The sequence below is a fragment of the Ciconia boyciana genome, chromosome 7, assembly GCF_034638445.1.
Source record: "Ciconia boyciana chromosome 7, ASM3463844v1, whole genome shotgun sequence".
NCBI lineage: Eukaryota > Metazoa > Chordata > Aves > Ciconiiformes > Ciconiidae > Ciconia > Ciconia boyciana.
Genome location: NC_132940.1, coordinates 38,318,918 through 38,388,520, shown reverse-complemented (window position 1 = coordinate 38,388,520; position 69,603 = coordinate 38,318,918). Strand labels below are relative to the sequence as shown.

General features: G+C 50.3%; 1 protein-coding gene across 3 annotated transcripts; it reads left to right on the top strand.

Moving 5' to 3' along the window:
- Positions 1 to 25,597: 25,597 nt before the first annotated feature.
- SLCO2A1 (solute carrier organic anion transporter family member 2A1) lies at positions 25,598 to 68,028 on the top strand. 3 transcript variants are annotated; one of them, XM_072868692.1, is made up of 21 exons: positions 25,598 to 26,042; positions 26,308 to 26,490; positions 27,071 to 27,571; positions 28,489 to 28,649; positions 29,335 to 29,465; positions 30,231 to 32,038; positions 32,342 to 32,415; positions 33,460 to 35,616; positions 49,932 to 50,069; positions 52,132 to 52,294; positions 56,071 to 56,286; positions 58,381 to 58,479; positions 60,092 to 60,225; positions 61,408 to 61,489; positions 62,657 to 62,821; positions 64,245 to 64,434; positions 66,025 to 66,184; positions 66,557 to 66,726; positions 66,894 to 66,958; positions 67,115 to 67,235; positions 67,365 to 68,028. In XM_072868692.1, exons 8-21 carry the CDS (start codon positions 35,542 to 35,544, stop codon positions 67,483 to 67,485), a joined length of 1,899 nt encoding a protein of 632 aa, XP_072724793.1. In that variant the 5' UTR covers positions 25,598 to 26,042; positions 26,308 to 26,490; positions 27,071 to 27,571; positions 28,489 to 28,649; positions 29,335 to 29,465; positions 30,231 to 32,038; positions 32,342 to 32,415; positions 33,460 to 35,541; the 3' UTR covers positions 67,486 to 68,028. The 3 variants fall into 3 exon arrangements, with proteins under 3 accessions (XP_072724793.1, XP_072724792.1, XP_072724794.1); XM_072868691.1 differs by lacking the exons at positions 25,598 to 26,042; positions 26,308 to 26,490; positions 27,071 to 27,571; ... (3 more) ...; positions 32,342 to 32,415; positions 33,460 to 35,616 and adding an exon at positions 36,743 to 38,034; XM_072868693.1 differs by lacking the exons at positions 25,598 to 26,042; positions 26,308 to 26,490; positions 27,071 to 27,571; ... (4 more) ...; positions 33,460 to 35,616; positions 49,932 to 50,069 and adding an exon at positions 36,743 to 38,034.
- Positions 68,029 to 69,603: the final 1,575 nt, after the last annotated feature.

The window sequence follows — 69,603 nt, the reverse complement described above, 5'->3', positions numbered from 1 at the left end:
TGGCTGTCTTGGCCAGCCTTCACATTCAGGTTGTCCTCTGTTTCTCACTGCAACTGTCTCCAGGTTTTCAGTGAAGGGTGAGGTTGGCATGCCAAAAGGAGGTGCACATGAAGATGGTGCCATTTGTTTCTACTAGAGGTGACCTTGCTTTATTGAAGTTTATTGAATTTTTTTTCTTGAGTTTGGCGCTAAGAATTGGCACCCCACCCCAAACTGTTTGGCTAATAGCCTTTGTGCTAGGACTTGTGAGAAGGTTTTCAACTATTTTCTCTGGAAGGACACGTGTGGTGTGCTCAACTATGTGCATGGAAAGGGCTTGAGTCAGCTGGTGCTTTTCAGAAGAGGGTGGAAATATTGCCAAGACTGTGGAACTTGTGTAAGGGTATTGAGTTTTTGTGCTAGCTGATGGATATGAATAATTTTGAAGAAAAGGAGGATTTAAAAAAAAAAAAAAGAAAAGAAAAAAAGTCCTCTTGTGAAAAGAGTGGTATGAGTGCATCAACTTCATATTGAATGAGTATATTCCTCGCAGGTAAATCTGCGTACTTGGGGCCAGGTATAAATTTGGCTGTCTTCTGCAGTTCAGTCCCAAAGTCCCATAGTACCAGCTCTGAAATGCTTACCTTTGAAAGTATTCAAATACACACACCACACACAAATACAAATGCCAGTGTTAAAAAACCTCACTTGACATTAATGAAAGTGAACATGCATGAAGGTTGTTCATGCAAGCCTCGGTATAGTGTTCTGGGAAGCAGCCCTTGGTGTGTTTTCTAGCTAACACATGGTGTATTTTTTCAACATGGCATGTGATTTGTGCAAATGATCTGTGATCCAAGGATTGCGCGTGTTCAAGGCTGTGTTAACTCAGCATAAGAAAACTCTGTCAGGTGAACTCCTCTTGGTGTTGGCAGATTGTTATTGCAGGATGTGATATGAGTCCAGCCATAGCCTTTGATCTCAGCACAGGAATTTTGGTGAGAAGCCATTGGAAGAAATAAAAGAAATCTGATTAAAATAAGAAAAAGGGCAGGCTGCCTCCTGAGGCTAACAGCCTGCTGAGAACTGATGTGAGTGAGGTTTGATCAAAACAGCTTGCGGGAGCCACAGAGTGCCCGATAAGGAGCTGATCTGGCAGCTGAAATCTGCAGTGCTTCTGCTGGGGGAGTGAGGCTTTTACGCCCTTGCACATCCAGGTTCTTACAACCAGATAAAGACATTCCTGCAGCCATTCATGCACTCCATGCGGTGATGCTCTTGGTAATTGCTGCTTCCTCCCTGGTAAGGATGTGGAGAACATATCTTCTCTCTGGAGTGCTGCCTTGCAAATATCAGATTGAAATGGCATTACAGGGAGGGAATATTTTGGGGGTGGAGGGAATGTGCTTTATTTCTGATGGCTCATCTCGTTCCTATAAGGAGTGGACCTTGCCTATCCTGACCTCTAACTGTATCTTGCCTTGGAGCAACATCTCGTGTATAGTGCTGCTAAGCACTTCCTAAGTATTGCCTATTTGATAAAAAGAAGAGGCTTGTATTATCATGCAGTAGCTCTGTAGCAAAAGGCAAGGTTTTATTGTAAGATTCAGTGTTTTGGGGGGTCAGTTACTGGCCTGATTGGGGCTGACCATACTAGGCTTAGGACTCAGGAAAGCTTGGTATGTGTTCCCATGTGCTGACTTATATTGGTGTCCTACAGCCCCACCAGAACTGCACCAGCTGAATGCTCCTTTGATGGAACTGTCTCACGTTTGAGCCATCTGCTGTCATGCTTCCCTTGGCTGGAAAAGGCAATAATGTTAGTTCTGTCTCCTTCCTTTCATGGCACAGAAACTGTTCTCAATTGCATAAACAAGTGTGGCTCACTAACTCAAGGACCAGCTCTCACTCCAAGTCTGATGCTACAGATAGGAGATCCCTTTCCAGGGCTGCAGAGCAGCTGAAGCAGCCAGACATGTCAGCTTTACAAAAGCTTAAAATCAAAGCATTTTTCCACTAAGAAACCCAAGAAATACACAGAGTTAAACAAAATAACTACCCCAAGTGTATTTCTGATTCAGCTGTTGGCCTCTGCATTCCTAGAGTGGGAGAGGCTGGATGCACCAAATAACCCTGTCTCCTCCTCTCCCTCCCTCCTGCCCCCTGGCCTCTTCTTCAGCTCAGTTTCATCTGTAGTCTCAGCTTCCACCTTGTTTTCTTCTGCTCAAGTGAGATGCACTTCATTTTAGTTTATTCTAGCTCTTTTTTGCTTAGTAAGTTTTAGGTCAACCTCTTGTGTTGTCTCCTATTGTGTTACCATCCCCTGAGCTTTTGACCCGAAGAGGTAGGTTATCTCTGGGAGTAACCCTCTTCCCATGGGGAAACTCTTCCTGTGCCTTGCATCGATGTGGAGCCAAAACACTTTGCAAGCAACCAGAAACCCTGGCACTGGCTGCAAGCAATCCCCCAGTCTGAGCACTTGGGCTTGTTAGTGAGACAAAATTAATCTTGCTGAAACTGTAGTTTGTAAGAGAAGGACCTATGTGGTGCAGTTCGTTTCATCCTGTAGACGACATTGAAAATGGCTTGGACCTAGGCACACACATACATCAGGACATAGGTCCAGAGGTATACTGCAACTGTGTGGGGATATATATGGTGGCTCCCTATCACATTCCATTATGGAAGTCACTTGGTCTGCAGCCATGTGCCCCGTATCCCATCCTGTCCTCCAGCGGGAGAGCTTGCTTCTGGTGGAATCCTTCTTGCTTGTGGACACAAGAATGGCTCCACTTCCTCCTCAGATACCCTCTTCAGACTGCAGTGAAAGCCCCTTTGCATTTTTGTGGCCCCTTGGCACACGAGTCAGGGGTTCCCTCTGATCTGGCAGGCTGAGAACTGCAGAAGCATAGTGTCGTGCAGCTTGCATGGGAGAGACCTGCAGCAAGAGTCTGGCTGCTCGGGGATCATCTCCTGGAGCTGTCCAACACCTTCAAAAGAAGCATTTTCAGGTTTTGTTTTTTTTTAAACAGAGTTCTGTGCAAGTCCCAGGCTTGTTTGTCCAACAAAAGCTGATCACTCTCCAAGGGTGAGGGGTAGGGAGGAAGGTTATGGTAGGTGGCTCCAGTATGTTTGTGATGCTTCAGCCTCTGGAATAGACTTGGAGAAGGCCAGAAGCCGAAGCACCAGATGCCAAGTGCATTTCTGCTGCAAAGCTCAGGTGAAAGTGAATAGGAATCTCTTCTGGATACCCTGTGCAGAATGCAAATCAAGTGCTGTAGCTAACATCTAAAAGCTGTCTTCAAGCTTAACCAATCGCAGAGGTCCCACTTAGGGCTTCTCAGCCACCTGCCCAGTCCCTCTGTGTCCCACACCTCTGTCCAGGCACCTCTTGTCTAATGCTGCTGTGAGTACTTGTTGGTTCTTCAAGCCCCTTTGCCTCCAGAGAAGCATGCTGTCCCTCAGCGAAGGCTTTCCCCTCAACTAAAATGGAGCTGAGCTGGTGAGACTTTAAACAAAATTGTCCTCCAAGCTTTGTTTTTGAGCTAAGAGAAACCCACAGATAGGGAAAGCACTGTGCTGGGGATGATTCATGCTCTAGGAGGAAAAATAAACGGATCCTCTGTCTTCAGTGATGCAAATGGGACAGACATTGGTAACACCTCCCTAGGAGATGCTGAAGAACAGACTGAATAATAGTGATTTATTAAAATGGGACTTGAAGGAATAGGGAAGTGGACTGACTAAACTTGTCTTTTCAGAAATGTCAGATGTCTTAGGAGTAAGCCTGGAGGTGGGGAGACAGCAAGCTGGCTTTGAATGAGAATATTGATACGATGAGCATGAGAGAAGAATGGTACAAGATATGAGAAGGATGATACATGAGCAGTGAGATAGTCAAATATCAGCTGAGAACAGGTACGTTGACCTGACAGGAGGCTTCAGTCTTTTGTGTTGGGTAAATGTCATGTTTCGACTTTCTCTTTTTGATGCATAAATGGCTGTTTTAATGGAGTAGCTGGACAGGACACTCTGAAAGAAACCCGTTCAAGCTTGGTCCTGGATGATGCACAGGACCAGACATAAAATTGCTGGAGAGCTGCTCTGTACCAATAACCAAACTGTGTTTAGCTCTGTAGTCCTCTCTGGTACAGTAAACGCAAGAGAGCAAAGGGGGGTGGGGTGTGAACAACACACACAAAAAATCCTACAACCAAAAAACCCAAACGAAACCAGCATTTAATTTTGAAAAGGGGAACTGTATAAAAACAAAAGCAATTTAAGGAAAAAAGAAAAGCCTGTCAGAAGGGTAACATGCTCTGACGTTCTGCTTGCAGGACTTCATTCCTGGTTTGAATGCTAGCTAGAGGGCTAAAATTCAAGCTTTAAATGCCCTCTCTCAGCTAGCAGGGGTTTACCTGTCAACAGATAAAAGCACATAGGTGATATTTTTGAAGTTTAGGGGCAGATCATGCTACTGTATGGATATTGCTGCTGGAGTGCCATGAGAAGTCTTCAGGGGTGTTGTGACATTCAGGCCACAGCAGTGTGGAGGGAGGGAAGAGCACAGGAGGACACCAAGAAGCAGCAGAGCACTTTGCCCTGAACCAGAAGCATCTGCAGCCGGGAAGCACAGGCAGGAGGGGGAGGTAGGACTGCTTCTGCTTGGGAGGAGAGTGCAGCACTGGTGAGCAGCAGCCTCTTTTTCCCCACTCTTCTTGTAAAGCTCATTTTGTTTGTGTGCTTCATCATGCTCAGACTGGTGATGCCAGCTTTCTAAGGCCAAAGGGAGGGTTTCAGGCAGATTAAATAGTGTCAGTTTTACTTTCATTCGCTTTAAAACTCTGCTTTTCTTTGAAGAGGAGGATTTTGAGAAGGAACAAAGTGCCAGCAGCGGATGGACATGCTGTTCCCTGTGTTGCAATATTCAGGCTTCCAAGAAGCAGCGATGACTAAGGACAAGCTTGTGGTGTAAAAATGATGATTTTGATTTTTTATTTTACATAATAAAGAAGAGAAATGTGTGGCTGAGGCTGCCTTGCTGAAGGATTTATAGGAGTGGGGAAGAATGGTGGGGTAGCAAGGCAGCCTGGGACATACGGCCAAAGTCTAAGGGCAGAGCCGACATAGCAAAGTGTATCAGCAATAAAATTGCTAGTCAGGGAGGGGGGACAGTAGAAATCTCCATGTCTGCTATAGGCAAAAGGGCAGAGGGGGAAAAATTAGCTAACCTGTGATTTAGAGACCTAGATTCATTTAGCTGCTCTGCTCCATGCTTCTCCTGCCATGTTAAATAGCTCGCTCAAACTCTTGAGACCTTGGTTTCCCTGCACAGTGCTGGCCTGTGTCACAGGGGTGTCGTGCAAAGGAAAAAAAATAGAAGAAAACTGGTACTTTCTCCCAGCTTCTAATCAGGTGGAGTTGTCAGTTAATTGGTAATATTGCAGGGGAAACAAAACATGTGAAGAGGGAATTGCTGACAGCTTCTTTGGGACTAGTGGGAGGGGGAAAACCTGGACTGCCTCTCCAAGTGGCCCTTTCATAGGGTGCCATCATAAATTAACTACCAAATTTTGCCTCCAAAACAGAGGAGCGGGTTATTAAAGGGACTGAGCAGGCAGAGACCATTGGCCTTGAACTCTTATAACAACACACTGGCATGATGAAAACCCATTGAAAAATTTGCTAGTAAAACTATTTTCATCCAAGTTCATCCTCTCTTCAGGCAGGATGATGCTGGCAGCTGAGATATGGGTCCAGCTGGTCTCAGAAAATGTCATTTGTAGCCTGTATTATGGCAGTAACTTGGGTGTGAAACAAGGCCATCTCCATCAGTAAAGGTGCTTTCAGTGTCAGTGTGTCCAACAGAAATCCCAGCTGCTTGTAGCTGTTTTTCTTGGGGGACAAGTTAAACTTAAGGCTACTTCAGGTCAGTTACCTTTCCTTCTTCGATGTTATTTTAAATGGGGATATCTTGGTCCTATCTGCAGAGACTAGCTTTGTTTTGGCAGTGTTGGGATAAAACAAAGAATGTGGGTTCTGGGAAAAGCTGTGAATTCCAGCTCTGCTCAGCATTTGGGGAAAACAATATTATTGTACGTCAGAGCCAATTTTGGGTTTCTGCAGGGAGTTCTTGTGCCTCGGGGAATCTGTAGTGATGTGTGCTTGACTCCTCTGTACTGATGCAGCTTGGGATTATGTTGGCTGCTACCCAGTCTCACTCTCTCTGTGGTGCCAACTTTGCAGAACATCTCACTGCGCTCGCAACTTGAGCCTTGGCTTTTCGGTTGTGATGTCCAAAGACTCTCAGCCATAAAGGTGTACTTGAGAGCAATGTGAGTACTTCTTCCTAGAAACAGGATGACGCCCCTGGATCAGAACAAATTGCCCTCACGTTAATGTCATAGATCTTAAGCTGTGTGCTCACTTAGGCTAGGACCATCTCTGTAGCTGACTTCTCCATCCAGTTGTGACAGTGGCCCCCAGTGTGATTCATGGGCCTGCAGAAGAGATGCTCAGTGCTGTATCTTCTGCATTAATTTGGATTTTAATTCAGCAATGGTGCTGGCAGGGCTGTGTGTTTTCCACCCTCCCACTGCAGGGAATGCCAGCTCACCTTTTCAAGTGCTTTGATGCTTTCCTGGGAATATCTTCCTTTTATTATTTGGCTTTAGTGAGCAAATTGTATCAACCCTACACAATTCCTGGTGTGGGTAAACTGTGGATTTACCTAGCAGTGTAATGAAATTTGTTGTCTTCCCCCCCGCCCCGATCCTTTCTGCACACCTCACACTCTGTTTCCTGATAAGGAGCAAGCTGACATTTTCATGAAGCAGTGAAAGTACACTAAGTCTTCAGGGATAAATTAAAACGCTGTTTCTAACACCTGGTTGCAGAGCTGCATTAGGATTGCCCTTTTTCCTTGTGTAACACTCATGTAATAAGGAGTGCATCTCATCATGAACAATTATCTATACTAGAAAGCTTAAGTATGACTCCCAAACAAGTTAAGAAAAAAACAACCCACTTTTAACAATAATAATAATAAAAAGCTTAATGACCTTGGTTGTACATGCAGAGCTCTAAGTTTTGCTACAAGAAGGGACTTGCAGATATTGTCCGAGTCTATAGAAACACATAACTCTTTCAAAGCTCCTTTGTTCCTTTGGATAGTGAGAGCCATTCTGGGTGTGTTTCTCTAATCCTGAAATCTGTGAGCTTTAAGGAAAAAAGTTAAGTTAGTTAAAACAATTTTTACATGTATTCTTATGTGGTGCTTCTGAGTGTGGTACCAGACTACATGGCTGGCTACAGAATCCCCAATTTCTGTCCTTATGTAGTGATCATTAAAAAAGCAGAAATCTTTCACCATTATCCTTAAATCTCTGCTTGATTTGGACCAGAGCAGTTTGAAACTCTGGTGTTTATCTTTTAGTGGATTAATAGCCTATTTCTCAGCATGTCTGCTCAATAGATGCTGAATCCCAGCGGGGAAATTTGGAGCCATAGGAAGATGAGTGGGAGAGCACAGTAAGCAATTGTCCCTCATGTGAATATTTTTCCTCTTTGAAAGTTGTTGATGAGATGCCATGTAGTCACAGGAAGCTTGAGTGCTGCCACTTCTTTTTTTATCATGTTCCTGTGTCCTGGCAAAGTTCATCTGACATTAGTTGGCATCAGGCATGCGTCTTCCTCCAGCTGCCTGGAGCAGAAACTGTTCCTCCCCTTGCTCTGCTAGTGTCAGTGAAGAAGTGTCTACAGCTGACCTGCATGCAAGGCGAGCCTTGGTGGTTGGACCCTTATAGCTTAGCAATGGTGTGGAGCAGCTGTACGGCTTGTCCTGTGCCTGGTGCAGACCGCAGGCTCCTCGGTTGTGCCAGCAAAAAGTCCATGGCTGGACCATGCCCAAAGCTGATATTTGGCTGGTACATGCAGACCACCTCCTCCATGTTCACGCTGGCTGTGCTGGCCCAGGCAGAAATCCACTGCTCATTCCTCAGCCAGGAGCAGCATCTCCTTTTACTGCTTTAAAAGTCAATTTGGGCTTCTCTCATCTGACGTTGGTGCCTGGCAGGTCTCTTTGGCTCAGAAACCTGAGGGTTTCCTGGCTCTTCTGTCCCTGTGCGGTCAGGTCGTGCAAGAGACAGAGCCCAGATTTGGTGAACTGGTGTTACTGCCTGTGACGGCCCACCACAGCATTGATGTGAGCTCTGCAAAGAGCAGAAGGGAAGCTACAAAGCATAAAACTGCCAAATGATGCTTTTTTAACATTTCTTCAAATCTGCTTTCTTAAAAAATCCCGAGGTCTGGAGTCCTGCCCTTATGTGGACATCTCAAAGTACTACAGCAAGTTTCTAGCCCTGAAGAACCAAAAACTGGAAAGCAAATGGGCTGTAACTGGGGAGATGTCTTAATTTCATTTTTGCATAAAAAGCCTTTAATTCATTTTTTTCCACGTTAGAAGAAGAGTGTTTTCAGTCACGCGTGGAGTAGATACCGGTAATGCGTAAATCCTTTAGCATCGCCCTGGTTGCTTGGACAGCGCTAGCACAGGAAATCAGGAAATTGTTGCTGCTCAGTGTTCTACTGCAAAAATACTGTAATCTTTTGATACCATTTGGTGGAGGAAGTGGTTTCAAGTGTTGATTAATTGCTCGGACTTTTTTTTAGTCTTGAGCATTTAATTTCCCAATCTCAAGTTTTCATTCTTTCCCCATACAAGAAGTTTGCTCAAGTCACCCACTTTGGTGATGTCACCCACCAAAGTCACCCACCTTGATGATGTGTCCATCTGTTGCTGCAAAACCCCACAGCATTTCCAGGAGCCGTAAGGTGCAACTCAAAAGCTGCAGGATGAGCATCTGTATGTCTCGTTGCCTGCAGCAGATCATGTTTGTCCTGGGAGGGGGTGGCATGTCCTGGGGCTCTCCCCTCAGAGTATTTCTGCTGTCAGGACAGGCTTGGAGCTACTTTTTGAGCTGCTCCTTTGGGAAATCCACCCCTAGGATGCTTCAGGCTTGCTGTGCCACTACCAGCAGCAAGGGCCAAGCTGAGCACATGCCATGGGAAAGGGATGCCCTGCAGCAGCTCACCATCACTGTGCCTTATAGAGCAAAGCTCTTGTTCCCCAGCTGTGCCTGGGGCTGTGGGTGGGTGATGCTCCAAGTGGTCCATAAAGGTAAAGGAGCGGGGGGCAAAGGCTGGACAGGGTGCAGGAGATGCCCAAGTCTTCACGCACCCCTGGGGCCACGCAGGGCACATGTTGTCCTGCTGGGCTGCATCCTGGTCTTGCTGCAGATGGTTTGGTGCCACCAAAGGCACGTGAACTTGTTTGATGTCTTCAAAATTTGCTTCCTCTTTGCAGTTTCTGCCAAACAGCTGTCCCTTTGGGTGCCAGCCCTGCAAAGCCTCACTGCCTCACTTTTTTAAACTAAGGCAGGTGGCTAATGCAGTTGGTGAAGGAAGTGCTAGCAATGCTTGGAGGTCAGCGTAAAGAAAATAAAGGGATGGGAGCTGTAATGTTTATGGTAAGGACCTCCAGAAACAGAACAGTTTGCTCACCAGTCTGGAACTTGGGCAGGTCCTGGAGAGAGGTGGGAGCAGCTGGCACATCTCCAGTGACCACGGGACAGTTCCCCCATGCCCCGAGAATGGTGCCATGTGCCCTGGCCAAACAAAGCACCACCTATGTGGCAGCATCTGAGATAAGAGGCAGCATGAGGGTGATGTGGGGGCAAGAGGGCTTGCAGGCTGAAGGCACCTAATTTCTATGCTCCCAGGACTGTCAAGACCAGGAGCAAAGCTTGTTTTATACTACCCTCTGTTTGCCCCCAGCAGAGGTGTGGGAGCCCCCAGAGATGACACCTGGCTTTGCTTCCTTAGTGTCCCTCAGGCTTCCAGCACAGCATTGGGTAACCTGTCCCTGCTGCTGTGTCCAGGGCTGCTCCAGGAGCATCAGGACCAGAGCAGTAAGAATTCAGCAGCATCTTCTGCATGTCAGGTCATGGACAGTCTCGTACATCTCTTCACAGCAGGCTGAGAGCTAGGTGCAGTCCCCTGTACTGCAAATGCAACTTGAGAAACCTCTGCAAGAAAAGAGGGGATGGTGGGACAGTCTTCAAGGAGACAGCATGGCAGTCCCTGCTCTGCAAGGAGTATGGGAAATGCTGTGCTCTCACAGCATATCTCCAAGCTGTCCCACATCCCCTGCCAAGCAGAGAGAGGTCATCAGCTTTCCCTCTGGCAGAGGTTTGCTCCCACCCAGCAGCATTGAGGACAGTCAGATCTGGGCTAGGAAGACCTGGCAGATGTCAACCGCATCGCTGGTCCGGGCCCAGGGGACCTCCCTGATGCATCATGGCAGTGTGATCCTGTGGAGGTAGGTGGCATGTACTGAGTGCCATGTTCTCCTAGCATCCCTGTGGAAGGGAGATGGGGCTCACATGAGCGGGATGGTTTCACTCTGCGCTCAAGGATGAGGGAGAACTTGCTGACGAAGATAACGCCTAGCGTGAGCTTACTAGCATGGAGACATTGCTGTGCACGTGGGGTTTCTACGACTACGCAGAGGACATCAGTCTGTTGCGCAACACCTGGGTGAATGAAAACAAACTGTATTCCTTCCTCTTTCCTTCATCCCTGTCTACCATTTAGTGGAAATGCTGATTTTTTTTTTTCTTTTTTGACAAAGTCAGTGTTACCACAGACTTTTGACTAAGTTTTTTCCTGGAAAGCTGTGCCCTTGGAAGAGAAGGAGTGCCCAATGAAGGCTTGGGCTCTGCAGAGGTACTTCAGAAGAGGTAGGGGTGGTAGGTACTGACCAGGGCTTAAATAAGTCAATCTCCTGGGGCCAGCAAGAAAACTTCAGCCTAGAAGATGGAGGAAAACTTGGATGAGTACCTAACACTTGTAGATGTATTTTTTTAAAGATAGCAAACCCAGCAGGGAACACACGAGGGAAGCACGGAGTTGGACATGAGAGAAATTCAGATAGTACTGAGGACACGTGGGGAAGGCTGGGGAGCAGCAGATGTCTGACCCGAGTGACACCACCAGAGTTTCAGTGTCTGTCTGCCACCTGTCTGCACCGCACCCTGGGATGGAGCCTGGTGTTTACTGAAGTGCTGTGTCAGGATGGGTCATCTGGTCCCTCCCTGTACCATTTTTATACAGAGAAGGATCTCTATTCAGGGAGCCGTGTGGGCATGAAAAGCCCTCTCGGCTGCAGTGGTGATGGTGAAAGATGGTCTCCTGAGGTGCTGAGGACCTTGTGATGACCCAAAGGCCAGCTAGGAGGGCAGAGCTGGGCTTTGCATGGTGCCTCTGTGGGCACAGTGGGTCTTACTTGCAGCTCTGCCTTGGTGATGGGTTGGCATGTTCACTACATCTTTCTTTGAAAAATCCTGCCCTAGGCTTTTGGTGGTACCTGCTGCTCTTCCCTGCACTAGAGGTGTCATGGTCTGCAGGCTTGGTGGTCGCACATCTTTTTTTGCTGTTACATATCTGTTATTGAGGCTCCTACTTATGGCTCTGAGTTTTCTCACTTGTAGCCAATTTTGGCAGTTGCACACCTTGCCATGCTGCTGGTAGTGATGTCCTTATTGTGCATGTCATTGGTGGGCACCTGCTATTGGTGGACTAGCACACCTGAAGATGCATGGTGGTCCTTGGCACTACTGTGGCTGGGGGAGGAGCTGGCAGCTATAGCTGTGTTAGCAACTCTGCTCCTCTGCTGTTGTCCTCCTCCCCACCCCTGGCTTTGGTGGTGGCCGGCAGCCCTGGTGATGCTCTTGCAGAGAGGAGGACCTGGCTGTTGACTCTTGGCATTGTTCCATTCCCGTTGCCATCCCACCTCCTTGCGGGGAACCTAATGGGACAGATCAGCTCTAACACAGTAATGTTGGTGGGACTGAGGCCCTGGGAGAGGAGCAAGCACAGCACCATGTGGTTAAAGAAGCTAGGGTTGAATATGGACATTTCAAGTTGGTTGTTTCAGCAAAGCCCTCAAGGACATTCCTGGCACAGGTTGGAAACATCTTGACTGAGAAGCACAGGACAAAAAACCGTGGTGTCAAAACTGCCATCTTAATGATCTACAGAACAATCTTGTTGGAGCCCTTTCTGCAGGGAAGGTGGTGACAGCTGCAGTGGGGGACTGGAGCTGGCAGAGGTCTGGCCATCTGCCTGCCTGTGTGTGCCGAGATGCCACAGGCCACTGCATGTGGGGCGTATCAAAGGCAGCCTGACCTATTGGTGCACACCAAGCCTGATGTATCTGAGGCACGGCAGAGCTCCTTGCAAGGCCACCTGTGTGTGAGTCACTCCAGCACCATCTCCACTGAATGCTGACACTTGCAAAGCATGATTCCTGGTGAGAGGTCTGCCAGGATGGGTTGCAGAGGGCGAATGCAGGGTTTGGGGGTTTTTGGTGGTTTTTTTGTTTGTATGTTTGTTTTTTCTTCTTGGTGGGGGTGATGTGAAGCATTTAAGGCGTCTCATCAGCCATGGGCAGATACTCCAGGCAGGTGGGCGAGATGTGGTCATGATTGTCTGGACTTTTGGGTTGCTGGTTCCATCTAAGCCTCTCTGGTCAGACCTTTCTCCTTGAGTAGTTGCCTTCAGCACAGCTCCTCCTAATGTGAGTTGTGCTGAATGCCGTTGCTTGATGAAAATAAAACAATGACCTCAAGGGTTTTCCTTTGAGAGTGTCTTGAGGGAGAACAAATGGGAAGGACTCGAACAGGCCATCTGTTCCCCTCCCATCCGGCTGTGCTGGGCCAGGCCCTGCGATAAGGTTGGGTGAAGGGCAAAGCGTGCCAGGAGGTTTGGCTTGCAGGGTGTGAGAAGGTGCAGCATGCAGGGTAGGGGCCTCTTGAATCCCACCAGACCAGGGACTGGTCTTGGGGAGCAGAAGTCAACGGAGCCTGTAAGAAACTGCTGTCCCTCTCAGTCTGCTGCCCCTGGAGCAGCTCCTGCCCTGGGCACCTCTCCCTTCTGCTCTCAGTGGATCTCCTGAAGCCCACCCTGGCTGGGCTGGGCTGTAGGACAGGGACTCTAGCAAACGTGGCCAGTTTGGATTGGGCCTGACCTCTCCATACTTGTCCTGGTCCCTGGAGCTGGGGAAGGCAAGCCTGGGAGAGGGGTGCATCCCCTGAGACTCACAGATCAGCTGAGCCAATTCGTGGAGAGTAGCAAGCCACTGACTGCTGACTCCTCCAAGCTATGTGCCTCGTCAAACCTTGGGGCATAAGGGCACAGTGGTGTTCAGGGCTGCTTCTTTTGAAGGGCATGTCCTCCTTCCTAAGAGCTTGGGGGTCTCTGGGGAAGGATGCTCTGGGTTTGGTCCAGCTGAGAGCTGCTATGGGCTCTGCCCTGCCTCAGGGAAGTGTGGGCCAGCCTGTGTCATTCTCTGATGTCACCATCATTAGTGGCAGGACCTCATTAAAGGGTGTTCCCGTGGGTAGTGTGAGTTACAGGAGCCCTTCCCAGCACAAGCAAGGAGACATGGCAGCCTGGCTCTCCTGTTGCTGACCCAGGGTCTGGGGGTTCCCAGCCTGGTGCAGAGGGAGGGGGCAGGACCTGGACATGGGCTGTCCATGTCCATGGGCATGCTGTGCTCTTGTCCCCAGGCAGTGATGTCTGTCTTACCTGGGTGAGCCAGCTGCTTTCCTCGTGCATCTGGCAAGATGCAGCTTGTCAGCGGGCTCCTGCTGCTGGAGCAGGAGCAGGCGCACCTCCTATGCTGCAGACATACCAAGCTGGGAGATCTTCCCAGCAAGCAGGGCACGAGCCCAGCAGGATTTGTAGTTCATGCTGGAACTGTCAAATCCTTGTGTTCCTATCTCTGGGCATTGTAGATCGTATTTGTTTAACCTTGGGTGCCCTCCTGGGTTTGCTTGTTTGGTTAGGAGTTAAGGTCGGGAGGAAGGCTGGTTCTCTGCTCTTTGGTTTGGGTTCAGCTTTGGTTACAGGGACACTTCTGCCTGTTCTCTGTCCCAGCCACCGAGGTCTTCCGGCCAGGTCCAGGTCAAGCCTAGCCTGGGAGCTGAGTGGTGAGGAAAGGAGTTGCCATAGCAGCGCTGGGTGACCTCTGTGTTTGTGGTTGTCCTGCTTTTGTTTTGGCAAAAGACAGGTCTCGGCAGCCCTGCTGGCAGCAGGGCTCCTTGTGCCAGCGGTGAGAATGGGAGGGTTAGTGTGCAAAGCAGGACCACGGAATGGTCAAGCATGATGACTAGGAGCAGTTTTCAAGGCTCCAGCTGCTCCCCAAAGCTGGTGCCAGCCCTGCCACATCCCGTGGCTTCCCTGGTGCCCAGGCTCTTGCTGTGGGTTGGGACTGCAGGTCCTGCAGATGTGCCTCTGCCCTGGGAGAAGCCCTGGTCCAGACCCCTGGGGGCTGAACCTCCTGAGGTCTGGCTGTAGCGAGGACTTGGCTTGAGCTGAGCTGCAGCTCTGCAAGAGGCAACATGTCATTGCCTCTGTCCCTGCGCTGGGCAGAACAGGGGAGGGATCGTGCCCCGGGCCTGTTCCCAGCACTGTACATCTCTTGGCATGCAGGCTAACCTTTTACGTGAGCTGGAGCCACGAGCAGCCAGCTCTAGGGCTCTGCCTCTTCCCAGCCCTGCACAGGGCAGGGGTGCCCTTGCCCTAGGGGAGTCCTACTGGGCATGCACAGGGGGACTGCTGAGCCCCATCGGCTGCCTGGGCATGACTTGGCCCCCGCCAGGGATCAGGTTAGGTCTTGTGTCCAGGTGCAGGCAGCCCGGTTGATGCAATGTGCCTGTTCCTGCTCGGCTGGGAATGTTGCTCACCTGCCCGAGGAGGCACACGCGCTCTCATGGCTTGGCACTGCCTGCCAAGCCTTAATCTCCATTGTTTGACAGCTGGCGCTCTGCTGACGTCAATCCCATGGCTCAGGGGGCTTTTTGGGGAGGAATAGGCAAGTCTCCGCATACGCGTGCTTGCAGGCTCAGCAGAAAAACATCACACTGAAACCACAGAGGGAGAGGGGGGAGAAGAAGAAGAAAGGAAGAGGGGGGCACAGCTCTGAGGGATGCTGCTCCTCTGCAGCATGGCCCAGCCCCGGGAGCTGCTGGCTGACTCACACCCAGGTCTACCTGGTCGGGCAGAATCCCTGATGGGGGGGAGAAAATGCCACCTTACACATCCAGCTTGCTGGGAAGCGCTGCTTGGCTCTCCTCCCCTGCCTCTGCTGAGGGTCTGTATGTGCCCTGTAAGCATTTTGCCTGCCTTTCTGATACCTCTTCTGTCTCCTCCAGCCAGCTGATACTGCTGACGTTAGCTGCTGGATGTTGTCTCTACTGCTGGGTGACTGCTGCTCTCCTCTCATTCTCGTCTCAAGGCCCAGGGCAGAGGTGCGGTTTTGTCCCTTCCTTTATTATATATCATTAAATAAGCTGTTTAGCCCTGTCTGGATTGCATCAGCTCTGGGCATTACTGTCCTGCCTCAAGAGACCATTTCAGGATGCTCCCTGGAAGCCATGCCCAGGTCACTTTTGGCATTCGCCAACTTATGCTCAGCTCTGCTGCTTTTCTTCTGGAAAATAAGTTATAAGAGCAGCGCCCTAGGTCTCCTGTGGACTGATCCCTCTTCCGTGCATCAGCAGATGTAAAGGGTGATCCACATTGCACTCACTGCTCTGGGGAAGGCTGAGCAGCCACTGTTGTGCTTGCACGAATGGTCCAGGTGCAGCTCCTATGTGTTGGTCTTGCAAAGCCTCGCTTAGCTTTGGAGCCTGGAAAAGGCTCTCTGGGGACTCTTGGCATGGAGACCACAGCTTCCAGGCTGAGCCACTGGCGCTTCTGCTTCCACTTGTGACCTTAACAACACATCCTGATGGCAATTGTTCTCTGAGCTGGAAATCCTGTCTGCTCTGCTGTGGGACTTGTGCTCCTGAGCAGCTTGAGGTCTTCGGTCAATGCAGTCAACCCTTCCCGCAAGGGAAATGACTCTTGCCCTGCTGCTCAGCGGCAGCCACCTCTCTGGCACAAGCTGCTCCACTCCCTGGGCTTGGCTGCTCGGCAGGACTAGCTTTAATGTCCTTAAATATTTTTCATCAAAAAAAAAAAAAAGGCAAACTGGGGAGTGAGGAAACAAAAGAAGATGAAGCCAGGAGTTAACATAAGTAGCTTTGAAGGGATTTTTTTTCTTTCCTGGCTTAGAAAGCAACTTGGTGGAAACTGTTCTGAAGCTCAACTTGGGTCATACCTGGGAAGTGGAAACCCTGCAAGCCATTTCAGGTCCGTGCATAGAGCTGAAAGCCCATGTCTGGGAGGGTCAAAGGATTCTGTAAATCTGCTGCTTTGACTTCTTAGGCTAAGTTGTTTTCTTTTGCCCCCCACCCCTGGATAGTGTGAAAGCATGTAAGTAGCCATTGGAGCAAATTACTTAATGCCTTGACTTAGGTTGCCTTTTTGTTATGTTTGCACCACTGGCATTGGTCTGTGTTCCTTCCTACATATTTTTGAGGCCTTGGAAACTGAAAGTTGGATGATATCCACCAGGCAAGAGTTTCAGCAAAGCATTTGAGTTTTCAGATCTCCGGGGAAATGTATTGACTACTTCTTGGTCTGGAGGAGGGGAAATAACAGAGGTTGTGCCATGGTGAGTTATTCTGGAGAAAGCCGAATTCCTCGGTATGATTAGTCAAATACTAATTCAGCCCTACTCCAACAAATGAGGCATCCAGAAGTATGTGGGGAATTTCTCTTGCTTGAAGTTCTGGTCCAGAGGGTACACTTGGGCTGTATAACTCAAGGTTTTCTTTGTAGACATAAAAACTGCACTTGATCACAAAAAAACCTCCTTTGATCACTTTTCTTAAAACAGGGAGACATTAAGAAAAATAGCATGTGAGTTCATAGCCCTAAGAAAGACAGCATGAGCGCACAGCATCCTCTTGTGTATCACGTTATCTTCTTGCCCAACCCCTGTGCATTGTCTGGCATCCCAGGGGTCAGTGGCAAAACCAGTATTTTCTAGGTAATATTTGTCTGGATTTTTGTAAATAGTTTGCTGAGGCTGTGTTCATGCCTCTCATTCCCTGCCCACAAACAAGCAGCAGGGTGATGGTTCCTGGCACACCCTCATGGGTACACGAGGTGGGATAGCCCAGCAGGGTGAGTCCTGGAGATGCTGTAGGATGAAGAACAGACATTCCCAGAGGACCCATTTCCAAACTTATATGGACATCACACCCACCCCGAGGCTGTAGCCGTGGGGATGATGCTGCATGTAGGACATGCTCCAGCTGCCCAGCCTAGGTTTGGAGACCCATGACCATTCAGAAAGTAGTTTGATGAATATCTCAGCATAATTAACAAACAGGAAGAAATTACCACAAGCGTGCCAAAAGCTTCCCTAGAAACTAAACTGGGAAGACTTATGGGAAGTTATGTGCATAGCTTTAACAAGACAAGGCTTGAGAGGAGAGGTGATGTTTTGCTTAGAAATATTAATAAAAGATGTTGCTTGCTTCTATGGACCTCACCTCACTGCTCTGATGACACTGGTATTGGTAACTGCTCTGATTTTATCTGTGACTTACAAAATTTGCACTCACCTGAAGCATCAGGGAAGCTGATATGGAGACTGAGCGATCACATTGAAAAGATGCAGCCAGCCTCATGGCACAGGAGTGAAGGCTGAGAAATGGGATCAGATAGGTGTTTTCAAAAACACACAAGTGATTAGTTGGTCTGGCTTTTTTTTTTGACATCCTTTTTCCTGGACTTCAGGTCCAAGCTTGTGGTATTTGCATGCTTCATCTTGGCATGGCAATGACAGCTAGCTCCTCTTTTCCTGTCTGCAACCTCCATGTTACCAATGGGGGAACTGTAGAAGATCAGCCCAGGTTCTCCTGCCTGTCCCACCTTGTCCCATGCTCTTTTCCTAGGAGCTCCTCTTCACAGACAACCAGGGGCCATGGTGCTCTTCCCTGGTCTCTCCCCAGCTCTAACACTGCTGCGATTGCCTCTTCCTCTGTGAACTTATGTGGTCTTCTCTTGAATCCCTGTGAGCCCCGTTGTCCGTTAAGAAGTGGGATCTGTGCTTCAGGGTTTCCTTTTGGCTCATCTTTTGAAACCCCCTTGAACATTGCAGGGGCTAAGTTGCTGCTGGTGCAGCCAGGTTTGCAGAGGCTGAGGGGATCCTGGACTGTTCCCTCTCCAAAACACCCCCCAGCCTGGGTTTGGGCTGAGCCTGCACTTTCCCCATCAGGGCTACCAATTTTGGCTTGATGATCGCATGGGAGGGAGAATTCTCCCTCCCCTTGCTAGTTACAGTGGTTAGTCACATCCACTGTTGAATAGCATGGTCTTACCAGAATTTGGCTTTCCCTCTGAGTCACAGCGGCAGATGCCATCTCCTTGGTGGCCAGAGACTGGTGGTCTCAAACCCCTCTTTGAAACACTGGCTGCCCCAAAACTGAGTGAGATGCCCTCAGCTCTGCTCGCAAAGGAGCTTCCATCACTTTGCTGGCCCCAGGAACCAGGGACTGTCTGGCTGAGAGTAGGTGGGATTCAGGGTGCTGGCATGGAGAGTGCTTGCTAAGGCAGGCAGGCTGGCCAAGCCCCACCTGCCTTGGAAGAAGCCTCCTCAGCGGGTCTGCAGCCAGTGCTCGGCAGCGCAGCTGATGGAGGACCCACAGCAAGAATCTGGTTCATGCAGCTTGGGAGAGATGCTGTGCTGGGCATGCGGGGAGGAGCTGGGTCCCTGTTTCTAAACCCAGTCCCCTTTAGGAGAGCTTGTTCCTAACAGCAGGTGGAAAAATGTTCTGCTTTGCCAGCTGCTGACAAATGCCCTCATGGCCATGGGGGCCAGGACCCACAGATTTACCAGGTACCTGAGACAGATCTCCACTGGGAATAAGACGCCAGTTTTGTTTAAGGGCTGCTTAGAGCCCAGTGGTGGGCAGAGGTGATGGACAGACCTGAAGAGGAGGTTTGGCTTGGCTATTCCCTCAAAGCTCCCTTGCCTTTCAAGGATACAGCAGCCAGTGCGGAGGAGGGACTGAACGTCTTTGACTGTCAGATGGAAGTTGTTGTTTTCTGTAATAGTATTGGAAACCTGATTTATTTTTGTCACTTTCACCCAATTTTAACAGGGCTTTGTCAGAAGCAAGCCAGTGTGAAAATCTTGCCAAAGCTCATCCAGCAGTTGATAAGCGCAGGTATCAATGAGTCAGGTGGTTGAAAGCCCTTGGAGCAGTAATTAGGGAGAGCAACCAGAGGAGGGAAGGAGGCAATGCACCAAGCTTGTTGGCTCCTTCCCCCTGTGGGCACACTCTGCTTTTTTGCTCCAAGCAATGGTCGAGGAAGACAAGGCTTTACATATGTAGGGCTGTTGCAAAGCCTCCAGAGAACAGGCAAGGAGCAAACCACGGGGAATCAGCCGTGGTTTGCATAGTTTCTATGGCCCAGAGAGGGGGGAGTTGTGCCTGGGGTGAGATCAGATGGACAGGAGGAGGCAGTGGCTGCAAGGACAGTGGGATGGACTGCAGGTAGCCTTGGAGGGAAGGGGACTGGTGCAGCTGAAAATCTCTGGTGAAGGTGGGGCTGCAGCAGGTCCTGCCCCAAACCAGCCATGGGTGTTGGAGGTGGCAACTTTGGGCTGCTTTCAATTAAAAATTGTATGTTTTCCATGGAAGGTGGATTGTGAAAAGCCTGAGATCTGAGAATCTGTGGATTTCAGCTCTGCTGCTGCTCACCCCCATCCCACGGGTCTCGCTGGGCAAAGCCTGTCTGAGGTCAGGTTGCTCTCCAGTGCACTCTGCCTGTGGGATCCTGCAGTTTTGCAACATGCGTTCCTTTTTCTTATTATTTCAGCTCTGGGAAGAGCACGGCTTGGTGCCGAGAACCCAGCCCAGCCTTTCTGCTCATGGCTTCCTCAGTTTTGGGCAGCCCTGGAGCATGTGCTGGCAGTTTCCCCTGTCTTCTGCCTGAGCTGCCAGGCTTGTAAACACCGACCCCACCACGCCATGCTTGCTCTTCCCTTCTGGAATATGGGACGTGGTTGTTGAGAGATGCCCTTGAATGAGTTGCAAAGGGCTCGGGGATAATTTAGCTCCCCAAAAGTGAGTGGATGACCGGAGGGAAGAGATGGAGAACCATCCCAAGGAGAGAGAGGTGAGGAGGATCTCCCTGTCATTTGCTGCGTGGACCACCAAGCATTGCCAGTTGCATGCTGCATGTCCCTGCTCCCAAGCCAGGCATCACAGGGACGGAGCTGCGGGATAGTAATGTAAAGAGGAGGAGAGTAATGTATATAAACACAGATTCGCTGGAAATCAGGCTTCTTAATCTTCCTAATAGCTTAGCTCGGTGCTCATCTGTTTGTCCAAACCAGGGGCTGACAGCTCCCTAGCTGTTTGCTTCTGAGAAATGGCCTTCCCTGTAAACTGAGATCATCCGATAAAACTTACTGATTTAGTCAAAGTGACTCCATTGCGGCTTGTTGTTTGCATGCCTGCATGGTTTTGGAGTTGTTCTAGCAGAGAATGTGTCCTGGGAGGAATCGACTTACTCTAAAAATACTCCCCTTCACCCCCAAATCCAGCAGCTTTCAGGGAAAAAACAAAAGGTGGGGATGAAGCTGCACCCCTCATTCTACCCACCTCCCTGTGTATCCTAAGTCCATGAAACTGGGTGGGGAAAGGAGTTCCCTACCCCAAAAAACTCAAGAATCGGGTTGGTTGTGCAGGCTCTTTGCTACCCTGATGTTTGTAAGCAGATGGTGTGTGAAAAGCCTCGATGAGAAGCTCTAGCCACCAGAGTAACTGACATGAAAACCTGCTTCTGGAAAAAGTACTTTCTTCCTGCCTTTTAATAGCCAACTGCAGGGTGTTCCTGGTGGAGCACAAATATTTTCAACATGCTAAATAATTATGTTTAATTATTTTTCATTAAGGTGATACCAATCCACCCCTCTATTTGGAAACTTGCTTAGCTTCTGAAATGGCTTGAAAACAATGTATATATGAAGCAGGGAAAATATCCTACTCGCACTGCACACATTTCCATCCGCCATGGAAAAGAAAGGGACCACCAGACTCCCTGGTCTAGGCAGCAGCTTTCCAGACTTGGCAAGAGAGGCTGGAGCAAGTTTAAAATAGTCTGTCTCCACAATATGTTTTCATTTTCCCTCCCAAAGCAAAAAAATAATGCTGGGATTGCTTCCAGTGCCTCGCTTTGCAGAGGCGGCAGCATCACAGCCCCAGTCTTTTGGGGATGTATTCTTCTGGGCCAGGTTCCTGTGGTGGCCCGTGGCCGTCAGGGCTACCGCTGGTGGCAGAGGTGAGCCCAGAGCAGCAGCAGGAGAGGCTGCATCTTCTCCCCTGCTAACAGCATGCAGACATTTATCGCATCCCTGGGCATCTTCCTGGCCCTGACCTGTTTGGTAAGTGGAGGAGGGATGGGAAGGTGATCTGCCTGCAGTCTGCAATGAGTGCCAGCACAGATAACAGCCTGGCTTTAGTGGGTTTGCTGCTCTGGCAGGCAAAGCTGAAGCTGTACATGAAATAAGCATTTTGAACAGCAGGGCGTAGTTGCCCAGTGCACAATGCTTAACCAAAAAACACAGTGACATCCCTACCGCTCCATCTCTACGTCAAGAGCACATGCCCTTATGCATCCCCTGCATGTTCTCCATTTGCCTGGGGTTGGAGCAGCTGGGTAGGATACAGGCAGGATCAGGCTGGACCGGGTCCAGGATCGTGTTTCTCATGGGGCCACCACTGACCAACACTGGGAGGCAGGACCAGAAAGCGCTGGAGCCCCATGGCACATAGGCATGGGAGGTGCCTGCCCTGGTCACCCTGCTCATGGAAAGCTGTCAGATGTCCTGCTGGGGGACAGAGGGGATTTCTCCTCTGGTTTCTGTGTTATGCTGTCTGCACTGTCAAGCTGGCATGAACACAACTGTGGTGGTAGATCCTCAGTCCTCACTTGCTCTACTTCTGGGTCATTGGTTTCCATCTCCATCCTCCCCCCTTGAATCTATGGCACTTGTTTACAAATCATGTGTGCTCACATGGGTGTCCTTAAGTTCTGCTTTTTTTTGGTCTCATTTCTGCAATTTTCCATTGTGCTGGAGCCCAGCACATTCCCATTTAATTAGGGAGTTAAATTGGGGAAGCAAAATGATGCCTCTTCAGACCTGCTTTTACCTGGGTGCACCCTTGGTTTGGGGTATGTCTCTGCTGCAATCACCAACTTCAGTCACGAGTGCTGAATCCTTACCAAGGAGCACCCTTCTCACAAGTGTTTATTGTACACATGTATTGGTGGGAGAAGATAAAGCCTAACACCCAGATGCATACCTCCAGCTGTGTAACCAACCTGGCAGCATACAGCCACCTCTTCATCTGGTCCTGGTCCAAACCCTGTCAGTGATAAGGGGAAATTCCCCAGTCAGACAAACAGAGGAAACCATACCAGCATTCCAGTCAGTCTTTCCAAAATATTTTTTGATGAAGGGCACACACCCTGTTTGAGCCTGACGAGTGTCCTGTTTACCTTTTTTCTTGGACTCCGCGGCTGCAGGAGAAGGTGGGAGACGACCCGGCATCACCTGGCGTGAGGAAAAGGGGAATTACTCTGGGGAGGCTTGAAGTAAGACCCTGCTCTGGCACTTTGCTGAGCTGAGAAGATGCCAGCAGCAAAGGTGAGGCTTCCTGGGATGGGGGTTGTGAAAGAGGGTAAGAAACATGTGAGACTTGGCACTGTGTGGTGGGAAAGGCTCTACTGTACTGAGCTACAGCTCTTCTCTCCCGCTTCTCATCCCATATATGTTGGTTTACTCCATGTCATAAGAAGATGCTGCTTCTGTGAATAGTAGTGTTGTCTAGTAAGTGGAAAGGGACTCCGTGCTGCAGAGGGAAATGTTGGCGTGGGGGGCCCATCAGAGATACCTTGTGCTCCTGCCCAGTATGGCAGGAGTAGGAGAGGGGCTGGATTTGCCGGGGTACATTGTTGTGCAATGAATGAGAAATTGCTTGTAAAAGGACCTTATCATGTACAAATACTGAATAGATTAAATCAAACCGCACATAAGAGTCCAAATCTTATGTCTGTGCTGTTCTTGTGCGATACCTAGCAGCACTTGCAAGGTCAAGCTGCCAACCAATGCACAGCGTCCTGCACGCTTCTTGATCTGTCTGCAGCAACCCCAGGAAGCTGTAGCTGCACCAAACTCTCCCTATTAAGCATCTTCAGACTGTCCCAAATACGGCTGGAACAGCCCATGCTCCAGTGCAACCCCAGCCCAGCACCATGTGCCCATCAAGGCCATCTTTTCCCTGCAGGAGAGCCCTGCCATGCCCAGGAGCGCTCAGGGAGATGGCCACAAGCGCCTGGAGGGGAACAACCCACATGGGTGCAGGTGGGAGAAATGCAGCCCCCAGCTCTCACAGCTGGTGCCCAGGAGATGCCCTCCTCACCACAAGCACAATGAGGGGCACAACCCGCTGCCCTCCACAAGGGATTTGGGTGTTGAAGATGAGGTTCCCATGGCTGGTCCCTCCAGGAGAGATGTTGGCTGTTGCTCGGTGCTCAGCGAGTGACTTAACCTCTTATCTCTGGCAATGGAGGGCTGCACTGCAGAACGAGGAGTCCCGGGCCAGCTTCCAGCCCGGGATGCAAACAGCAGGCTGTTTACAGAATGATTTCTCCTGTTTTGGTGCTGCTGGGAGATTGTGAAAACATCCTTGCTGAACCAAGCCTGCGCTGAGGGCTTGCTCCAGAGGTGCGGACGGGAAGAGGCAGGGAAAGGCTTGTTGCCCAGGGAGCAGAGTCCTTTGCAAGAAGGGGAAGACAGCCTGAACACCTGCCTCTTCAACATGTCTTGTGTTGATGACCTGTGAGGAGGCTGCCCGGTTTCTTATATCAGGGATATAATAGTTATTTTCCCAAGCATCTGTCTCTCTGGACCATTAACACGGTGGACCAGGGCACACCGCTGCCCTGTGACAGCAGGAAAACAGGAAAGCTGCTTTGTCCATCTGGATGGCACCATCTGCAGCGCAGGGAACCTGCTGCCTGTACCCATCGCAGATGCTTATTCAACGGGTTGTGTTCATACCAGGCTGTAACCTTCCCGCTCTTTCTTCCAGATGTAATGAATTGTTAAAGCCTCTGTAGTTTCTACTTATCCCTAGCTTTGTATTGCACCCTTGGTGTCTCCTCTGAGAGTTTTCCTGCCTGACGGGAGAAGTCAATAACTAGACTGGTTAATGTGCCTGTCCTTGGGTCTTCCCCCACCTCTTGGAGGGGCAGCAGCTGTGCTAAGGCAGGGCATTGAATCCTAATCAAAAACCGTGTCTCCCAGCCTGGTTCAGGCTTTGGATGACAGTCCTTTCACGTCCTGCATCTCTTTGCCGGGTGATATCTGCACCTGCCCCTGCTTGGGCTCTCCACCAGCCCTGAAGGCCATTGCTCTTCTGCTGGATGGGATCAGGATCTCCTGCTGAATGTTGCAGGGACAGAGGCAGGCACAGAAGATCAGGTGTGCATTTGTCTGAAAGGCGTGGGGTTTCGCAGCAGCCCAGGGGTGAGTCAGGATTAGCGCTGACTGACTCCATTGCTGTCCTGAAAGATCACAGAGAGCCTTTAACAGGCGGTGGGGATGATGGAGGCTGGAGAGGAGCTGCTGTTTTTTAATGGCATTGCGTGTTCTGGCCCTGAGCTTGCCTGCACAGCCCCGCTCTGCTCCCTCGCGGGCAGGACTGGGGAAGCAGGTGCTTGGGACCCAGCTGGAGCTCAGCACGCACTAGGGGGCTGGGACCGTGCATGCGGTGGCTGGCTGATGCTCTGTGGACCAGAAACAGCAGACGCTGTCCCCTTCTCTTTCAGCAGGGATGTTAATCTGAGCATGTGCTCCCTGCCAGCAGCCAGTGCCAGCAACCTCTGTAAGAGTTAATTTTTCTTAATTTGGGAGAGTTAGGAACCTGCTTCCTGCTGCTTGGATGGACCAAGTGAGATCTGCACTGCTGTTTGTGGAAGCAGAAGGGGACTGGCTTAGTCTTAATTCCTCATGGCATCTTTCACTCCCACCACTGCTGCTTTGTTTGTGCCCAGCCTGAGTTTGAGTTGGCATTGTTCATCTGAGAGCAAATCTCCTGGTGGGACTGGAAAAGGAGATGGGTCTCCAGGTGCCTTTGGCCTTCTGTTGGCATCGGGAGCCCTCAAAGAGGGCAGCTTGGGTCCCTGAAGACCCCAAATGCAAGGGCCTCTGGGGGTGGGAAGAGGTAGCCTTACAGCCTGAGTCATGCAAGAGAGGAACTGTTACTGGGCTCCACCTATTCCAGCTATGTTACAACCCCTTCTTTGCTTGGTCTAGGAGGGGAGACGTCTGAAGCCCAGAAGTACCACCTATAAGCGATGAGTCAGTCATTGTCCAGAGAGTCTCCATGGGACAAACATAATATCTTCTTTCCTTGGCTGTCTTCTTAGTAACTGCATCCTACAGCTGGCCTGGCTTCTCCTGTTTTGTTTGCTTCCTCCTGGCTGTGGAGCACTGTCGCTGGAAGAGGAAGTGTCAATGGTGCCTCTCAGTCTATCCTACCTAAATTTAAACCACTATTTTTGTCTTTGCAGTCTCATTGTGTCCTGTTTTAAATTAGGAACAAAAAGTCATGTGAGGAAAGGTGTTGTCCAATGTTTGGTGCTTGGTGAGACGAGCCATTGCATGATGAAGACCTCGTGCCAGAACAGCCCCATCCCGCCGTCGGTCATCCTCTCTGCAAGGGACATGTTTTTGTTTCTTACACCGGTTCCCCAAAGGAGCAGGGAGGAGGCAGGAGTGGGATGGGATGACCCGTTTCCCTTCCCAGTTGAATGTTTCCAGTCAAGAGGCTCTTTCAAAAGTGTGTCGGCACACAGGGATAATACAGATGGACACGTTTCAGGAAGCAGTTCCCAGAACCGGCTTCACATTTCTCATTGGTGTGACCTGGATCAACAGCTGTCCTTGCAAAAGAAAGAAAAGTGAAGCCAGGGGTCAAACAACAGGAACAAATTAATGAACTTGCAAGGATAACATGCCATTTGGTGTGAGTCAGAGCTTTTCCTTTCGTGGTGCTGAGGGGAGCACGAGAGTGTGGGGTTTTTGGTGTCTCTTGGGTGTCATGGAGGAGGGGGTCTGGGCCAAACGGGATGAGGACTTTGGTAGTTCCTCACCAAAAGCAGGACAGCACTCAGGAAGCGATGGCTTGACAACCCCCACTGACGTGGTCCCAAAGGCTGTTTGCGGAGGGCTCAACAGCTGGCACCAAAAAGTGCATTGGTGTCCATGCAGATTTCCATCCTTCTTACCAGGCATTGACCAGCCCTGCCAGATGAAGCTGCTACTCCTTAATGCCAGCTCCACGAGGAGATCTGAAGAAAGAAAGGAACTGCAGAAGGACTGTGCAATCCTAAATGCTGGTCAAACCTGCCTTATGTGGGCCTTGACTTCTGCCATCCCACCCATATGGTGGTGGTGCGTGGTCCTCCCTTCAGGTGAGGAGCTCAAGGGAGTTTCTTCTCTAAAGAACAGCATCTCCCATACCTCTCCTTTTGCTCAGGGTGCAGGGAAACTATTTAAAATGCCACTTCCAAGGGAAAAGAGGTAGCTTGCTCCCTGAGCTGTCAGCTCACTCTTGAAATGATTGCCTTTGGGTGATCTTCAGTGGACCACCATTGACGATATCCTTTTTACATTGGAGCATACCTTCCCTTACGGTTCCTCAAGGTCCCCGCTCTGTGTTGGGATATCAAAGAGAGCTGGAGCAGGGTCTCTGTGTAGCCAACCAGTATGGCTCCTATTAGTGGGATCTCAGCCATGCCTTTTGCTCTGGGATTCAAACCTAAGGGCAGGTCCTTTACCTAATGTTCAGCCACAACTGTCAGATACAGACTAGGAACACAATGTTCCTGATTCAAAACAATTAATTTCTAGGGTGAGAAAATTCAGCCCCATCAGGAACATGGTATCTGTCTTGGTCAAAGGAGTTCTTTTAGGTAGGAGTGGTCCATCATGGCTGTCAGAACAATTTACTGATTACCCTGTAAAAAAATAAATATTTGTCTTGTTTTCTAGGGTCAAGTTAAGCAGCCATGGCAGAGGCATACCTGGCTGAGAAGTCAATCAGTCCTCTGACAGGATGGCTCTGAAGCAAGCACCAGTGAAGTGTGAAGGCATGCTGCAAGTATCATCAGAGCTGACAGCTCTTCACCAGATGTGTTTATTTCTTCATGCTCTGCTTCCTTGTTTGTATGTCAATCAATGATCATTACTCTTCTCAGAGCAGCTATAAATAGTCAGGTTTCTCTGCTGACGTTAAATCTAAGCTGGCCTGGTAGTGCTGAAACCCATGAGGTAGAGGACTGTGTTGGCTGGACTTGGTCCAAGGATGTGGTGGGTGAGTCACTCCCTCTGCCAGCCACGCTGCAGTGGACAGTGGTCCACGAGGCACAAGGCGGTCTGGGAGCAAAAGCATTTTCTCCATCAGGCTGTTCTCAGAAGGACGTAAGAGCATAACAGCACTCACTGCAAACAGCGTGGTTTTCAGGGAAGACTCGTGGCAGCTTCTTCTCAGAGGTACCGAGAACTTAGGATGCTGGCCAAAACCTCGGTCATGTGGTTACAAAAGGAAAACGAAACTGGGAAAAGAAACCGTGCTGTGTCTTAAATCTCTGGATCTTCATGAGTGCACTAGGGACAGCAGCATGCCAAGGCTTGGGTCCACCACTCCTGCAAACCCCAGCTCTGATCCTCTCTCCATGGGGTCACAGCATGCTTGGAGGACTGTATCCTGCCATTGATGTTCACTTAGAGCATCCAGATTGAGAGAAGTGCTTGCTAAAGGGAGGAAGGTGCTGGCTGTGTGAACAAGCTGGTTTTGAACCTGTTGCAAATAGACCCCAAGCATCTCCCCAGCTTGGGAATCCCTTAGTTTGTCTTCACAAAATAAAGGAGAACAGGAAACAAAGGATCCTGTTTCCAACCTGTTTGACTGTGAAAGCTTTGTTTTCTCTTGTATTTAAAAAACAAACAAACAATTTTAAAAAAGGCACATTTTGTTTCAAACCCCAAACTTTTCACATTAATTTAGAATGTGGGGAAAAAAAAAAGAAATTTCAGAGTCATCAGCCAAGTTTCAAAAGGAAACAGTGGCAGATTACTTTGCTCTGAAATGATTGTTTAGGAATGTGAGCTAATCCCATAGTACTAAAAAAGCCGTGATCTAAAGGAAATGTTTTGAAATTGTGAAAGGGAAATGTTGCAGCCAACCTGAGATTGAAACTTTCCTCTGTTGATGAAGCTTTTCAGGAATAGGGCTTTTTGTCTGGATTTGAGATGGGAGTAATTTGAGGTTTCTCAAGCTCTCCAGGTACAAGAAATCTGAGACTACAACAAAGCAGGATTCAGATTTCTGAATCATTATCTTTTACTCCCCCCCCCCCGCCACTTCTTTATGGAAAACTGACAGGATTTTTGACTTGTCTTCTTTCCAGTGCTCCTCTGGTACCTGCACAAAAATTCAAACAGGATCTCTTCACCTTTAGCAGCCTTACACCAGTGCCTCTGGACACAGCTCTCACGGGGACTTGCTCCCACGCTCATCTCCTCGAGCAGCCCATGGAGGAGATGCAAAGAGGCAGTGTCTTCCTGTCAGGTAGAAATCAAGAGCTTTAAAAACTATTCCTGGGCCTGCTGTTTAACTTTTTTATGAATTCAGAGGTCTTGTCACATTTTAGTACCTATTTTTTTCTTGTTTATAGCCTATTTAGATTCTAGGGGGATAATTTATTTGTTCGCCTTTCCTCAAGGTCTTATAGCTCCTCTCATAATTCGCTCACGCAGACTAAAACAGATCTCACTGGATGTCTTGCCCCTCCCATTAAAAAGGATCTTTTCATGAGCTGTGCCCATAGTGACTATTTGTGTTCTCTCTGTCACCCTGGACGTGATGGTTGGATGGCTCTCCATCCCTTTTCGTCCATGCCACATGTGTGTTTGGTGTCTCCTTGGGTCCCTCCCGCTGAAGTGGGAGCAGCTAGAGGAGGATGGAAACTGTGATGGGATGATTCCCGTGTGCATCAGCAGAAACAAAATGTCATTTCCATTGGAAAATATTTCAAGGTGTTTCAGCCTTTCAAGATGAAACAAAATCTTTCCTTGCAAAATGTCAGTTCCAGCCATTGTTCCAGTTCGACTTGCCTGTTCCAAGGAAAACAAATACATTTTGACTTGAAATGGCTAATGCTGATACCAGCTCAAAATCAGCCCTTCCCTATCGCACATTCAGAGTTAGGAGAGGATCTTGTGGTCAATAACCTTCTTGCTTTTTTTTATTCCAGCTTCTCCAAACAGAAGGCTTCCAGCACTTTTTGTATGACGGACATTGCAGCTTTCCATCCTGCCCTGGGTGACGCCCAGGTCCTCTTCTTGGGCTGCAGCCTGAGATGGAGCCAGAGCTGCCAGCAGCAAGGTATTGGCCAAGCCTTCACCTTAATTTTGGACTTCTAGCTGCTAAATATCAATGCTGGAGTGAACCCCATGGGAAGAGGCACCCTGCAGAGGTGTTGCATGGGGATGTAAAGAGCACGTGGCAGCGTCTCTCCTGGGAAAACCTCTCTGGAGCAGGAGGAGGGAAATTAAGAGATCTGAACTGCTTTGGGCACGCAACAATGGTTCTGTCAAAACCAATTTCCAGTAGAGCTCTACAAAACACATGTCAGCAGGCGTTGGTGGCTGCCAAATCTCAGTGTCTTACTCACAACTGCTTCTGCCTCATGTCCAGCGTGAGGAGAACAGGTTTTATTGGTTTGTTTTTGGTTTGCTGCTTATTGAAATTCAGGCTGTTTTATTTAGTGGGTTGACCCTTACATAGTGACAGCCAAACCACACACGCACACTCGCACAGTATCAGGGAAATTTGGAAGATTTCAAACCAAACAAGGAGTTTTTATGAAACTGCCAAGTAGCTGGAAAAAAAAAATTAGATGATTATGCAACTTTGGCACTCTTGTTGCCATTGTCATTAAATAAGTCAATATATAGTATCATAAAAATATTTTGCTGCATATCAGGGGAGTCTGAACCATTTTCATTGCAAACACGTAAGTCTCATTCCATATTTAACGGTGCCCAGACCTTCAGGACTTGCAGTGGTATGAGTACAGTCTTGTGGAATGAGATGTGCTGAGTTCACTCTCTTTTATCCTCTTTTTATTGAATTTAACCTTTTTTCCAGAGGGAAGTGGACAAGCATCCAAACTTTGCAGTTTAACTGTCCTTACCACAACTTCAGGAGGGATCAAATCGGAACCATGATTGCCGCATGTTTGGACTAGCTTCTTTCACATAATGGGGTAATATTCATTAAAGCTTTTGTCTACTTAATTTTTTTTTTTTCATTTCCATTCAAATGGTGGCTGCCAGAGCACTCTGAGGTCTTTCAGAGGTGGCAGAACAGCTAAATAAAATAATTTCCAAGGTAAAAGGTCAGTATATCTGACAAGCATCAGCTCTTTGAGGAGGTGAAGATTTACAGTGGGATGTGACAGGTGTGGGCACATGGGTCTCCCCATCTCCAAAACTGTGAAGACCATCTCAGCCCTTCTGCCCCTTCATGGGGCTTTTGTGGGGACTCTGTAGTCATGTTGATCCCTTGCCTGTCAGAAAGCAGAGAATCATCACCAGGAGTGAATAAGATAAGAGGGTGCTGCATCACTTGTGGTGATGCATCTCACACATCACCTGCCAGACCTTTGCAACAGAAGGAGGAGGCTGAAATGTGAGGTCTCCATCAGCTCTTTTCCTGGAGAGGCCTGTGTTTCTGGATTGCACCCAATGGAGAGCAGTTGTTGAGGTAGGTGATGCTGAGATGTCACCTCCGTCTTCCCTGTGCTGGGACGTGCCATCTGCCAGCAGCCAGGGCATTGGGATATCCTTGTGGATGGGAGCCTCCTTGAGCTCCTCAAGGTCTGATTTAGTCGCACATCTCCCCCTCACCCCATAGGATGGCATCTCTCTAGACCTGCTACCAGGGGTTTAACAACATACCTTACGAGCAGCAGCAGGTTTTGGTGCTGCTGGATGCAGTGTTTTTGGTGTGAAATAACAGAATTGCCCTGCAACTGATTTCAAGGCACAGGAGAGTCTGAAAAAGTCTCTCTCTCCTGGGTATGTAGGTCCATGGAGGAATCAGGGTTAAGGAATTTTACAAAAATATTTGACTCTGCCTTTCTAGGCTGCAGAAGTCTTGCTTAGGGGCACTGTTCCTGAAATATTTAGTGAATGTAAAGGTTATTGGCAGTGGGCAGAGTTAAATTAGACTGTCTCATCATGATCACTTGAAACAATTTCAAGGAAATGCAATCCTGCTTTCAATGGCACAGTCAGATCCTTGTCTGCCTCATTTAATTGCTTTTACTACAGGATACTGATGCTTTAGATTGCAAATCCTTCAAGGCAAGGACTGTCTCTTTGTTCTGGGTTTGCAGAACACATCCTGCAGCAAAGGCCAGGGCTCTGGCCCAACTACAAACATCTGGTTATTTTGAATACTGTACTCAGAGAGTGCTAGAAGGGCTTTACAGTGGTGGCTGGAGGGTGTGAGGGTTGCAGGGTCCTCACTGGCACAGCCCTGCTGGGTGCTGGTATTCACAGCACCCACATTGCACTGAGTGATGCACATCATCTTCCACCCCTGTGATTCCTCTTGTTTATGGTGGGGCAGCATTTATTGTGCATGCAAATGTCATGCAAATGACTGGCTGGGGAGGGTGTGGAATAAATCTTAATTCAAATCTACCACCTCCTCCTTTTACCAACCATCAGAGTTTCTTCTGGAACATACTGAGCAAAAGGCCCCAAACGTGACACCTGGGGGCTGGCATCTCTGAAAGCTGCTACAGAGAAAGGAGAGGTGGAAAAAGTATTACGGAGAAAGGAGGATTGGCTGGTCCAGCGGGGACCCACCAAAATAATTCACACATCAGGCCATCTCCAGTTTAACTGAAGCACCTTTGGTATATTATGGCAGGGATTCAATTGATGGTGAGTCTCAAGTGGCCTAATTTTGTCAAGACTTAATTAAAACAGAAAAGGCAGAGGAAAAGAAAGTGGCTGTTTAAGAGATGTGACATAAAGCACCACCAGGGCTCATTTAAAAGCATTTCCTCCACTCCCCTGTTCACTTATAGCGTGTCACTTATTCACTTTTAAGAAAAAGTGGAGGAGCTTCCTGCTTTCCTCTCTGCTCTTCTTAAAGACTCAGCCTGACAAGTCTCCAGGCTCTGCAATCACCCCCACGGTGCAATTGCAGCCCTGCAAATCTTGCCTTCCCATTTATTCCTCCAGAATGTGCCTTTCTCCTGCCATTGCCCTGCAAGAATCATAGAAGGCTCAATTTGACTGGGTTTGCATATAGCATGGTGAGCACAACAGATTTGCTTAACGTATTTATTAGTCACCAGTGCAGACAAATATCCTCTGCTTCAGGTTAGCTCATTGTGGGCAGCCAACCGTGGGAGGGATGGTTTAATGCTGACATGCACCTCTGCCATCATCTTCAGTATAAACTACTTGCTCTCCCATCCCACCATGACCTCACTCCTAATCTCTGGGCATGGCTGACTTCGCTGCAGGGCTGGTGGTGGCCTCAGCTGGAGGGTAAGCAGTGTCACATCCCACTCTGGGGCTCGGCTGTTGCTTGTCCCAAATGCTCCTCTGGAGGTGCCTCTCCACTGTGGGCACTGTGGTGCCCCCTCCCCGAGGGCTGGACCACCTCCTTGGGTGCTGGTAAACCTCCTTCCCCTCGCTCTCCATCCTCAGGAGCAGGTCGGGCTGTGAGCCAGCCAAGCCTGTTCTTCAGGTACGGCTGTGTACCTCCCTAGGACCAGTATTTCTGCTCCAGATCAAATATACGTTGCTGGTAAATTAAACCCAGCCTGTCACAGTCTGTAATTTCCATTGCAACCACAGGCATTGGCAGGAACTGCTGGTGCATGCTGCCCGCCCCATCCCCTTTGGTCCTCGTCCCCCACTGTGCCACACCACCAGCCCTGGAGAATAAATGGGGTTTCTGGGGGGGGGGGTTGGTGTGCTGGTCTGCAAGCCCAGGGACTGGCTCTGGTAACGCGGGGGGGTTGTTTTTAATCTGCATTCCCTGAGAAATGTTTGTACTTGCAAGTCTGAAACCCTCCAGGAGCCCTGGGGGCTTCGTGTTTGCTTCTGCAGAGGCTTGTGCTGTCCTGGTATTGGTGTGCAGCAAGTAAATTGGGGGTCACACAGCTCCAGGACATTTGTTTTTAAGCTGTGCAAGGTTCCCGAGTAAATACAGGGATCACCTTTCACTCCCTTCCTAATGCTGCTTGCAACAGCACCACCCACAAAGCAGGAGACCTAGCACATCTTGGGCTGCTCATTTTATGAACTGTATGTAGGGCTCTAATTCTGCTTTTGTTCCTTTCTTGCAGAGCCTCCCAAGGTGATATGTCTCTCTAAGTGTCTGTCCATCCTCACATCTCCTCCCATGGCTAACGTCTGTGGTAGGATCTTTATTGCTACTATGTCTGAAAAGACCAGAAGCTCGCTTGGATCACATTTCACTCCCTTCTGCTGAGCCAGGGGGTCCTGAGGTCCAGTCCCTTCTCCAGCTTCTAGTTTTATCCAACAACAGAGGATTTCCCAGGCTGGGGGATGCATACAAGCTTGCTATGGGCTTCCCTGTTATTGCTGGATCACATGAAGCCACCAAAGAGTTTGGAAGGCAGCTGAGTCTTCTGGATCCACACCTTTGGATCTGGGGAAATAACTTCTGACCTAGCAGAAACCAGGTTCCTTGGGATGTCTGAACCACACAGTTCACATTTTGCCAGCTCCAAGGTAGGAAAATGAGTTCCTTGGCCCATTGTTCCCTTGGGGCCAGGGCTGTCTGGCTCCAGACCATGGATGGTGCTTCAAGCAAGTCTGTACAAAATGAAATACTGACTGCAAAAGTCCAAGTCTCAGTCCTAAGTCACTGATAGGGAGGCTGCTGGGAAAGAAACACCTTCCTTTAAGAAGGATCTGCTGGTCCACTTTCAAACATAGCAGGGACTATCCTACTGTGCATGCATAGCACAGTGGGAAATCATCTTCCATGCTGGGATGCAGTGTCTCTTCATCTAGTAACAAGTCTTTCCAGGGGCCAGGAAGATCTTCCCAGTTGAGTTCCAGTTGGACTTGATGACTCCAACTTGAGACATTCTATGATTCAGTGTTGGTGGGTATGCATCGCCTTTTAAAGCCCAGTGGGCAAATAAGCATTGAGAAGAATAGGTTGGGGATACCGTGGAGGAAAACTGAGGTGCTCTGGTTCCTGCCAGATTGAAACCAGGTGGTAAGCAGAGCTACTCTGGTCCTCATGCCATGAAAGCATCAACCCACTGCTTGGTAGAAAGAAGTAAGGAGGATGATGCGGGGAAAGAGAAGAACTGTGATCATGTTGAAAGAATTTGACCCAATCTCCTCCCCAGCAGAAGAAAAGTGGCTTTTGAGGGTTCTGATGTTCTGCAAACAAGGTGAGCATCCCCTGGAAGCAAAGAGGAACCTGCCTCAGTTCCTGCATAGCTACACCAGTGTAAGTTTGGTCTGCCCATGGGGAACATCCCTGGTGGGCAGGTTTCAACTGATGGCTTGTTTTGGATGAGGGGAGATGGCAGGGTAGAGGATGAACTGGTGGTGTACATGGAGACCTGCGGGCCTGATTCAGCTTTGCTGGTTGAAGAAGCTGGTTCCTGCTCCGTTAGCGGCAGTGAGATCTTCTCCTTCCAGCTGATGTCTCGGCCAGGGGAGTGTGACTGCTGTAGGAGGAACTCATTTCAAAGGCTGAGAAAAAAAAGCAGCCTCAGGAGCTGTGTAAAATGAACCAAACCCTGTCGATGTGTGATCTTTCCTGCCAGGCACTTAACATCAACCGTATCTCCCTAACAAAGCACGATGAGAAGAATTTGAAACCAAACTCTCCTCCCCTTGTCAGCGCCGCTGTAAATCACTTTCCTCCTGTGCACTTGTCTGCAGGCCGAACCGTTCCTTGCCAAGGCTGTAACCCTGTGGGAATGAAAATGCAGTGGAGAATCTTAAAAAAGAGCCAGGAGTCCTGTTTTCTCCTGTGCATCTCATTTTGTTACTCCTGTTGCACAATCTGTTGTCAAAGGTCCATAATTTAAAAGCAATGTCGGTGTAGGAAAGCTAGAGCTGAATTTGTGTCCAAGGGCTGGAATTTCTCTTCCAGCCAGGATAAAAGCTTGGGACATGTCAGTAGTGCTCTCTGATGGTCCCAACTAGGTGGACAGAGACTGCTCAGGATAGCCCTTTGCTTCTGCTGCAAGACAAAGCACCTGCGCTGGCCACGGGGAACCTCATGGAGCTGCTGCAGCACACCAAGTACTGGATGCATCCTTAAATTGTGCCTGCCTTTAATAACTGAAACCACCAGGACTGGACTTTTAAATGCAGATTTGTCAGCTTTTATTGTATTATTTGCTACAGCTAGATAAGCTGCCAAGGCTTGGGCAATGCTCCTTGCTTGGGAAAAACATTCACTGGAACCTTATTCCTGGGAGAGTAGGCCAAGACACTGCATGGCATGGGTAAGCAAGGTGTGCAGCCCCGCAGGGAGGTCCCCAGTGCTGTAAGTGGCTCACAGCTGGATGTGAAGCAGGTGTTTTCTTGCCTTACCTATTGCAAGAGCTGCAGATTGAGAAATACAACAGCAGCGTGGGTTGCCAGCATGATTTCTTCCTGCCCTCCAGCAAATCAGCCCCCCTGGGGCATCCCTCCGTGTCCAAGATCTAGCAGGGGCTTGCTGGGGTTGGCTGGACCTGGGGAGCACAGTGCTGCCTGGGGACCCACGACCTTTGGTTCGGAGCACATCAGAGGCTGCCCCAGCCTCTGTCCCTTCCTTGGCCAGCCAGGACATGTGGTTGGTTCCCACCAAGGACCTGCATCCCTGTGGGGCAGCAACGTCCAGCCCACAGGGGTGTTTACCAGAAGCTGTATGCAGAGAGCCCTGATTCCCTTTTGACTCACTGCAGCCTTTTGCTTCCCCTTGTAGGGGTTATTAACCCCACCGGCATGGGGTTTCCAACCCCATCCATGGGATGCAGCATTGGGGTAGCATCATTTCTGTCCACTGCCCATCCTGCCTGCTGCCAGGCAGGGCACAGGCTTGTTGGGCATTGTGCCTCTTCCCTGGTAAGTTTTGCTGCATGGAGACAAATTTGTACAGAAAAGCTGAAGTTAGTGGCCGAAACAGCTGCTGTGTGGAGGTGGTTGTTATAACAAAGTGAGTGTCACGGGTCTCTGCAGAATAAACTGAAAAGACGAGGCTGTTAGTGAGTGGGTTTGCCTGAAAAATGAGGTCAGCAGCACCTCGGGCTCACAGGGAGGATGGGAGATGAGCAGAGCAGATGTTGGTTTTCTGTCGGTGAGGCTGAAACTCTTGCCATTGAGTGGCGGATAAAAGGGCTCAGCTAACTCTGACGGGGAAAAAGGGTCTCTTCACATTGCGTCCTGACCCCAGATCTAGCAAATTTGGGGATGGGAGTGGACAAAGACAGATGGGAAAACAGGATGCCTTTTTTGCCACCCACAGGCCAGTGATAGCCACCTGGCCCTGCAAGCAGTGCTCCTGGGACAGGTTAGGAAATCGGGAAGCTGACAGCCAAAAGTAGCTCTTGTTATCTTAGCAACACTAATTTTCACACTGCTTTCAAGCCCTGTGCCTGGTCAGACTGATGCTGGAGCCTGAAGATCCTGACCTGGGGGTCCTCTCGCAGGACGGCTTGGGCGAGGCAGGAGGAAGGGAGTGCCCAGAGAGCCTCTCCCACGGGTGCAATGCACCCTCTCGTGGTAAGCAGCCACGGCGGGTGCTGGGGCAGGGCATGGGTGTTGGTGGGTGCCCGCTGAGCTGGGCTCGGCTCCTTGGCATCATACCAGGGTGTATGTAGGGACCTGCCAGCTCTCCCATGGGGAAACCATTCAGGGAGCTGGGATTTGGCTTCTCCAGGCTCAGGGCACCCCAAGGCAGGCTCCACCATTTCCCACAGGATCCCCCCACCTCTCTCCCCCCTGCTTTATGTGGGGAAAAGCAATAACTTTGACAAAATACTTGAAGCTGGCTTCCCCTCAGCCAGGATCAACCTGACCTTCTCCCTCTGACACTTTTCCTCCCTGTGAGGAGCCTGCTTTGCATAATTGGTTCTTTGCATAAACAAAGCCCTGGAGAGTTACTAGCAAAAAAACAGTGCTCAGGAGCTTCACAAATGCAGTTATTTCCACAAGAGGAAAGCAGGAGAAGTTGGTTTTTTTTTCCTCTGTAACCCCTTAACCCAGGGAGGAATTTCTCCATCTGGCCACCCAATTTCCCCCCTCCTACCACGTGGGAGCCAAATCTTGGTTTGCTGAAAGGTGCCTCCCCTTCCTCTCGTCCCTTCAGGGGGACTTGAATTAAAATCCCAGTCGCTTTCCCTGCAGGAAGGCTGCACTGCCAATGCCAGTGGCTCGTCCTGCAGCGTTGGACGTGAGCACAGCAGAGGGGAGCTGCTGCAGGAGCGAGTGGCGGGTCAGGGTGCTGGGTGTCCCCCACGGGTGAGCAAGCATCTTCACACTGCCACAGTCCCCAGCCCAAAACTGGCAGGGCTCGGCAAGCCCTCGCTCCCACCTGCTCCCTGCGCACTGGCGTTAGCTTCCTGCGACTTTAAAGTTCCCTCGGCGCACAAAGCAAAAGAGGGAGGAGAAAGGGTTTCATCATCGCTCCCGAGAGCAGACTTATAAAAACTTTGTGCTCACGTTGCCTGCCTCATTTGCGGGCTTGGAGGGTTTTCAGCACAGACTGTGCGTGCTGCAGGCAGCGAGGCAGGCCGGAGAGGGACGGGAGCCCACGTGCAGCCCAGCTATTCAGGGCTCCCCAGGAAGCTCCCACGATGGGAGTCCACCCTGAAGCCGGCAAATCCTCAGCTGACGGCAGGTCCAGCACCTGCTCCCGGAGTATCTTCTGCAACATCAAGGTAAGGAGCGGTGCCTCGCAGGGATGCACCACTTTCCCAGGCGGGGAGGGAGGAGGATGCTTGCACGGAGAGCGACCCCAACCCATCCCACGGGTCCCCGCATCCCCAGTACAAACCGCCAGTAAAATGAAGAGTGTTTGCTAAGATGCAGAATTTGAAAGTCAGCTCCTTGGGCAGTCCTGGATAATGCCGCTGAGGCCTGTCCTGCTTGCCTCACAGGAAGGGCTGGGGGGCTTGGGGGGTTTCAGAGTGGTACCCTGCACTGCGCGTGGGTGTTATGCCCCATGGAAACAGTGTGGGCAGCTCTTCATGAGCTGCGGAGCTTACCCACGATGTCTGGTACACAGTGTGCTGCTGCTTAGGGAATGATTAACCACATCCTGGTGCGAAAAGAAAACACTGCCCTATAATAACACAGATTTGCTTTAAAAACCTTGTTGAGCAAGGGCATTTTGAGTGACAGAAGCAAAATCTCAGTGGATTGAAGTGGGTTTTCTGGTGTCGGCTGCCCAGTTACTCACCTGCCCCTATTAGCAAGGTGAGAACTGTCATCTTAAAGCTGGTCCCTGCCTGAGCTTCAGGCTCTTGAGTGCACTGCCTGTGTGAGAAGACACCAGCCACCCTGGCCACCTCTCACGTTTTAAACCCTGCTAACCATCATGCTTTTACACCACCCATCACCCCGTCTTTTTTTTTCCCCATGCGGCACATTTTGGCCCATTTTTGGATGGGCACTGAGGCTGCTGCACGTGCTGGTTCCTGTCCCTGGGACATCCGCCTGCGTTGGCCAGGATTTCCCTGGGTGGGGGGGATTTTCATGCCTCACTTGGAAGCACCTCCACACATCAGCATCCGAAGCAGCCGGGTGCAGTTTTGGGGAACGGCAGCTCCCAGCAGCACCTGCCCACAGGCAGAGCAGCTTTGGGTATGTGAGAGGGGCCACCAGCTGGCAGGACCCCCTTGTGCTGGTGGTGCCGGTCGTGCCCGGGGCTGTGGTGTGATTTCGCACTAGCGTTATTGAATATGAGCATGCATTTGCTGCGAGGAAGGGTTTGTCAGCACTTCCCAGCTAAGCATGTTTTCAGGAGTGTGCAGCCATGGGTAGGGCATCACGGTCCGGGATGGCTTTGGGTTTTATTTGCCACCTATCTTTCCTCATCTTGCATGAAGGATGGCACTGCCTGCTCCTCTTTGGGCTGTGCTTGCTTGGGGTTGGTTTCTGGGCAGCAAAAGTTTCACCAAATCATGGGGCCCCCAGTTCTGTTGGGGTGCCGTGGAGATGCTGTAGGGTACCATGGGGCTGTTCCCAACAGGCTGCTCCTCCTCCTGGGGGGGCTCCCAGGGCTGGAGGCATCATCCCAGATGATGTCTTCCAGTCCTACATCCCTGAAGGTCCCCACTGCCCAGGCTGGGCTATTTCAGCACGTGACTTTTTGACTGTGGCCCTTTTTGACTGTGAACTCCAGGAGGTAGAGCCCTGGGTAATTTAAGGCTGCCTCTGGGCTACTCTGACATGCCTCTGGAGGGGACTGGTGACCTGACCCCTCCTCTGGTGGAGGTGCAAAAGGTGGCCCTAACCCCCTCCAGGCTGCTCCAATAATGACCATGGCTCAGGGTGAGTAACGTCACCCAAAAACAGAGCCCTTCTTGCAGTTCATGCTCTTCCCTGGAAATATTCACAGCTCCCTTCAGCTGCATGCTTGGAAAAATATTCTGGGACTGAAAAAACATTGCCAAATTCGATGCCTTTTTCAGGATGTAAAACTTTAGGGTTAAAAAAAAAAAGCCCCAACAAATATTAATCCATTTCTGCATCCCATAGGCAGCCGCAGGCTGCGGGCTGTGCATGCCACAGGAGTCGGGCTGGGTGCTCAGCACCCCACACACCCAAGGGCACTTGGTCAGGGGCTGTGTCTGGGACATCCTAGGGCCATTTGGCTGAGGGCAGATGACACAGGGGTGTCACTTTGCCAGCGGCAGGAGCTCTGCCTGCACTGGGATGTGCCTGGCCAGCTGCCTGCGCCTGTCAGCTCCAGCTCAAATTGCCCAGCGTCTGGTGCTGGCTGGAGGGCTCAAGTCTTAATTTCAAAATGAGCAAGGAGCCTGGAGCTCCCCAGACCGGCCAGGCACCCACCACTGAGCCTGTCTGGAGGGTCCTGATTTTGGAGGGAGAGGTGGTGCTGCAGCACCTGGTGTGGCAACTGTGTGTGGGACCATGTGCAGAGTGACCCCAGGAGCAGGAGATGCCACCAGAGGCCCCCACCTCTTGCCTGCCCTGGCTGGTGCAAATACAGCTGCACTAAGGGAAAACTGGCATGTGAAAAGAAGCACTTTTGTTTTAAAAAGTCCGCAGGTTTTTGCTAAATCAAGGGGAACCAGCCCTCCATTTAGCACAGCCCAACACGGGCACCATGCAAGCATGTTAAGGAACAGTTTGAGCTCTATCAAAACATGCTTGTTGGCATCAGATGGATGATAGGTACATCTGGGAGGGTAGGGAGTCAGAACACACATCCCTTGGTGAAAAGTTCTTGCTTTAAAGAGCAAATGTATATAAATTGACAGGCAATGACATCCACCACCCTTTCCTGACCTGTTCACTCTTCCTGTGCTGTGACATTTGTGTTAAAAATATATATACATTAAAAAAATAACTGCTTCAAGGTAGAAAAGAGTGACTTTTGCAGGACTGGAGCCAAAAATAACAAATTATTTTTCTGTGCAAACAGTCTTGCTCCTCCATGTTCCCTGTGACAGACCACTACCTCCCTGCACTGGTTCCCATTGCTCTCGGGGTGTTTTTCAGCACTAGCCCCATTTCCACTGATGTTTGGAGGTGTGGGAGCATGATGGTGCCAGGGATGGGCATCAGAGAGGGAAAGGCCCTGGTGGAAAGCGGCGGTTTTAATGGTTCTGCAGAGATTTGAAGAGCAGGATGGGGTCAGCAGCTCTGGGGATGGATTGTATGGAGGTGCTGCTGGGGCTGCAGGAGGACGGGTGCAGAAGCAGGCGCTCTGTGGGAGGCAGTGCCCTGTGGATGTGGCCACTGGCTCATATCCATGCTCTGACACAGCAGGCATTTACAGCTGATCTCTGTACACTACGTGAATGTGGTTGGTGAGAGTTCCTTGTTGCTGCTGTGGAAGTTACTCCCTGTTATACGTGGGTATTAACGGCTGTAGCTAATACTGCAATTATACCCAATGGCACTGAGGCTCTGTCTACACTGATATTTAAGGGCACCACCTGGCTCAGCCAACAGTGTGTTTGCTGTCTGCGTCGTATCTCATAGCTGGAATAAACCTGGTCATTGCGCTTATGTTTTTGAGCACCCTCTCAGATGTGGCAATGTTGCTTGAACCTGTCTAGAAGCTGGCTGTTTGTCTTGAATCACCTTGAAGAGAAAGCAGAATGTAAAAGGCCTTTAGTTTTGGGGGCTGGGAGGTTGCTGCTGAGCACTGTCCCCTACGAGAAGCCTAGAGCATCTCTGTAATCCCACAGCGGTGGTGGAGATGGTTGATGATGAGCAAGGGCGGCCCCCTTACTTTGAAGTTCCCCAGAGCTACCAGGGTTGTGCTGACTGGCACTGGGAATTTGGGGGGTTGCAGATGTGCTGCTTGGCAAATGTGGGATGAAGCCAACCTTGAGGTGGATGCCAGCACCTAGTGGCACTGGGGACACCAAGGACTTCAGCCTAAAGGAACAAAACAGGTTTGAAAGGTGGAGAAGTGGATGGTTAGTCTTTTTGATATCCATGCATGGCCATGGACCCCATCCATGTCCCCCGATCCAGAGTCCTAACCACTGTCTCCAGTCATCATGTCCATGCCCATCTTGCCCTTCCAGACACGCACTGAAAAAGGATTATTTCAAAGGCGTTATCTGTTTGCAGCGCCTCAGATGTTTTGGCTTCTTCACCTTTATTGTCTCTTTCATGGTTTTGTGCTGTTTTCATTGATAGCTAATTTCTTGTTTGGGATCCCCAGAAACATGACAAGGAGGAGAGCTTTATAAATATCTTGTTACTTAGCTGAGTTGGACTGGTTTCAGCTGGAAGTCGGTTAGCTGAAGAGTGCAGGGGAGCAATGTGAAGTGGTTGGGAGCGCAGGCAGGGGGAGGCTTTTACCCTGCAGACCGCCTGGCCTGGAAAAGAAAGCAGGAGGATAACAGAGTTATTGTCACTTGTGTCAGCTGGAGGGAGTCCAGAGGGAGATCTAAAAGCCTTAGGGGCAGATTTAAATTGGGTGCTATATTGGGACAGGGAGAGGGATGGTATGGAAGAGTGTAGGAGAGGGGACAGCAAGGTCAGGAGGAGACTGTGGGCTCTCAGAGCATGATAAGGCTTCAAAGCATCCCAGGGTGAAGGTGTTGGGGGCATACGGGGTGCAATGGCCAGAAGCGAGGAGCTCTCCCCTCCCTGGGGAGGCTGGATGCCTCCTGCAGAAGAAACGGGAGCCTTGCCTTGGGGTCTGAGGTCCCAACAGCATCAGGGCAAGTTTTTTGTCCCTTCCTTTAAAGGGACTAAAGGAATTTGCTGAGAGGAGTGTATTTCAGAAGCCTGGAGATGTAACAATTGTGCTCTTATATCCTGTTGGAAAACATTAGGAATTGCTTTATTTAGCTGTTAGCAAGAATAGGAGATTCATCAAGTCATTGGTCTGAAGACAGCACAACTGTAGGTTTGGAGAAGGAGCACTGAGAGGAAAAAGTCATTGTTGATTAGGGCCATTGGTTTAAGCAAGAAAATCAAAGGATATTCCAATACTGGGCACTGTGCAAGGAGAGATGGCGAGTTGGATGAGCGTTTCTAGCAAAGAAACAAGCAGGGTCCTTAGGACAAGTAGGGTGGCAGGGGGAGAAGGACCCCCTGTAACTGGGGTCTTCCAGCATTCGTGGTGATGGTGCTGGCATCAGAAAGCAAAGGTTGGGTTTGGATGGATCCGACACTGTGTTTACGTCTGGTTTTGGTGGGATCAGGTTTCAAAAGGGAAGACTCACCTGGCCTTCACCAGCAACACCAGCAGCAGGATAAGGAAAAAGATGGGGAAGAGCCAGACAGTAAAACAGGTTGGAAGTTTAGTGGGATCAAGGTCTAGGAGACATGAAACAAGATAATTTTATGAGGGGCGAGGTGGTTCAGTGCCCAAACACAACCAAGGAGTGGTCAGTGTAGATAAGATTATCATGAGCAAAATGGGAGAGGAGTGTTGCTGATAGGGAGCACGAGGCATGGCCAGGGCTGCAGGCGTGTGAGAGGAGTGTTTACATACACTTGTGGGTCAGGGAAAATGAAGCCAAGCTGAAGCTACCTTCAAGGAAATCATGATTGGATCCTGATGCATCGTAAAGAAAAGAGACCTTCGGAAAAAAAATTAAAGAGCAAAGACCCAACCACACAACCTACCTGCACACTCGGTCTGGTTGCAGGAAGAAAGAAGGCTGCTTAATGATATACATCGTATTTTGCAGGCAGGAGTATTTTCTCAGCAGCAGCTTGGGAAGCAGCAAACCCTCGCACCTCACACGCTGTCTGGTCTCAGCAATCCTCTGCAGCCAAAAACCTCCTTTCTTTCTGACATCTGCAATGCACACCTGCACGTTAAGGCAGGGACATGTTTTTGTGTTCCCTGGAGCACTCCCTCTACAGCAACTGAGAAAAGCAGGGCTTGCACGGACCTTGCAAGGGCATCGGGATACGGTGCAGGGAAATCCCATGTGTGGATTTGCAATGAATCCCATTCATTGCAAAAAGAGCAAACATTGTCTTTGCACTTGACAACTGGGGGTTGTAAAGTGTGGATTACTTGGCAGTAGACAGTCATCATTGCAGCTAATAATCTGGGCAGCAATGTGCTTCAGACAATCCCTAACCATTTTGATTTTTTTATTAGTTTATTTTTTGCAGTAGAAATAAAATTTAGGAGCCAGCTTCTGCCATTGGACCATGCTCCAGGCTCAGAGGTTTTGTGCTAAGGGACATGCTGTGTGGCAGGGTATTTGGTGCCTTCTGTGGAAATGTGGCTTTTTTTCATCTTTCACATTGCTTTTTGATCTATAAATCTAGGCAGCTGCATGTAGGAAAGAGATGCCAAGGAGGGATGTATTTCCCCACGCATGTCCGTATACTTTTCATTTCCAGCTGATATTCATTTCATCAGTCATTCATCAGAAATTACTTTCATTCAGTCATTTCATTTCTTTCCACTAAGGTCAAACAATTTTGCTTTGGCCCTCCAGAGCCCTAAATGCAACTCTAATAGTACTATGTGGAGGGAAAGAGCTAACAGAGCATCCTTACTCCTAGTTCTTTCCAAACATTTACTCCAGCCAGATTCATTTTGCGCCTTCCTGCAACGACTGCTCTTGGCCATGTCCTCTGTGTCATCAGTCAGCCGGGAGCAGTTTGATAGGTTCTGCGAGGATGTCCACTCATCTTTACAGCTCCCCAGGCACAGCTCTTGTGTCCATCAAATGAATTAAGCCCTGGCTCTTTCCATTCATGCTGCTAGCGGTGCTGCCGTGGGAAGGCTCTTGGGCACAGAGGTTAGTACTGGTGTGTGCACGTGAGAGTCGGAAGTCAGGAGCCAATGCTCTCTCCTCACAGGGTGAGCTGCGCTGTCAACATTTCCACCTTCTCTATCCCCAGGCAGGGCTGCCAAGGGGAAGACATTGAATAACAAGGTGAGGGATGACTTTGAACATGAGTGCAGCTACCACAGCATGAAGCTGTGGAAGCAGAGCAAGGAATTAACCCTTAACTCACTCTCCAGGTGGCAGAGAGGAAGGGGCAGTGGCTATGCCACCCGTAGCAGCATCTTCCCAAACTCCTGGTCCCTCCAGAGCAGAGCCAGGCTCCCACCTGGAGGAGTCTCCTGGATCCTGGAGGAGCCTCCTGGCTCCCAGAGGCTCCATAGAGGCAGTTCACTCCTTGAAATAAAAAGAAACCTGAATTTTTTTACCTGGCCTTGACCCTGACCCATGTCCAATACGTGCATGCTGGGGTTATCAAGCAGTTCTTTTTTTTTTTTTTTTTTTTTAATTTAACTCAACTTGCCAAGCATTTTATTGACTGCCTTGGTGACCAAGGGATGCTCCCGCAGCCTGCCCCCTCAAAAAACCTCTTATGAAACAGTCCACCTTTCGTAATAGGTGCACGGAGACTGGGCTTTAGAAAAGCCTGTTTGTTAAGGCCAGTGACAGTGTTGACAGTGCATTATCTTACATAAGCAATATGGAAAGAGAGACATGAGATAAGGGAATACAGCGTAGCTGACCCAGTATGTGACATTGGGTGGTGCAAGCACCTGCTGCCTACCAGCACTGCCCGCAACAGTGCCTGCTGCCAGTGCATGCATCCAGCTGTGGGAGCAGCAACCTCCCTCTGACCCCAAAAGCTTCTGACCCCAAGAACACCCACCTCAAGGACAGGTTTACCCCCTGGCTCTGGCTTCTTCATCCTTGTCTGCTTAATGGGTTCAACATGAGGCTGGGAGACCCCCCCTTTCTCGTCCCAGAGCCTTATTTTATTCCCTGTGAGCTTCAGGGAAGTGGAAAGGGTGCACGTGGGTCTTCTGATGTGGCTGCAAGGGCTGAAACGCCATCTCAGACATCTCCCAGGAGTGTACCAGCCATCGTGGCCATACCTGGCATCCCACAGGGACATCTTGGTGCCAATATAGGATCTCAGCCTTGCTGCTGCATCCTCATGCCTGGGGGCTGCCTGCAGCCCAGCCTGCTCCCACCTCAGCCCCACCAGTCCTCTGGGTTGAGTATTTGTTGAACACGACTCCTCTGAGGAAGGTTTGGGTTGGGATTGACCGAATAGCTGCCAGCTCTCTGCTTTGAACCTGAGAAGTGTTGTCCAGACCATGGAGGCACCAGTCCCCTCTCTTCCCTGCAACACGGTGGGTTTCTCTTCCTTATGAAAAAGCATTGCTCTGGGAGGTACTAGTCCCCACAAACTGGGTGGGGGGGAGCAGTGTGTCTGCGAGGGACCTTTCCCCAGGCGTTTGCTTCCCTTTTAAATTAAGTGCATCTTGGAAAGGAGTCAAGTGTCTTGTATAAACAGCCTGGAGTCAGGATCGCTCAGGCGCTCTGAAGGAAACGTGGGGATGATTAAGAGGGGTTTTTGTATGTGTGTATGTGGGTGCACGCCTTTGGCCTCTCCGTGCTGCTCCCTGGCTGCCCGCAATTGCTGCTTGCCTGCAGCTCCAAAAATATACCAGGGTCTGATGGGAGCATCTGCTCCAGAGGGTCAGCACTTTGTATTTGTGGGAGTGTCCCTGACTCCTTAACCTCCCACCATGCCTTTGCCTTCAGTGCCATTGTGTTGGCTTTGCGTCAGCAAAACCTCCCTTCAAATGAACTTGGCTCTTCTTTAAGAACCCCTTCTTCATTAAGTGTTACAGACGATGGATGATAGCAGCTCCGTCCCCTCCTGGGGTTGCTCGGCGAGTGCGTGGGGCCAGCACAGCACATCTGGTGCTCTCTGCAGCTGGAAGGCACCAGGTTGGTGCTGGTTTCCATGGACCAGCAGGTTGTGGGTTGTCAGCATGAACTTATGGGGATGCATGGGAAGAGGAACAGAGATGGGAGAGACTTGTGAGGGCTTGTGAGGGGACACAGGAGAGTGGTGCCCGTAATCTCCACCAGTCTCAGAGGTCTGCTCTTCATAGCTGGAGTGTCTCAGCCAGTGCCAAGGTCAGGTGGTGCATGGGCTCCTTTTGGGGAGCCATCCAAGTAAGCCTCTTTCCCAGCTATTTGCACTCAGAGCCTTCAAGGTTTGGGCGGTCATTACTTTAATTAGAATTAAGTCTGCTGAATGCAGGGGAAGTCTTAAATCAGGCACATCTCTCACCTCCAGACAGTCGAAGTGCGTCTGGAAAAGCTGAGCTCTAGCTGCCCAAGTCCTGGAGCAAAGGCTGTTTTGCTTTGCTCCAACTGTTTTGGGTGGCAGCTTCTTCCCAAGCAAAAAAACCCTCCTCTGCCCTTCCTCTCCCGTCCTCCAGGCTCTCTGCATCCAAGGGCCGAGGCTGCTGTGTCGTCTCAGTGCCAGCAGCAGCGTGGGGCGGGATTGGGTCCCCAGAGCATCCCTCCTGCTCTTCTGCCTTTCCTGCTAAGCCTGCTTGTAGGAGCTGGATTAGAAGGGCTCATGAGCTGCGGGGGAGCAGTCACACCCCAAAGTCTTTCTCTCCCCTCATTGGTGCTCTCCAGCTGCATTTCTCCCACCTTGCCTTCCCTCATGGCATGCAGCCCCAGCTTGCTCCCAGGCATCTCAGGATCCACGGGCCCATTTTGTCCGTTCCCAGGTTATCACCAGTGCACAAATCCATCTCAGGCCATCTCCTGCCAGTTCTGCCTTTTCCTGCCTGTCCTCTCTGACCACAGCTTGTTCCTCTCATCTCCTGCTCTCCATCCTCTCATGAAGCACAGACAGTGCTGGTTCCCCATGGTCCTTCCATGCCTCTACCTTCTCCCCATCCCCTGCCAGCCCCAGCATTCTGGGGAGTCAGGCTGTCTCTGCTCCTCATTTTCCCTCCCTGCCAGCATCCTCTCTGTCCTCAGCACTTCTTATCTCCCTGTCTGCCCTGGGATTAGGCTGACATTTGCTGCGCTAAATTCAGCCTTCGTGATCCACCCTCTTCCCTCCCCGTTGGTAAGCAGCTTGGCTTTTCTAGCTAATGCCTTGCACCGGGAGAGCTCTTCCTCCAGCTGCTCTGCATCTCAGGCAGTCCCAGCCCTCTGCTGTTTAGCCAGAGCTTCCTTATTCGAATGACTTCAGTAGGGTCTGGCCAGAGGTGCAGAAACAAAAATTAATGTTCTCTGGCAACAAGATCCCTTCTGTATTTCTCATCCTTGCAGGAGTCACCTCTCTGCTCCAGACCAGCCTGGCTGGACTAGGGTGATGAGGGTGGTGAGGCACTGATGAGGTTGCCCAGAGAAGTTGTGCATGCCCCATCCCTGGAAATGTTCAAGGCCAGGTTGGATGGGGCTTTGAGTTGATAGCTGGAGGAGTTGATAGCTGGAGGGTGTAGAGGTCATTCTGCTTCAAGAGTTTACTTTCAGATGTTTCACTTCCACTTTGTCCCTGTCTGGGAGGGTTTCCCACGTTACGCCCCACATTGTTGCTCTGCAGCTTTATGCTGGGGCAAAGTCCCAGCCTGGGACTTTGTCCTCTCCCGCTTGGCTACCATGGTGGCAGATACCTGCCTGATGTTAGCCTGTCTGCTGACACCCCTCCAAGATGTGGCTGGGAAGTTCATGACAGCAGCTTGTCCCTGTGACCCTTCTTCCCTTTTTTTTTTTTTCTCCTTCTACTTTTCTGTGTTCTCCAGGTTGTTCATAGCCTGCCCTCACACTGCGAGGGCTTCATCTCCTTCCCCTTCTCCATGTTCCTTCCCCTTCATCTCCATGTTCTTCTCTCCTGCTGTCTGGCAGCATCTCTCCCATCTCTTATGCTTTTAGATACACAGCTTTGTCTTCTGGCTGGTGCTATCCTCCCCCGCAGGAGAAGCTTCCCAAGAAGCAATCTTCTCGCCCATCTTCTCCTACCCAAATTCTCTTGCAATTGCCTGAACAGCCCCAGGTAGATCCCCAGGGTTCTGCATCTTCCTCTGCTCCCCAAAAAGCCACTCCACCCACCTACAGCATTTGCATCCTCCATGTTGGGTGGACAATTTCATTCTTTTTATGTTGGTTTTTTTTTTTCACACAATGGATCAGGGCTTCTGGGTGCTACTGCCATTTCAAATAAATACTAATAACGAGTATTGCTGCTCTCCTAGCTAAGGACATAAGGAATTTGTCAGCCCTGATCAACCTTTGATCCCCCATTCATCATCTTGGGCTTCCTGCCGTTATCTTTGTGGGACACGCTTCCGGTATTCAGCAAATATTTGATTTCCTGTGAATTTAAATAAAAAGACCTTTTCCCTTTTTTTTTTTATTAAATTATTTTAAAATACTTTTGGCACTGTGTGGATGCATTCCATTCCAAGAAAAATAAAGGAAAACTGTTCTGACTAAATATAGATCAAAAGACACTTATGAGCTGCCTCTTGCATCCCCGGCTGAGAGCGCTTTCCTCTCCCAGGCCACCCGGGCTCTTTTGACCATCCTTCTGCCCTGCCCCGTAAACTCTGTATTCCCTCCTCTGCTCCAGGCAAGCTCTGCCTCCATTCAGCTTGGTTTCTGGCTCGGCTCACAGCCTGGCTCACAGGAAAGATGCTGTTTTTAGAATACTACAGCGATCTTCCAGTAGTGAAACTACATTGTGCATATTTCATCCTTTCCCACTGGGGCTTTTAAAGCCCTTTTTTAACTTTTTCTTGCAACACCCCTTGGAGCAGGTTCTGTTAATTGGCTTCAGAGCTGAGTGAATCTAAGGGACCGACTGGAAATACTGGATCTCAGGTAGTCTAAACCAGCATGGCTCCCTTTCAGCTGTGGCACAGCAGTGGCAGGGTTAGCTCTAACATGGTCTCAGGAGCACCCACCAAGTCTATGCAAAGTCAAACCTCTATCTCATTGATTTATCGTTGTACAACTCCCAGTGCAACAGGCCCTCCTAGGGTTGGAGGGTTGCTCTTGAGGGCTGCACAAGGGTTGCTACAGTGCAAATAATAATGAATATTAATAACGGTAAAGCAGAGGAAAGATAAAAACAGAGCTCCTTGCCCCCTCTTCTGAACACAGCATCGCTCATTTTGCAAAGCTGAATTAATTAGGGATCCAGGACTGAGCCCTTTAGTAGATCTGTTACATGTCAGAGGTGCAGCTGTGTTGGCCAACTTAAGCCCATGTGCGTATGACTCTCAAATCCCTCACACGGGGCATGGTCTCCAGCAGTTACACATCAGCAGGGTACTAACTGGGATGGCACACTTTTTTGCCCGCAGGTGTTTGTGCTGTGCCACGGGCTTCTCCAGCTCTCCCAGCTCCTCTACAGCGCCAGCTTCAAGAGCAGCCTCACCACCATTGAGAAGCGCTTTGGGCTCTCCAGTCTCTCTTCAGGTTTCATCTCCAGCTTGCACGAGGTAACTGGGTGAGACGCTTCTGCGGGGGCCCCCAAGAGTGGCCAGAATGCAGGGGGACCTTCCCCAAATGGGGTCTCAGGGTTGTTCACACTCAATGCTTCCTTGGCCATGCCTACACATGCTGGATGAACCAGATGGTGCTGTATACCTGGACACCTCTTCACACTTCACTCCTTCTGTACCATATGCTGGGAGGTTGAAAGCAGGGTTAGGTGGTGAGGACGTGGCCTGGGAGGGCAGCAGCAGAAAGCAGGCTGCATCAGAGGAGACCACTCCACCCTGGGATGCCATATATCTCCAGCAGAGACATGACTGGGAGACATGCATTGTGATTCTTCTCCTTCGGTCAGTTCTTACACTCTTCTTTTGTGAAGAAGAGCATTTTATTACAAGTAGTACCCACACAACTACAGCTCCATGAGCAAGTTCCAGTAAAAGCATCTGTTTTCATAGGTGTGTCATCGGCTTTAGGAATGATCCTGGCCTGAGTCATTCCCAGCTTTCTCTTAAAGGAGACCTTGGCCAGCAGTCTCTCCAAGATCTACCACCTTTCTCCAGTGGTCCCAGCTCCTGATAGCCCTATGGCAAAGGGCTGATTTTCACTGGCATCATATTGCTGACCTGGCCAAGGATTTCCCCATGGACACTTTCTAATCACTTACTCCTCTGGAATAAGTTTTCTAGTTCACGTTGTCATGAATTGTATCCTTTCTGGTAGCTCTTCAAGGCCAACTAGGAAAAGACCTGCTGAGAGAGACTTTCTTTTGATGACACAGGCAAAGAAGTGCTGGGTGGCAGCCCACCTTGCATGCAGCTGGTCTTCTCACATGGGATCCTCCACCAGGAGGCTGAGCACTGGGAATCCTCCTGGGTCCTTGAGGAAGTAGATGCCCAGGTCTTACCCCAGTCAGCACCTACATCTGAGATTAAAAAGACTGGTTCAAAGCCCATTGAGACCAATGAAGGACTTCCCACTGACGGTGACTAGGTCCAAACCATGCGAAGAAAGAGACTCAGTATGGACAGTTGTAACATCAGTAATCCTGAACTGGTATAATTAAGCCCTGCAGAGTATCCCACCACCCATAGCGGGGATACATCTGTAACCCGTGTGCTCCTCATCCGCTAGAGAAATTACTTATACTTATGAGATTTAATGCCTGGAAAAGTAATACCAAAGCAAACATCATGTAGAGCAAGAATACAAAGGGAAAAGGATTGGAATAGGACATATGCCATGCTGTTAAAGAATAACAGCTTTCAGACAACTGATATATCTTTATATCTCTGCTTTATGAGAGGGATTTCTGCGCTTTACTCCAGCTCTGTGTGAGCTCCCCTGCCTGTCCAGGACCACAATCTTTTCAAATTAATGGCTGCAGCAATTCCAAGAACAAAAACCACAAAGAGACAAACAAGGGAGCCCATGTAATCATAAATGAAAAGTATTCTTAGCCATACATGCTGAGGTTAAAATAATGCTTAACTTTTCCCAAGCTGACAAAGCCCATGTAATGGTAATTTTATGGTGTTCATCCCCTTGCCTGAGTAAGTTGCATGTTTTCATATCTTTTTAGCTGATCATATCTGCAGTTGTAAATGTCCAGAGTCACAAACTTTTGCAATGAGCTGGACTTTGTAGCTGGGCTTGTGCCTGCTTAGAGTCATGGGAATGGAGGCAATATGCTTAATTTCTTGCTGTGTTTGGGGGAATCATTAGTTCATGCCACATCCTATGGGGTGGGAGACATGTGTGGGTGTGGAAAAAAGCCCCAGCCAGACCACAGGGAGGTTGTGAAGCCATCCATGACAACAAGGGGTGCACACAGGTGAGAGAAGCCAAGGAGCTGGCCCGCTGGCTTTTGATGAGAAGGAAGCACTGACTTGCTGTGAATGTGCAGGGTGAAGAACTGTCCTGTTCCTGCTCTTGTGGGGGTCAAACACCACCTGACAAGAGAGCTCTCTACCCACCCAGGCACAGTCATGGGGGACCAGCTATAGAGTCTTGACTTCCTCTGTGACGTCTTCTAACTTTCTCCCCATTTCACTGTGCCCTTTCCAGATCGGCAATGTGGTCCTCATAATCTTCGTCAGCTACTTCGGCAGCCGAGTTCACCGCCCGCGGGTGATCGGCATAGGGGGACTGCTGCTGGCGCTGGGAGCGTTCCTGGTTACCCTGCCCCACTTCCTATCAGACCCTTACGAATACACCACACTTAGTGCTGGTAAGTGCCTTCACCCTTATCACCATGAGCTGTCCCAGCACAAATCCATCTCCAGTTGCTCTGGGCTGAGTTACCTGCGCCTACCCAAAAAGAGGGGTTGTATCCAGCGCACACAATTTAAACGCAGTGTTTAGAGGGAAAGACTTAAGGCAGAGATTTGCTATTTTAAGCCTGACTTCAGTATAGTTTTGCAACCCCTTCTGAATGCAATAATTACATGTGGCACCCCTTCCACCTCTTCTGCACATGTCGTTCGAGCCACAGTTTTGGGTGCTGAGTGCTGTGGTCATGGTGAAGTACCTCAATTCCCCATGGATGCTCCTGAAGGCCTGCAGAGGGAGCAGTCTGTGTTTCAAGTTCAGCAGGCAGGATCTCTCTCTCCAGGCTGCCCAGACACCTCTCCCTCCCATCAGTGTCCAAGGAGCTTGCTGTAGGGCTGAGACCCCTGAGATGATAGCCATCATCTCATACGGACGTGCCACCCCAGGAATATTTGTAGGGAGGTTCCATGTTCAGTGAGAGAGCATATCCTTCCACGTGGATACTATAAAATATACTTGAAAACTAATTGTTTAACTAGCTTAATATGTTATTTTTAATATCTTTCTCTCCTGGCTGTGCCCACCCATCTCTCTTCAGATCTCTAAGCACACCATGTCCCTGCTTTCTGCATGGGTGGTGTGGGTCCTTCCAACCTGCTCCTGAGCATCCTGGAAATAGGTTTGCTTTCTGTGGCATCAGAAGAGCCCCAGTGGCAGCTCTAAAGCTGCTTTACTGGCTAATGATGACAGCTTTGTTATTAATGATGACACATCATTCAGCTATCTAAAAAGCCAGCCAGGGAGAGAGTGTGAAACCAACTGTGAGCAGAGAGAGCTGCTGATGGGGCAACAGATTTGGGGCAGAAGCCCTGGGATGCAGGAGATGCTGGTTCTGCTGCTGCTGTCCTGTGTGGCTGTGGACAAATCACTTCACTTCTGGCATTTTTGGGGCACTAGTGCATTTCCTGAGGGGGCTAAAGGCTCTGCAGTATCTTGCCACTGAGGCTTTGTGCTTTTCTGAACACTGAGCTGGATTCATACCAGAAAGTTCTTGCCATATCAGTCTCATTTGGATGGCCCTGATCTGCTCAAGAAGTTAATAGCTCTGGCACTGTAGGTCAGTCTTAACATGCTCTGGGGGAAAAGCAGTTCACCTGGCTGATAAGAAGGCTTGAAAGTGCAGTCTTGATGTGTGTGTATGCCTTGTCACATCAGCTAGGCTTTGACCTTCTTCTTCTTTCTCCTGGTTTTTGTGCATGACAAAAGACGTTGCTCTTGGTGGTCTCACTCTGCAGGCAGCTGAGAGCTCTGGCAGTGCAAGGGAGAAGAGCAAATGCTCCTGCTGCAGCCTGGCTTCTTGCAGCCCTGCTGAGAGCCCAGGCTGAACGCAAATGCAGCTGATGGTTTGCCTATAGCCCAAAGCATTTTGGAAAGGAAAGGAACATTATCTTTACTGAGGTAAAGGTATACTTTACAGAGGTATTGCAGCATGAGAAGTGAGGTCGTCTTCCCGTTGCTGAGCAGTCTGTGGGTGATAGAGCAGAGTTAAGATCTCCTGTCCCCAGGGCCTGTTCTGTTCTAGCCAGGAAGCCTTATGATCCATACTAAGGAGGGCTACTGGTTTAACTGGGCAGGCTTTGGGAACAAGCTAGTGTGTACGACAACAGCTCCAGTTTCTGTGCAGAATGCAATACACAGAAGAACCTGCATCATGTGCCACAAGGCTGGCTTTGGTCTTCCCAAAGTGACTTCAGCCCCTGAATCCTCAGGATGCCAATGAGCCTTAGCCTCCTTGGGGATTGCCACCTCTGAAAACCCTAAGTCACCTTGGTTCTGTGCCAAGTTCCTCCCTCGCACCTGTGCCACCGAGGGGGATGGCAGTGGTCACAGCAGTGCCAGTCAGGGAAAGCCTTTCACCTCTAGTTAGAAAGTGCTTTCTCCTGGAAAGGCTTTGAGCCCCATGCATTGCATCCTAGCCCAATCCTCTGGGCTCAGCGAGCCTTGGCTGTGCCGGGGAGCTGCTGGGTGGCCTTAGGCAAGTTGCTCCCTTTAGTTAGGTCCTGACTTTGCCACAGCTCAACAGGATGCAAAGCAGGAGCAAAGTATAGTGAGGAAAGGGCTGCTCACAGGTGCCTGACAGTCCACCAAAGGGTTAGAGATCCTCTGGCTTTGCTCTCCCACATCAGCTCTGGGAAATCTGGCACCGCCACAGCTGATCTACAAGCCCAGATCCCTTGAAACATTATTAAAAAGGATGGCCCAGTGTGGGGCTGAGAGTGTGCCAGCGCTCATGCAGAAATTATGAAGACCAGCTCTCTGCTGGCTTGCAGCTGCTTCCCGGATATGCAGCCTCAAATATCTCTGTGTTTTTTGAGTCAGCCGGTTTGGAGAGTGGATCAGGCATCAGCTGCCAGGTTTTCTGACAGCTTAAGTTCATGCATCAGGCTATGAACTGGTCAGGATTTGGGATGGGCTGCTCTTACTGTGAAGGAAACAAGTCAAAGGAGCAGGTATTATTCTGCCCCCTGCCTGGAGCCGTACGTGTATCGGGCCGGTATTTACAGCCCATGAAGATACTCCAGTCCTGTTTGGAGTTTGAATGGCAGTCTTGAGCAGGGTGAAGACCTCCCCATGTCCAGACAGTATGAAGAAGTAAGGTCATTGCTTTGAAAGGAGGTGGGCTGCTCCTGAGTGATGAGGGCAATGGAGATTCAGGGGCAGGGTGTCCTGCTCAGGGTAGCCAGGTCTCCCCAGAGAGCATCGCTCCCTGTTCCTGCCCGGGTACCACAAGGGAGCAAAGACCATTGATAACAAAAAGCCAGCCATGGGTTAGGTTTGCCATCATTAAACCAAGAGTGGCCTCGCTCCACACCATGCAATTTGGCATGAGAGGCTTCTGTGGCTCTTGCTTTTGCTGCAGTAAAATCTTTATTAGAAGAGGAGGCTCCTTCTGTCTGGCAACATAGACTCTTTAGACAGCACAGCTTCAAATGGACTTACATAAGGATTTTTGTGGTGTCCTACTAGCACATTAGGAATGTGCTGACACATTACACCAATGAAAACCCCTAATCACCTGACAAATACTTGGTTTTGTTTTGTGTCTGTTTGTTCAGAAGTGTAGAAAATCCACAGTTATTACATTAATGAGAAAGGCGTGATAAGAATGTTGAACTAATTACGAATCATTAGAAAAAAGAAAAGCCAGAGTGGGAAGAGCTAGCATCAAAAGACCAGGACTTAATCTCTTTGCTCCATAACACCTTCATTTTGCATGAAAAACAGGTTTTTCCATCCGTGAATATTTAGGCTTTTCCACTGGCTTTGACACCGTCTGTCTGAAGGCTTTTGTTAGTTGGCTGGGTCCAGCGTTGCTGCAGCTTTGATGGAGAGCTTTTTATCCTCTGCTGGCAGCTCAAATGCAGCTCACTGGAGCTGGGCTGCAGGGCTGACCCTTCACAGGAGAAATTAATTTGCTTCCATCTTCTCTGATCAGCCTGTCTTTAAAAGTTTGATAAAAATCACAGTGTGGTAGTTTGCTATGCTGACCTCAGTATAATACCCCAAGGGAAAGGAAAGGTGACGAGACTGCTAAATAAAATGAGCAATCCATCCAAAATGGAACAGTGTGTGCCTACTCGGCAAATTTGGGAGATCCCTGGTATTCAGGGATTTAGTGTGGGAGGAAGCAGGGGACGTGCCCAATGTTGTAATGCTCATTCTTCTCCCTTTCAGGTAACAAAAGCCAGGGCCAGCCTGAACTCTGCTATGCAGAGAATAAGTTTGTGTGCCCAAACAGGACCCAGGATCCCCAGAAGGAGGCCAGCAGCATATGGGCAATGATGGTCATCGCCCAGCTGCTGGCTGGAATCGGGACGGTTCCCATCCAGCCCTTTGGGATATCCTATGTAGATGACTTTGCAGAAGCAAACAATTCCCCATTGTACATTGGTAAGTGGGAACATTGCTGTATATCGTTTTGTTTCCTCCAGACCAGAGGTGAAATGTAGAGGTGAGATGTAGAGGTGCTTATCTGGAGAGGAACCCGTGGACACGAGTTGAGCAGCCATTGGGTCTCAGATGAGATCCTCCCCCATTAAAAGGCTGGGCTGTCTCTCCCCTTGACAGTCAGCTGTTCTCTGTAGGGTTATATTTATGGTGTCCATGTTAGGAAGCCAAAGAATCAGGGCAAGGAGATGAGATGGATGAGCTGGGGCTTCTTCCTTGCATCTATGAGAACTTATGCTATCCACAGGGGGAAAGAGCAGTAAGGAAACCTGCTCAGAGGCCATCTCCTGCTCTTATTGAGAATTGGCTGATCATCGTTTAACCAGAGGTATGACAGCCTGCAGGAGCCAATTAACACAGGTTTTGCATCAAGGGTTCAAAATCCACATTTTTGTCGTGGAATCAGTCCCTGCCTGGTGGGGGCTCCCAGGCTCAGGAGGACTTCTTGACTGCAAAGAGATAGGTGCTGGCTTCCATGTTAAACTGCATTTTTTTCCCTGTGACTGGCAAAACCCATCCGGTGCTAGCCTGCCTACGTGAGTTTTGAGCTCAGTCCATAAGCTGTTTACAAACCTGATTCCTCCTGGTGCCGAACAATGTCTTTAAAATAGCCAAAGGCGTCAGAGTGATTTAGGAGTCGGAAGCAGATGTTCCAAAATAAGGCAAGCACTAAAGAAGAAGGAAAGCCTTCGGAATTAGACTCCAAAGGACAGGCTTTGGACAAGCACTGGAGTGCTTGGCAGGGTCTCCAGACCCACCCAGGCATACTTTGCTCCAGGCTCCTGCTGGAAAGGGCTGCTGCACCACCTAAGAGCTCTGCAGAAAGTCTCCCGTGCAGGTAGTACTCCCTCCTCTCAGCTCAACTATAGTAGTCTGGGCTGGCAAAAGGAGGGACAGAGCATCCTTGTTTTCCCCCTGCGGCGAGGGGTCGCTGTTCCCAGGACCTCTGAGTGCCCTTTGGATTCCCAAACCTGCAGGAAGATGAAGGAAAATGGGACTGACTTGTTCTTTATAATACAGGTGGTCACTTGAGGGCTGTGGGAATGTCTGTGTTGGGGATATGGCTACTGTGAGTCTGGATTGCTTCAGTAAAATGTAAATACTGTTGCCCTTTGAGTCTTGTTCTGTTTTAGGTCTCAGCATCTTCCTATGAAAGGGAACATTACTGTCTATGTGTGATGTTGAATACTCTTTCTCTAAAGACCCTGCCCTTCAATACTTAGGTTTATGTTGCAGAAACAAAGCACTGCCTTGCCTAATTGTAAAAAAAAGGTATTAAAATAGGTGCACAGCTGAGGCATAGCAGTAGGATGAGGCGCTTTCATACCCAGTAGGCTCCAGACCAGCAAAATGCACAGCAATGGTCAATGCAGTTCAAGCAAACTGTCTCCTTTTGAACATCTTAAGAAGGTTGTGCAAAGAGTTTCTTTCAGGGAGGAAACTTGAATCCTTTCATTCCAAAGAAGTCAAAAGGAAACATTTTGACCTTACAGGTTAGGTCCAAGTTATCTATTTTTTGAACGGGATAGTTCAGCTGAACCAAGGGTGGTCTGCTGGCCTTTTTGCTCTCAGCATCTTTCACCTCCCCTGAAGTTTGCACCAAATGTTTTTGCTTGGATCTAAGGACTGAGATGGCTTTGTTTCCTTGGCCTCCTGTAGGAGATGAAGGTCTCTGTCACATGCGGGAGCCCAGCCACCGTCCTGCTGCTCTCTGGGGTTCCCCTCTTTGTCCAGTGAATCAAGGATATTCATGGTATAGCTGACAACTTTTAGCGCATTGACAAAGCCTTGATTGCAACAGAGCAGAGGGACTTTTTCTGCAGGCAGCTGCCTGCCCTCCTCCTAATCCTCTTAGATAAACACCATGTTCAGTATCTGAGCAATGGGGATCTTATCATCTGCTTCTTGATAAAAGATGGTTTCTCTCCTCTGCATGTTGTAACACCATTCCTGCCTCACATGGGAAGACAAAAGCCGTATCTGCATTGAAGCTACTGTTCCCTGCTCACGCTGGCTCTCTCTGCTCCCTTTTTTCAGCCATCCTCTTTGCCATCGCCGTGTTTGGCCCTGCTTTTGGATACTTGCTGGGATCTGTGGTGCTGCGGCTCTTCGTGGATATTGGAAGAGTTGACATTAGTGAGTATTTCTCAAGTAGCGATGGTACTTCTAAAAGCCTTCTGTGAGTCAGAAGGTCAGTCTGAGATGACTGGTGGCAGAAGCCACCAGTCCCATGACCCACAAAACCCGCTCCCCTGGAAAGACCTGACCTGGAATAGCACCCCAGTGCATTTCTCCACTCCATCTCCCCATGAGGAAGACTACAGATGGTCCTGAAGCCATACTGAAGCAGAGCTCTGCCGTAGGGACATTTCGTTGTCCTACTCATGGTGCTGCACTGAAGCACTGGTGGTCATTGCTGGGGTCTGCCCACTGCCACCACGCTGAGGAAGTATCACACTTCCTCAGGAGCAGGGACATCTGAAGCATCCAGGGATGGAGAAGACAACCACAGGGCACCCTGTGGGTGCACAGAAAGGCTCGAGTCTACTCGTCCTCCTCCCCACCACCCTTCACCAGCATCTACAGAGAGAGGGACCAAGCCAACACCACCACAGGGATTATTTTCTTTATCTGCGGTGTGTGCTTATTATTTCTGGTAACTTAATCACTAAAGAATTCTCCCCAGCTCCATCACTAATGTGGCTTTTCCTGTGTTTCCTTAGAGAGATCAGAGCTTGCCTGACTTTTTTTTCCGGTGCCTGATAAGAATAATAAATGAACCTGGGGCAGGAAACAGCAAAAAGCCTTGGCTCGCTCCCCACGGTGGCAGACAGATTTAGCAGCCTCTGCCTGGTCGCTCCGTGATGACGTCCAGGCTCCAGAGTGGAGTGGTCCTGTTTGGGGAAGTAGGGCGATTGTTTCAGTGGGATGTGGGCTCCTCTCCTGCCACACCCTGGCACAGGGCTCCCACCCAGAGGCTTCTGGTTCCTTTCCCAGCCACAACGTCCTGGTGATGGGGAGATGCAGTCCCCATGCCAAGCCAAGCAATCTGTCAACCTCCTGTGAGCATCGCTTGGCCCAGCCGAAGGATGTCTGCGCTGGAGACGGAGCGGCTCTCACCTTCTCCTCCTTTTTCCGGAGAAGGCGCCCAGAGTTTCATCCACTCGGAAACCAGGCTCATTAACAGTGCTCTTCTGCCAGCACGGGTCCTTCCCTTGGTCTCTGCAAGCAGAGAGTGACCAAGCCTGGAACAATGGGAGAGCAATTTTTTCCAGGAAAGTGGCTGTGCCCTTTCCTGGTCCCTGTCTCGGCTCAGCATCCCTGGCAGGCAGTACGGTCCAAACCCACCGTACGCCCCAGGCAGAGGAGGATGGAGTCCGGCCCCCGTATTCACCGCCTTGCTGGCTGGCTCGGCGGGGAAGAGTTGAACTTGTGCCACTGGCATACTTCGATGCTGACTAAATCTGTCCTACAGTCATTTGGGAGGCTCGGCGCAGTTTGGATGGGGAGCAGCAGAGCAGCAGTGCCAGGGGAAAGGAGATCAAACACGACCAGGGCTGATGTTGCTACCAATGCTGGTGGGAGCTCCCACCTCCATCCATTTGCTCTTCCATGCCAGTGGAGAGACCCTTGGACTGTGCTCACATGGACCCCTCGTGCTCTACTGGTCCACATTTGCATGCACGTTTGCCCCTTTCACCCTTAGATGTGCAGGAGCAGAGTTCTTATGGGTCCTTGTGTTTTGCAGCTACAGTGGCCCTGACACCAAGGGACCAGCGGTGGATTGGAGCCTGGTGGCTGGGACTGCTGATCTCCTCAGGCTGTTTGGTGCTCACGTCCATTCCTTATTTCTTTTTTCCTCGGTACATGCTGAAAGGAGAGGTGAGACCTCATCTCCGGAGGGCCAGAACATCTTGGTGCCAGGGCTGCGCTCAGGAAGGGAATACCTGTCCCTGGAGGAGGGGGCTGGGAGGGAGGAAGGGAGCCCAGCAACCCTTCTCAGATGTGGTTACAACTTCTCACAAGTGAAAAGTCTTCCAAAAAAGCTCTATGCCTCTAACACGTGAAGGACCAGACCCTTCACTTCCTCACCATTAGCTGGAAAGCCAGAACCACCACAGCTCAGCAGACCAAAACCAGACCTCATGCCCTTCCTGCTAGCTGCATCAACAGCATCTGTTGGGAAGGTTTTGGGTAGACCTGTGCCTTCCCTGGGGCAGGGTGATGGCTGGGTGGCTTCTTGGGGTTCCTGCATGCAGCCCTTCTTGGTATAGGTCTGTCTGTGGGGACTCAACCTTTCTGGGGTGTCTGACCTGGTTCTGCTGGTGATGGCTGTATCTTAACTCCCCACTGCAACACCCTCTGCAAGGTGACACTCCCCTGACACCAGCAGAATCATCATCAGTGACAGCCCCTGCTCAGGGCAGAGCCTCCTCAAGTGTGGCATACACAGGAGCACTGGGATAAAGCTGGGCAGTGAGGTTTGATAAATGGGATTTTCCTTTGGGGAAAAAATTGCAGGAAAGAGACAAGTTTCCCATTAAAACAAATTTTAAAAGATGCAAAACTATCAAAACGTTTCATTTCAGTGTTTTCAAAGCCAAGCCCCACTGGTTTACTTTCAAAAATAGTTTTGTTTTGTTTTGAAATTGTTTAATCATCGATTCTTTAAAGGTCAAACTCAAACCCAAAATATCTCATAATTATAGCTAGAGGACTTGCCAGACTTAAGATGACCTGTCTCCAACTTTCATTTTCAGACTTTTTGCAGAATTAAAAAAGAGGTATCTTGTCAGCGTTCAGGAGAGGAAAGCTTTCCAAGCTGTTAAAACCTCTCTGAGCAGGACAAGCTTTTGTCTTGCAGCTCTGCTCAAGGGCTGCAGTAATTTTTGAGATCATTCGCCCCTTTGCTGTGACGGGCAGGAAAACCATCAGGCTTGGCAGGAGGTCAAAGGCACCTGGGACAGACCCTGCTCCTCACAAACCTCGCTGCGTGCCAGGACGGTGCTGGCTACGCATGGGTGCTCCCCTCTCACTGCAGGCTGCTCTTCTCTCCCTCCCCAGGACCCGAACGTGGAGGCCGGCATGCTCAGGAAGATGGAGAAGGGGGTGCCTGAAGAAACCTCCCTGCTGGAGTTTATAAAAAGTAAAGGGCACTTAAAGGCGAGGGTGATCGGGGACACCTGGCCATGCTGAGTGGGTGGAGACCACCACGCCAGCATTTTCAAGCTGAGGGTGCTTGTTGGGGGCCTTTGGGTCTTTCCACCACATTGTGTGGAGATGCCAGGAACAGCTCAGGCACCTCAAGGGCTGTAGTGCGCCCTTCCCTAAGGATCACGGGAAGGTGGACACAGCCTCCCTCTTGCTATAAGACAGTGGTGTTGAGGTCTGTGGAGCTTGAATAATCTCTGAAAATTGATTTGAGGATCTTAAATGGCATGATCACACTGGAAAATGCTAGCTGGGTGGTTTAACCCATGGCTCAAGGAGAGGGCGTGAGGCTGCTGGCGCCACCAGCCACCGCTTTGAGAAGGTCACCACATTGCAGCTTACGCTAGTTTGTTTATGCGTAGCTGAAACAGGCTTGAGTAGGGATGTCACTGATGAGAGAGATCAGTTTAATGACTTTTTTTAGCTCCATGATGACTTCTTTCCAGCTAAAGCCCCCCCTTCCTTCCCTCTCCATCCACTGCAGTCATATTCTGTGGCTGTCAGTTCCTTCTCTATCTCATTGGGCTTTGATGAATGATGCTGGGTCTCCGTGGCACTCTCTGCTAGAAGGGGAAAGCTAATTAGAGACCAAATAAATGGAGCTGCTCCTGAGGAGCCTGAGTCAGTCTCCCTCTGCTGAAAGGCTGTCCTGGCTGGGCAGGGGGACATGATGTCCCACCAGGAAAATACACCGTGTTCATCAGCTACAGGAGCCAGACCCTGCCCATGAGCAGCCAGCAGGGCTCTGCCAAAACCCCTGCGGCTTTGTTCATTTGCACCGCCCAAGGGTATGGCCCCTGCTCCAGAAAAACAAATGCACCATGGCTGCTAAATGCTCGGGTGGCTTGTGAGTTTGGAAAGCGTGGGAGGGAGGGTGGTGGGCAGAGCTGGCCCTCCACCTCGCTTCTCAGGGCACTTTGGCCATGGTCCTGACAGCTGCCAGGCCAAATTAGGGTGTCTCCCCTTCCATTTTCCCATGGCCTTAGACATCCCTTGTATTAACTCACTGTGAACAGTCTAAGGGTGGGGTTTTTTCACAGTACGAATTGCTGACATGAGGATCACATGGCCAAAACACATTTTTCCTGCTGTTTCCTTGTAGGATTCCCAAAGATCTTCCTCAAGCTGCTCCTCAACCCCCTCTTCATCCTCCTGGTGCTGGCTCAGTGCAGCTTCTCCTCAGTCATTGCGGGACTCGCCACCTTCCTCAACAAGTTCCTGGAGAAGCAGTACGGTGCCTCCTCCTCATATGCCAACTTTCTCATAGGTGAGCACAGCCAGACAGCGGCAGCTGTAGGCTAAAAAATATTCATCAGCAGGGAGCCACCTGTCTGTATGCCCCAGGCTTTTTAATCCCATGGGAGGAATTAATTGTAAACTCATTTTCACATGAGACCTAGGGATCACCTCAAGGTGGTTGATGACTTTCCTGACTTTCCTTTTCTGCTTGAGGGTAGGAAGGCTCTACAGAGGGACCTGGACAAGCTGGATCAATGGGCCGAGGCCAATTGTATGGGGTTCAACAAGGCTAAGTGCAAGGTCCTGCACTTGGGCCGCAGCAACCCCATGCAACGCTACAGGCTTGGGGAAGAGTGGCTGGAAAGCTGCCCAGCAGAGAAGGACCTGGGGGTGTTGGTTGACAGCCGCCTGAATATGAGCCAGCAGTGTGCCCAGGTGGCCAAGAAAACCAATGGCATCCTGGCTTCTGTCAAAAATAGTGTGGCCAGCAGGAGTAGGGAAGTGATCGTGCCCCTGTACTCAGCACTGGTGAGGCCACACCTCGAATACTGCGTTTAGTTTTGGGCCCCTCACTACAAGAGAGACATTGAAGTGCTGGAGCGTGTCCAGAGAAGGGCAACGAAGCTGGTGAAGGGTCTGGAGAACAAGTCTTATGAGGAGCATCTGAGGGAACTGGGGTTGTTTAGCCTGGAGAAAAGGAGGCTCAGGGGAGACCTTATTGCTCTCTACAGTTACCTGAAAGGAGGTTGTAGAGGGGTGGGGGTCTGTCTCTTCTCCCGGGTAACTAGTGATAGGACGAGAGGAAATGGCCTCAAGTTGTGCCAGGGGAGGTTTAGACTGGATATTAGGAAATTTTACTTCACTGAAAGGGTTATCAAGCATTGGCACAGGCTGCCCAGGGAAGTGGTTGAGTCACCATTCCTGGAGGTATTTAAAAGACGTTTGGATGAGGTGCTTAGGGACATGGTATAGTGGTGGTCTTGGTAGTGTTGGTTTACAGTTGGACTCGATAATCTTAAAGGTCTTTTCCAACCTATACGATTCTGTGATTCTGTGACCTGAGATGGCTGCAGAAGGCCAGGCTGTCTTGCAGCCTCTCGGAGACTGACTACATTTGTTTGCTCACTCTTGTGGGCCAGCAACCACTCTCGTTGAAAATGTGCAGCCCCACCGCATGGGTGAAGCGGGTCTGGGTCATTTGGATGCTTGAAGAAGTTGGCAAGAGCAAGCAATTGCGCACGAAGCTTGATCTTGCATCTCTAAGCCAGATTCCTGAGGCTGAGGTTTCTCATAGGTGCTGACTGCCTTGGGTTTTGGTCTTCTTGGGTAACAGTGGGGTCTGTGGGTTCTCCCAACCACCACAAGGCCCACGAAGCCACTACCTGTACCCCTTGCCAGCAGAGAGGTGCTTGGCAGGCAGGACCCCAGCTAATGCCGTCGTTCCTCTGCAGGAGCCATGAACCTGCCAGCAGCAGCACTTGGGATGCTCTTAGGAGGAATCATTATGAAACGCTTTGCCTTCTCCCTCCGGGCCATCCCCCGGTTTGCTGTGGTGGTGCTCGTGTTCTCCATCCTCATCTGCCTGCCCATTTTCTTCATGGGCTGCTCCACAGGGCGTATTGATGGGATCTACCCCCTCAGGTAATGCAGGCGCTTGAGTTGTTTCCAGCTCCTTATTCCTCCAGTTCTTGACCTGATTATCCATGGGGTGGGATACATGCAGGTGGAGAGGAAGAGGCAGTAGACATCACCATACTACTGCTTGCTCCTTTATCCCACTGCCTTGGAGGAGATCTAAGCACTATATAGCACAGAAAGCTTGTGAGGGCATTTATTCCTGATTTTCCATACCAAACAAGCAAGGTGTTTTTCATTCTGGATTCCTAGGGGGAAATTAGTAGTATTACTGCCCGTGTCCACATCAACCCTATACATGAGCACCTCACATACTCCCTTCGTTCCAGCTGGACATCACCTTTCTCCTTGCCTGGGTGGAAACTTTTGGCTCTTACCATGTCTTTTTAAGATAAAAATTACATTTAGACTCTACCCCAGGCTTGCTGTCAAGTGTGTTATGCTCATTTCCCAATGCGCTGCCAACAAGGGGCTTTTGTACAAATGTTTCCCTTCACCAGCAATAAGCCTTCTGTCCCAGGGGTACAGTGTAGGGCTGAGGGACAGGGCAGTCCATGCACTTCTCCCACTTAAAAGCCACTTAAATAACCATGAAGGAAAGCAACAGCACTCTGCAAATTCATGTGTGGGTGATGTGTTTATATTTTGCTCTGAGATCTGCACAGCATGCACTGCGAATTCAGGAGTGTATGGAAGTCCACTGAGGCACTGACATCTCAAGCTTTCTGTGTGAGAGCAAGGCTTCAAATGTGAGGAGATCCCTCAGCTCAAGATCAAGTGCTGCAAGTGCTAAATTTTGGAGGGCACCTTGGCCTCACAACGTTCACCTCTTGCTGTCAGTGTCAGGTTGACTGCCTGTCTCAGCTCCTCTGTAGCACACCAGTCCTGATGGGCTTTGCTGATGTAACGGGGAGCTGCTGGAGGGACTTGCATGGAAAAGGAGGCTGTTGTTTTATATTACTTTGGAAACCTCCTCCCTTGCAATGGCACCAGTGCATAAGAGCCTTTTGCCTGGATCTCCAGGTAGCTGTGGGCTGCATGGATGGGCGAACATGAGCTCTGCCCCATCCCACCATGCCCAAGGGCAGGTCCCTGGTTCCAGCTTCCCACAGGAGACGGACCGTGCCGCTCCAGCAGATTAACTCACTTAGGTAGAAAGGCAAGACAGGACAGATAATTTGGTTTGTCCTCTTGACTTTCACGCTGTCGTCAGGCTTGTTTGGAAACGAGCCCGCTTCCAGTTTCTGTCTGAATGGTGTTTCCAGCTTGGGCTGTTCGCACATCTGTTTGTGCAGTTCTGGATGGAGCCCAGATAAATTTATCCAGGCATTTGGCTGATTAATTTTCAGCTGTGGGGAAAAAAAAAAGTAAGTGTGCGAGTACTTGTTTGCAGACATAACATAATTACTGCTAAGTTCACTGTACACTTGCAGAGGTACCTGCAGGGGATCAGGGTCTGGCAGAAGGCCAGCCCGCTGCTGGCAGTGTCCCAGCGCAAATAGTAATGGGGAAACTGGTTAACTAGTAAGAGGGATTTTTCTTCCTCCTGTCCTATTTCTTAATTTTTTAAACTTTTTTTCTCCTCCTTTTTGGCAGTACATTGAGTTCCCAGCAGCAGGTTAAGACGCCGAGTGGGTGCCACTGCTCTGAGCACATATTTCACCCAGTGTGTGGAGAAAACAATGTGGAGTACATCTCCCCCTGCTTTGCTGGCTGCATGAACAGCACTGCTAATTCTTCCGCTCCCAAACAAGTGGTGAGTAAAACGAGTGGTTTGCAAAGCAGAGTGCACCTTGCTTGCTGGTGATGGTGGAGGCTGCCACGATGCTGTAGGAACCTGACAAATGCAATCATGTGGTAGAGCCTTTTTGACACGGGGAGCAGGGAGGTCCACAGAGGAGCTGAAGTCCTGAGAAGGTGCAATGGAGAATTGCTGTAACGCCCTGGGAGTCTGGTGGAGAAATGGGGACGGCAGCACATCCAATTGCAGGATGCCATGGCCGTCCCTTAAAATTGGAGCTGACTCTCTCTTCAGTCTTCTGCAAAGTGATATGGTCTGGTGTGTTGCTAAAAACCCTGCTCTTGGCTTTGGAAGTTTCATGGTTTTTTTTCCAAACGTTTCCAACAGATCTACAAGAACTGTTCCCTGATTCCTGCTGGGAACGGGCTGTCCTCTGCCAAGACAGGCTCCTGTCCTCTCAGCTGCTCCCACATGCTTCTTCCTGCCATATTCCTGATCTCTTTTGCTGCCCTGGTAGCCTGCCTGTCCCACAACCCCCTCTACATGATGGTTTTACGGTGAGCAATGGGCAAGGGGGGTCACAAGGCACTGGGTGAAGCATGATGTGATGGGTTCCCCATGCTGGGATCAACGGGGCCTCTTAAATGTACAACCAGGCCAAGATGCTTGGCCAAATACAGAGCTGCCACAGCAGCTCTGACCTCCCGTCACTTCTCCACTGCAGGGTGGTGAACCAGGACGAGAAGTCATTTGCCATTGGAGTCCAGTTCTTACTGATGAGGCTGCTGGGTGAGTGTCCATCTCCTCATGAGGCTGGGAGAAGGCACCAGGGTCCTCAGAGGCTTGCCTGAGCCCCAGGAGGTGTTGAACCTCCTTGGGGACAGCAGGCAAAGTATGCAGGCAGGGCAGGGTGGGCAGCCTGACTCCATCCTCTCTTCTCCAAAGCCTGGCTGCCGGCTCCGGCCATGTTTGGTGCCCTCATCGACTCCTCCTGCATCTACTGGCAGAAGCAGTGCACCCAGCGCCGGTTCTGCGCCTACTACAACAACGACTTCCTCCGCAACAGGTTACCCCTGCTGTGTGTCCCCTTGTCCCCCCTGGCGAGGATGACCACGGGGATGGTCTGCAGCTCAGCCTGGTGCCAGCTGGAGGTGCCACCTCCAGACATAGCATCTCGCTGCTCTTCTCCCAACAGATACCTGGGGCTGCAGGTGGGCTACAAGGTGGTGGGCACCGTCCTCCTCGCCCTCATCAGCTGGAAGGTGAAGAGGAGCAAGGAGTACAATGTGCAGGAGAAGGCAGCGGGGCTGGTGTAGCCCACCCGAGGACTGACTTCACACCCCCTGTTACCCACTCCCAGTACTTTGTCTTTTTTTGGTTTGTTTTTCCTTCTAAGGGAGCGACTTCACCTTAGCAGCTCTGAGCTCCTCTCTTGCCGCCCATGGCACTGCCGTGCTCCTGGCGAGGGACGCTCCATGCCAGCCCTATCCTGGGACCGGCTTCTCCCAACTGCATCTTGCCTACCGCTTTGGGGAGGGGGCAGCCCCCCACAACATGGAGCAGGAGGCAGATGGGGGCTGGAGTGCAGCCCCATCCCATATACCCAAAGAAGTGCCTGCTGTGGGTGATGGTCCCTCCTCCAGCGTGATGTTTCCAGCCGGGTAATGTCCTCCCAGATGGGACAGGAGCAGGGGAGATGGCTGCCAACCCTGTGGGGCTGTCCCATGTACCCCCCTGCCTGCACCCCTCACAGAAGTCAGCATGGACACTGCACCTGTGTTGTGAAAAGTTATCACTAGGGGTTTATTGCAGAACATTTTGGGGGTTTGTTGCTCTTTTTTTTAAAATAAAGGTCACTTTTCCAACTGTGGTGCTTTGCTGGTCTCCCCCTGAGAGCTGTCCCCACCAGCAATGCAGCGGGGATGCCTGCAGGTCGCATCCTGGCAGATGCTGAGTGCATGCCTCGTTGACAAAGGTGAAGAAAGGGTGGCAGGCAGGGCATGTGGCACCCCAGTGATGAGGGCGAGGGGCTGCGCAGAATGGGCAGGCTATACCAGCTCACAGGCCAGGCAGCCCAGGGGCAGCAGTACTTGCCTGCAGCCCCATGAAACCTGCTGGCAGCCCCAAGCCTGCAGCACAATGCCCACAGTCTGCTATGCTGCCTACATCATCCTACACCCTGCCTGCAGCCCTCATCCTGCAGCCCCATGCCCACAGTCTGCTGTACCCTGCCTACATCATCCTACACCCTGCCTGCAGCCCTCATCCTGCAGCCCCATGCCCACAGTCTGCTGTACCCTGCCTACATCATCCTGCTCAAACCTCACAGCCTCATGCCTGCAGCCCTCTGCACCTTGCTTAAATCATCCTGCACAATTCAAAAAGGCACCAAAAGGCACCTGCACAATTCAGCACACAGCAGGCAGGGTGCATGGGCTGTGGGCAGGGGTGCAAACGCAAAGCAGCAGGAGTCTGCAAGCATAGGGCTGGGGGCTACAAGCATAAGTAGGGAGTTGCAGGCAGGGTGCAGTGCTCTGCAGGCATATGGATGTGGGCAGGGGGTTTCAGGCAGGATTCACGGGACTTTGGGCATGGGGCTGCAAGCAGAGGGCCTGCAGGAATGGCATAGAGGGCAGCTTGGGGTACAGTGGGCTTTGGGCATTGGGATGCAGGATGTATCCCTGCCTGTGGCATATCTGAAGGGAGCGCAGCAGCTCCAGGGCCTCCCTGATCCGCTCTGGCAGAGCTTCACCTGCCCCACAGCACAACCCAGGACCTCTCCTTTCCTGGCAGGATGAAGGCAGCCTGCTAGAATGAGAAGAGAAGCGGCAGCTGGTGGGATCTGGGGGTGCACCCGTGGGTGATGCCTGCCTGCTGTCACCTGTAGAGGGTGTCATGGGAGCACCACTTGACCAATTCACAGGAATTGCTTCATGAGCTTATCGAGAGCCTGGTGTTGTGCAAAGGACACACCGTTCATCTCACCAAGCCGATGCTGCTAAAAGGTGAAGCCCAGAGCAAAGATCTTGACGTGAATGCACTAGATCTGAAAAGGTCACATCTCTTCCATGGCTCCTGTAGGAAGGACAGCTGCTGAAGCATATCTGTCACCTGTAGAGGACCATGGCAGATGCTGCTGGTCAGGATCAGCCATACCATCCCCAGGACTGAGATAGCAAGGGTGCTGAATAGTCAGTTGGTGGGTCAGGATCAGTGTGGTCCGTGGCCAGGCACAGACATGGCCATGGGTGAGCTGGAGACAGCTACACCAACAACATAGCTCAGGAAGGGCCTGAAGGGCCAGGGCTGAGCTGAGATGGGGCTCCTGGGCCCATAGGCATGGAGCATGGGCCAGTCAGGGCCACCACACCTTCCTCCTCCTTTGCATTGTCGCTGTATCCCCCTCCTGGGCAGCATCACAGACTAAAAGGATG

Bases quoted from the DNA above. Each gene is read 5' to 3' on its own strand.
- SLCO2A1 (XM_072868691.1), top strand. From the start codon at position 37,951: ATGGGAGTCCACCCTGAAGCCGGCAAATCCTCAGCTGACGGCAGGTCC. The intron at 50,070-52,131 runs GTAACTGGGTGA...TGCCCTTTCCAG, and splicing joins TCATCTCCAGCTTGCACGAG to ATCGGCAATGTGGTCCTCAT. The intron at 67,236-67,364 runs GTTACCCCTGCT...TTCTCCCAACAG, and splicing joins AACGACTTCCTCCGCAACAG to ATACCTGGGGCTGCAGGTGG.